We start from the raw sequence: 72,089 nt of genomic DNA on the forward strand, positions 1-72,089 counted from the left end.
AGGTTCATGTAATAGGGACATTTGCATATGAGATGTCATTTGGCTAGCTTATGAGCTAACACAATGAGGTTTGTACATTAATTTGAAGGATTTCTCGCCGTTTCAAATACGCTGTGTATCTCCTATAATTTTGCTTACGCCCAGTAGCTACACACAGGGATTAATAGTGTTGACAAGACACAGGGTTTGATAGTGTTTGACAGCAGTGAAATCTGTTTCAGATTTCCTCCTGTCAAAAAGGGGGGGAAGGAGGAGAATATTGGCTTTCTGCTGGCCCCTGAGGAGGTTCGCTTCCCGCTAGCCCCTTAAGAAATTAAGCCCCTTAGAAATTAGCCCCCTTAGAAATTAAGTCGAGGAAATAGGTATGGTGCTTTCCCCTTTTTCTCATGTTTTATTGTGATCTTTCAGGGGAATTAGTTGTGGGCACCGGAACGTATTCAATTGATTTCTGGTTTTTCCCAGCCCAAGACACAAAAAGACTAAAGTCCTCAAGAACACACTGTGGCATTTGAAGAATTAAAGAGAGCTTTATGTCAAGCACCAGTTTTAGCAAACCCTGATTACAACAAATCGTTTATGCTTTTTGTGACAGAGCGGGATGGAACAGCACTATATGTCCTAACACAAGATCATGCAGGAAAACACGAGCCCTGTGCTTATTTTTCTAGTACATTAGACCCAGTAGCACAGGCTTTGCCTGCGTGCCTAAAATCAGTTGCAGCAACGGCCTTAGCCATAAGACAAAGTGACTCGATAGTGCTGGGCCACCCTCTGACAGTACAAGTACCACACGCAGTAGAGGTTCTCTTGAACCGGACACAAACACAACACCTGACTGTAGCTAGACTGACAGGCTATGAGCCAACGTTATTTCAACCACACATAGAGATCAGACGATGCAACATACTGAATCCTGCTACCCTTTTGCCCTCCAGTACAGAAAGCGTTTCACCACACGACTGTGTTGAAGTAATACATACCGTGACTAAACCAAGACAAGACTTGACAGACGTTGCACTCCCAGACCCCGACCTAACACTATATGTTGACGGCTCATGCATGAGGACAGGGGCGGGAGAATTAGTGGCAGCATATGCAGTGACTACTGATACTGTAATAATAGAGACTAAAAGAATAGACATATTGTCAGCACAAGCAGCAGAGCTCATCGCCCTGACACAAGCGTGCATAAGAGCTAAGCACCTGAGAGTAAACATTTACACCGATTCTCTGGCGAGAAAGAGGTTTCTTGACCTCTCATGGGGCCAAGATACAGCATGGCCCCCATATTCAAGCCCTACTGGAAGCAATACATTTACCAACAGCCATAGCTATCCTAAAATGTAAAGCACATACTAGAGCCACAGATACCATTTCCCAAGGTAATGATCTGGCAGACCGAACAGCTAAACAGACAGCTCAGACCCCACTAGACATGACAAAGTTACAGGTTCAATAAGTGTCCAAAGCCATGACAGTTAGGGATCCTTCCAAGGATGTACAAGACATACAGACACATGCTACGATGGACGAATTAAAGAAATGGTCGGAACAAGGAGGGGTACTGACTGATCAGGGTTGGATGACAAGGGCAAATCCACATGGCTTCTTCCTGATTCGATGGTACAAGTGATTATAAATACCGCACATAGTCCTGCACACTTAGGAGAGAAAGCAATGATAGATAGCTTACAGAATATATGGTTCAACAAGCACCTGCGTGCAGCAGCGAAACAAAAGGTCAGAACATGTATGATCTGTTGCCAATTCAATCCAGGTAAAGGCATTCCGATGGAACAAGGTGGATTCCATCCACCTGACCACCCTTTTGAAGTGCTCCAAATGGATTATATCCAAATGAACAGATGTAGAGGTTACAAATATGTCCTGGTACTAATGAAGCAGGTGTCCCTTCTGTTAGGGTATACCTGGAAATTCCATTGTGTGCGACATCCTGAAGCAGCAGGCCTTGTAGAAAGACATAATCGGATATTAAAATTTGCGCAGACAAAGGTGTAGATTGGATGGTAGCCCTGCCGGTTGCCCTCTTTTTCATGCGAATGGTAGCTCATTCTAGAACAGGCTTATCTCCCTATGAAGTGGTCTTTGGTAGACCACCAAATATGTGGGGCACTCCAATGCCTAAAAGATTACTGATGTTAATAGTAACATGCTGACAGATTACCTGGCTTCCTTGATGTCTGCACTACTCTCTTGTTGTTCGCAGGTTGCTGCCGCCTTCCCTGACAACACCCAGGTCAAAGAATACTCCATCGCTCCTGGATGAAAGGCGCCAAAGTCAGTGCTCTGGACCACGGGGACGGCCGTTAAAGTCAAAGTGCACCTTCACCACTCTTTTACAAAGGAAAAAGACTTTGAACTTGGATTTTGGATTTTGAACACCATTTTCTAGAGGAGACTCCCCAGAAGTTTCCACAAAGCTAAACTTTGATCTAAGAAGTCAGAACCCGTTTGATCAATTAAGTCCACTAGGTGGTGAAGCGGTTGAACATGTATTCTGGCTCGCATAAGATCTTGGACAATAACATAAAGCAAAAATAAGAGAGCAAGATAAGAAGCAAATAGATGTATAGTGACTGTAATTTTTCAATCTCTTCTGTGCATCACGATAATATGTATCAGCTTAATACTACATGCTATTTTTCCTCCTATTGCCTCACTCTTATACTCCTCCACTAATGATACCATAAAGCACACATTTAGTGATCTGCCATCCTATGAGCTATCATATCGACTTGCCTTACGCAACAATACCTTTATTCAGATGCTGCACCATTCACATCAGACTAGCAATGCTACAGACTGCTGGGTCTGTGGCCGACTCCCCCCCTATCAGAACTATAAGGGAGTTTTGCCCCTCTTTCTCTATCCGTTCACACACAATGGCTCCTGTGGAGCATGGTTTAGTTTGATTAATTCCCTAGATTCGAATTCCGCAGTTTATCAAGACAACTGGGTATGGGGAAACCTGAACTTAGTTTTGCTTAAAGTCTGCTACCCTAACAAGGAGGGACTTCCCAAAAGAACAGGAACTGATCTAAGAAATGAAGTATATGGATTAGGTAATTTTACACTTAACCTCATGATCCTGAACGTTGAATCTGAAGCTACACCAATCTTGCCCGCCATGTCCGTATTCCCAGTAAAAGGGGAATTATGTATAAGAAAGAATGGCTCCATACACATGGGCCATAGTAAATGCACCACTGTAATAAAATTCAGTGATCAAGGCAAGTCTACATTTAGAGCTTCTCGTCATTCCTACTTTATATGTGGCCAGACCGCATATATACGCCTACCTCTAGATTGGGATGGTACCTGTTACATAGCATTCCTCCTACCACCTGTTTTCCTAGCTCCTCCTGATTATCATAGAAATACTCATTTAGTACACAATAGACAGCAGAGAGATCTCCCAATTGTCGATTACACTGAAACAGCATGGGAAAAATACACAGATTTCAATAAAGGTTTCTTTCCCTATATAGGTACAGTTACCAATAGTAAGCTGATACGTAGATTAACCAGAACCCTTGAAGCAGTAGTGAACGAAACTATTTCCGCCTTAGGCAATTTAACAGAAGAGCAGTCTGCTATGCAGATTGTTGTGCTTCAAAATAGTCTTGTCCTTGACGTTATCCTGGCCGATAGGGGCGGAGCTTGTAGGGTCATCAAATCAAGCTGTTGCATTTTTCATACCAGAAAATTCGCCATCTGTATATAAAGCCATAACTCGCCTTCATAAGATTGTAAGCCAGATACACCAGAATCCAGGCACCTGGACTTGGTCCGGTTGGTTTTGGAGTGTATTATCTACCTTTGGATGGAGGGTCCTATCCTTCCTAGGTATTGGCTTTCTCATACTATTCAGTTGCTGCTTATGCCTACAATGTGGACCAGCGATTTGTGGTCTGTGTGCCACATCGTGTATTCCACCACCAAGATTTCGTTCGTCCCAGAAGAAAAAAGAAGAACAAATGATGCTATATGAACAGATCAATGGATTGATGAAGATTGATATCTCTTGACGGGCAAGTAGGGGACAAGGAGGGAATGTGGAAATATGGATTTTTATGATCAGTTATGTCCCCTATCTTGGACCCCAACGGTTTCATGTATAAATCACAAGTACATGTATGTTCCCTCCAGTTCCAGTTATGAAGACGCAAATACATGTGCGTCCACCGTTAACATGTCCTCTTTCAGATCCGCCATGAATGGGCCGGATATTCCATTCCTAAGTACGAAAGGCCACCGGCTTTATACGGTTCACTTATGCTATTTTTCAGTCCAGGCGAGTAGGCCCTGATTCTGCCATCAAGCTTTTCCTGCCTTCTGCCTCTGAGAGCTCCAGTCTGAGCCTGCATCTGTATCCATGAACTTTGTCCTCATTCTCTGCGCAGCTAACGGTGCCTGACATCAGCTTGTTGCCTGCCAAAAACTGTATTTCACCTTCGAAATTATCTGCTCCGCTCCCTGCCCAATGCATTCCTGTCTAGTAGTTTAAGTAAACATCCTGCCAGCTACCGAGCAAAGGCCCGGCTTCTCTGTCTTTATGCAAGTAATTCATAGCCCTGTTACTATGGACGATTTCTGCCCCCGCATATTGTGTAGACACTTAGACGCTTGTACACGCACTCACAGTCAATATAGTCAGTATAGAATAAGGTTCTACTCCGAGAGACCTTTCTTTTTGGATAACATAGTTCTTTAAACATAGGATGTTAGATATGATTTGGGATTAGGTTGACATAACCCCAGACTTTTGTCTCCACATGTAGAGCTAAATGTCAAGTCCCTTTCTCCCTCTAGCCCCACGTCAGTTACACGTCATGCTTGAGTTGAGCACAAGTAAGGCAAAGTTCCAGTACAATTCCAGCAGATCACGCAACCCCCTCCAGGTATCCACCCACACATGACAAATTACCCATTATCATCAAGTGGACGCCCACATGGACGCCCACCTTCACGCCTACTTACACGCCCACATGCTCTTATCTCATTCTCTCTTGCTCTTTTGCTTACGTACAATTGAGAAATGTATATATACTGTACTCTGTGAATAATGTTTTGAGAATATTGAGAATACTTTTGAGCCCCTTTCCAGATCCAATTTTGGTGATGGAAATATTCTCCCTTTGACTCGAGTTATTGGAATAAATCCCTTTATGAACCTGATACCACAGACTCAGCCTCTTGCTTTATGCATGATCTTATTGATATTCTGAAATACATAGAGCGTAATATTTTATTTACCACAAGTTTACCACACCCTATTATCCTCAATGCAATGGGTTAGTTGAAATGTTCAACAAAACCCTAAATGGCATGATAATGGGACTCCCAGAAAAGCTCAGGCAAAAATGGGATGTTCTGTTGCCCTGCCTTCTCTTTGCCTACAGAGAGATGCCACAGAAGGGAGTTGGCTACAGCCCTTTTGAACTTTTGTTTGCTCACCTAGTTAGGGGTCCACGGTGTTTGGTAAAAGAGGGATGGGAGGTACTTCTCAAACCTCCCAAACAAGATATTGTGGACTATGTACTTGGTCTCTGCTCCAGGATGACTGAGCATATGAAAAAGGCATCCAAAAACCTTGAGGCTATCCAGGAATTGCAAAAGGCCTGGCATGACCAAAAGGCTGTTTTGACTGTTTACCAGCCAGGGCAGAAGGTGTGGGAGTTGGGGCATGTGGCCCCAGCAGCTCTCCAAGACAGATGGAGGGGACCCTGCACCATACTTGAGCAAAAGGGAGACGTCCCCTCCTTGGTGGATCTTGGAACTCCCAGGAGCCCCCATAGGGTGATCCATGTGAACAGGCTCAAGCCTTATGTTGACAAGGCAGACATGGGCTTGCTCATGGCTACTGATGAGCGACAGGAGGAAGAGAGTGACCCACTACCTAACCTCCTCTCACAGAACCCTGATGATGGCTCAGTAGATGGTGTAGCTTTGGCAAGCAGCCTCACTGAGCAGCAAAAGTCTGATTGCAGGAAGGTCCTCAATCAGTTTAGGCACATGTTCTCACTGACTCCAAGTCAGACCACCTGGTGTACCCATGAAGTGGACACAGGTGAAAACTTACCTGTGAAGAACAAAGTTTACAGGCAACCTGACCATGTCAGGGACTGCATCAGGACTGAGGTCCAAAAGATGCTGGAATTGGGAGTCATTGAGCCCTCATGGGCTAGTCCAGCGGTCTTGGTACCAAAACCTCACACAAAAGATGGAAAGAGAGAGAGATGGAGGTTTGTGTTGATTACAGAGGACTCAATGCAGTCACTAGGACTGATGTTCATCCTATTTCAAGGGCAGATGAACTCATAGATACTTTGGCCTCAGCCAAGTTTTTGAGTACTTTTGACCTTACTGCTGGCTACTGGCAATCAGACTAGCTGAGGATTCCAAGCTAAAAACAGCATTTTCAACCCATAGTGGGCATTACCAATTTGTGGTGATGCCTTTTGGCTTGAAGAAGAAGGCCTGTAAGACTATAGTGCAGCTTATCTAGATAATATTTGCTGTCTTTAGCTCCACCTGGGATGATCACCTGGCCCACCTGAGAAATTTTTTGGTGGCCTTGCAAAAGGCATGCCTCACTATCAAGGCTACTAAGTGCCAGATAGGGCAGAGTCAGGCTGTGTAACTAGGCCACCTTGTGGGTGGAGGCCAGGTTCAACCATTGCAGAACAAAATCCAGACCCTCATGGAATGGGTTGCTCCAACCTCCCAGACTCAGGTCAGAGCTTTCTTGGGCCTACAGAAGATTTGTAAAGGATTATGGGTCCATAGTGACTCCCTTGAATGATCTTACATCAAAGAGGATGCCAAGAAAGTTAAGTGGACAGTTAGCTGTCAAAAGGCATTTGATGACCTCAAGCAGGCCATGTGCACTGGTCCCATTCTGCGAAGTCCTGACTATTCCAAACAATTCATTGTTCAAACTAATGCATCTGAGTTGGGGGTAGGGGCTGTGTTATCACAATTGAATGTAGAGGGTCAGGATCAGCCAGTAGCTTTTATTAGCAGAAGGCTGACCCCCGGAGAGAAACCTTGGCCAGCAATTGAGAGGGCAGCCTTGGCTGTGGTTTGGGCTCTGAAGACGTTGAGGCCATACTTGTTTGGAACTCACTTTCTTGTTCAGACTGACCACAAGCCCCTCTTGTGGCTAAAACAGATGAAGGGGTGAAAACCCTAAACTTTTGAGGTGGCCCATTTCTCTACAGGGGATGGACTATACAGTGGAACATAGACCTGGGAGTAACCATGCCAATGCAGATGGACTCTCCAGATATTTCCACTTAGAAAATGAAGACTCAACTGGGCAAGGTTAGTCTCATCTCCTTTCGTTGGGGGGGGGGTTGTGTAGGAAAGTAGGATCTGCTTCTTATGGTTACCCCCACTTTTTGCACCCACTGTTTTCACTAGTCTGGCTGGGATCCTGCTATTCAGGACCACAGCCTATCTGCTTTCTTCCCTTAAATTGACATGTAAGTACTTTGGTACAACTCTAGATTGGATACTGGGGTACCCTTATCAGTCCCTAGTATGTGGTACACATGTACCCACGGCATATGTACCCCAGAGGCCACCCATGGGCTGAAGCATGAATTATGCCACACATGAGAGGCCATGCAAAATGGAACCTCAGGTCTGCTACTGCAACCTGTGTAAGCTGGTGCTTCTACCACTTACGAGAGATATAGGCTCACTATATCTATATATATCACTACACTTAAAACTTTATAAGTCACCCCTATAGCAGGCCTTAACAATCCTGAAGGCAGGGTGCTGGGTTTTACCTGAGAGGGTGCTCGTGCACGAGCAGGGCCCCTCTGCAGTCTTCGGAGACCATTCTCCTGGGCTGTACGTGATACTGCCAGACCAATAGGTAGAGGTGCATTATAACCTCACGGTAAATGCTATCTCGATAACGACTGCAACAAAGTATGTTGTGTTTGGTGTCAAACACCTTAGAATCATACTTCCACACCACTAACTGGTGTGGGAGGTATGATTCCTCCCCTCAGAACCGAGGTTCTGGGGGTACCTAAGTCTACCAGTACCAACTTTCTTGAGCCTTACAGCACAAAGTGAATGCTGCCAGCCACAGACACGAGTCTGCCCTCCTGATGCTGAGCCAAGCTCGAGCAGAGGAAGGTCGGAAAATAGGTATCCTGTCACAGGGAGGTGTGACCAACTCCCAGACAGGATTTAGTGTATTGGGGCTGGGTGAGTGCACGGTCTCCATGCCAGAAATTGTGCATGAGGGGCACATTTGGTGTCCCTGTGCATAGACCAGTTCGTGGAGTCATTTGCTTCTGCTCTCGCACGAAACTGGATAAAGGACACCCCTCTGTCCTGTCCCTTCCCTAGGAGGGTCCCTAGAATCTGTCCAACCCTTACCCGTGGGTATAAAATGGGTTACCTGGCTACAGGACATTAGATTTTATGTGGACAAGAATCTGCAAGAAGATACCACTACACTTCGACCGTCTGGACTTCGCTGGACTTCCCTTGGGCTCAACACCCTTGCTGTCCCCAGTCTCTCCACTGTCCGTGATCCATACAGGCTCTGTGCTGGACCCTGTGGACCTCCAAGACAACAGAAGAATCTCCCTTGGGGTGAAGGAGCCACTCCCCTGCAAACGCAGGCACCGTAATGCATCTGACCGGTTGGCTGATCCTGAGCTCCTGCGGACTCCGAAGGCTCGAGCAACACAGGATCCCTTAATATTGCGCACACGGATTACTCACAGAAACCATCCTTAATACAATCCATCCCTGCCAATGCCTCTAGATCAACAAGACATATTTCTAGAGGTATAGTTGAAAACAACCTCACCCAAGTACCCATCCTACATGAACCCAACACCTCTCCTACCAAAACCTGGCTAAAATGTATTCTGTTAAACTGGTGGTCGGCCGCAAGACACGCTGCCGATATAGCTGACCTCATACTAACTAAGGAACCTGACTGTAAACCCAGCTAAAATGAATTCTGCTAAACTGTAGGTCGGCCATAAGACACGCGGCCGATATGGCTGACCTCATACTAACTAAGGAACCTGACCTTCTAATTTTAACCGAAACCTAGCTAAATGAATCTTCCACACCTATCCTCGACATACTAGTTCCCCCAAACTATCACATCACAAGACTAGATAGAATTGACAGGCCAGGTGGTGGTATTGCTTGCATTCATCAAAACAACTTCTCTGTGAACTGTGCCAACTCCCCGGTTCTTTCTTCCTGTGAATACTTATGTTTAGACATCACCTCATAATAACAAACCAATATGTTCACTACATTAATTTTACCACCCACCAGGGGATAACCTCACCTTCGTCGAACACCTCCTGGATATACTAGCTACAAATGTTGGACAACAGAACATTCAAATATTCCTGGGGGACTTTAACCTCCAATAGAATGATCCTAACAACCCAGAGGTCAATAGCCTCAAAGCTTTCCTATCCGATCTTAACCTGTCCCAAATCTGTGACAGCCCCACCCACGATAAAGGCTCAACCATTGATCTAGTAATTTCCAAAGTGGACTCCACCCAGCTTGAATCGATCCTCCCTTGTGACTGGTCGGACGATCGCATCATCACATTTTACATCAATGAATCAATCAAACTACTCTCAGTCCAACCCACAAGAACGAAAAACTGGAAAAGGAACCTAAAAAACCTCGGTCTCGACTTACTTGCAACCGCTAGTCCTAACATTTTGCTTTCACCGGAAGGTTTAGACGAGGTACAAGACCTGACTAATCATTACTTTCATTCCATGAACATGGTATTAGACAATCTAGCCCCTTTACAACTAAGAAGATTCACCACAAAAGGCTCAAAACCCTGGTATGATGGTAGGCTAAATGAAGACAGAAGATCACTAAGAGTAACTGAACGACAATGGAGATCGGCACCATCTCATGACAACCTCAAATTACTAAGAAGCACAAGAAACTCCTACTACAGAAAGATTAGACGATCAAAAGCAGACTTTTTCAGTAAGCAATCAGACCGAGCAAAGAATCGTCCCAAAAGGCTATTCGAACTAATCAAATCTCTATCTAAGGGTGTCTTCCACTCCCCCCAAGTTAAGCCAGACATACTACCCAATTGTAAGGAATTTGCCTCCTTTTTCAAGACAAAGACAGAAAACATAAAGACAGACCTGCATAATGATCTGTTATCCCACACAGACCCTCTTATGATCTCCTCACTGACCCCGCTGGGGACCCCTCTTAGCTGTTCGGCAAAGTTCGACCTCAAAAACAACGCATCCTGGGCCTCCTTCAACACTTACAACGAAGAAACTATCCTAAAAACGCTCATGGCCCTAAATCCCTCCAACAACTTCACAGACCCTCTCCCAGCTAACTACCTAAAAGACTTAATTCCGCTGTTAGTGCCTTTATAGACTAGGATTATAAACTCCTCTCTCCTTCAAGGAACCATCCCAGACATCCTTAAAGTAGGCCAGGTATCCCCCATCATAAAGAAGCCATCGGCGGACACGGCAGACCTGATAACTATCGCCCAATATCCTACATTCCCACTTTGGCCAAACTGCTAGAAAAATGTGTTCACACATAGCTTAGCAACCATATAGACCACTTTAACCTGCTTGATCAATTCCAATCAGGCTTCCGTGCAGGCCACAGTACTGAATCAGCCACGGCCAACATAATAGATGACACACTAAAACTCCAGGACCAAAACCAAGCCTATTTACTAATTCTGCTTGACCTATCAACGGCCTTCGATACTGTCAAACACAACAACTTACTAGATCTTCTGAAACACAGAATGGGACTATCTGGATTGGTCCTAAACTGTTTCACATCCTTCCTTCAAAACAGAACACAAAGATTCAAGATCAATCAATCCTTATCCAAGCCCACCCCAGTCACCTTAGGAGTTCCACAGGGATCATCCCTCTCCCCTACACTGTTCAACCTGTTTATGGAACCATTCAACAAACGTCTCAGCTCCTCGAATGTTCACTATCACATGTACGCAGATGATACACAACTCTACATAAAGATCCACTCAATTGAGGACATCAAATCTCTTAATTCAACGCTCCAAAAAACGCAGACCTGGTTGGCCAAAAACCACTTAAAACTAAACAGCCTCAAAACCAAATTCTTCCTAATTGCTCCCCAAGCCAATCAACCATCAACCTCTCATCATCAACTCAGCGAAATCTCTAGGAATTACCCTGGACAATAAGCTAAACATGCAGAAACACATCAGTACCTCTACAAAAGGAGCACATTTTCATATGAACATCTTGAGAAGACTGGAACACTTCCTGCCCGCAAATGACTTTAAACAGGCAGTTCAAGCTCTAGTAATTCCTAGAGTGGAGTATGGGAGTGTCGCTCTCTGCGGCCTTCCCAAATCTACGACGGCCCATCTAAGAGCCTCTGTCAGCGCAGCAGCTAGACTCATCACAGGCTCCAAAAGAAACTGTCACATCTCCCCAGACCTGAGTGCCCTCAACTGGCTTCCTTTTGAGGCTAGAATTCACTTGAAAATCGCCTGGATGACGCACAAGGCATTACATCACAATACACTGAGATACCTAGGTGAGAAATTGGTGCTGTCGTGTGGTAACAGAGCCACCAGGAGCTCCTACATTCTGCTACTGAAACCACAACTATTTAACAAGAAGAAAACGTACAAGAGGTCCTTCTCAGGAATGGCTCCCAGGATTTGGAATGCCTTACCCCCAGAAACGAGACAGAACACTTCCACGTCTTCTTTCAAAAAGGAAGTGAGATTGATTCTCTTGGCCAAATTCCCTCAACTACTCATACATCTGTGTATATATTTGCTAAGCTATAATATTTCACTACGTTCTTACTAATGTAACCTATATTATGTTTATGTGTCTTGATGTCACCTATACTTGCCCTGTAAAGTGCTCTGATACCCGCAAGGGTCTTGTTGGCGCTATACAAAACCGTTAAAATACATAAATAAACAGGATGTGGGTTTCTGAAGGTCTCCGAGATCGAGCTGCCCTCTCACTGAGTTTGAGGCGGATCTCCCTCGTGGGGACCGTATACCCGTACCCCTATGCACCGCGTTCATTTGCAGCTGCACATGCTTGTTGTCATGCAACAATTCCGTGCATTGGGCGAATTGTAGCCCTGCCCCAGCGCATCTTTTCTGAGAAGGACTCCAGCATCCTCGCATTCAGTGCCCTGCTTGCTGGTATCCTGTGAAACCGCCTGAGGGCCCCTCACGACTCCTGTGTCTCCGGCCTGTGGGTCCACTTGAGGGTCAACTTTGCTTTATATGGGCTCCCCTGGTTGCTCCAGGCCTGCCCTGACTCCCCTTGCTGTGGTGAGTCTCCTGGTCTTTGCTGGGCCAGATCGACACCGAATTTGACCAACTACGTGTTTGCCGCTACCAAGGCTTGATTGGTGTTCCCGCCGGACACCGACCCCTGAGCACTCAAAATCCTTTGTGGGACAGCTTGCCTTTGGCTCCTTGTCGTTGTAGACGTCTCTGGGTCCTCACAGCTTAAGAATCAAGATCACCGTCAACACATCTGAAGCACCCGACATCGATGGGCATTCGTCTACGAGTCCCTGGTCACTCCAAAGTGACCCAGACTCTGTCCCCTCTGCTTTCAGGTTCTTCTCATCTAGAATCCATGTTTGGATTCCACCAGACACTTTTCGTACTTCCAGCAGCAGCATTTCTTTGTCGACATCCATAGAGAACGACAAGGGTTTCCGACGCCACTTCGTGCCTTTGCATCCGGCTCCTCTTGGAAAGGTAACTCTGGTACAAAGGTATCCACGAGTGGGGTGGCTCTTCAAACTCTTATGTTCCAAGGGTTGTCTTCGTAATCTGCTGGGAAAGGTCCTTAATCACTATTTTTCCAACTGCGACTTTCCCACTGAATTGTACGGAGCACACGGTCGTGTTCTCACTCTGCACCCGTCCTCCGTGGGGTCTCTACTCACTCACCTTGGGTGGTTCCTTGGGGTCCCACCAATTCTACACCTCCTAGACTACTTCTAGACCTGAGTAGTGGTTCTTATACCAATTATTTAGTATTTGGTTTGGTCTCCTCCTGGAGCCTACTGTGTATTGTGCTACTTACGTTTGATTCTTTGCAACTGTATTGTTTGATTTATGTTCTATCCTCGTGTAGAGGATTCTAGAGAGTGTTATAGATAATAAATACATATTTTTATATCTACTGTATAGTTTCCCTTTCATTTAACCAATACTATAACGTTGCATTCTGGTAAAACAAGGTGCTTAACATTCCTTCAAGGATTAGCCTGAAGGCTGCTCTCCATAGCTTCCATTAGTATAGCTTTCAATAAAGGTTATCTTCGACCTAATCACCATAAGGGTTGTTTGGACTGGTACAAGGTGTCCCCTTTAATTAGTGGACAGCATATACCAGGCCAACTTTTCACAATTGGAATTTAGCGCTGAAGAAGTCGCTGTGTACTTCATGGTAGTGACGAAACACGTGTTGGCTAGGCTAAGACTCTGTACCAAGGAACGCACAACAAGGACAATAAATCCTGGAACCACACAGAGCAGTGGATGAACAGTGTTTCTTTCTTTCCTACACTCATTACTGTACTAACTTAAATCTATGTACCACTAGCGTGTGCAGGGGACCTTGGAGTTCTTTGTCTGTGGTTTACCACAATCTAGGGAGAGGAGTGGCTCTCTCTACCCTTTCGCACTGCACTTACGCCTAAGTTCAGCCTATAATATTTGTGTACTGCCTTAGAGCGCTACCATCCCACAAGAACAACCACCGGGTGTGCAGTGTCACATGTTTGCTGGCCTTTTTATTTGCACTACTGTTCTGGACAAACAATATAACACAAAATGAACAGCATCAAAATTTATGATCAATCTGTATTTTTCAACTCACTTGGGAATATTATTTATAGAAGCATTAGCTTCCAGCCCTGTTCTTCATCAAATCTAAGACAATGTTTCAATGGGTTATGGGTTTTCCATTTTTGGCTTCTCGATCCAATGAAATATCACCCATTAAACTAGGGCGGATACCAACGGAACCTATCACCCCTCTGTCTCCTCATCTCCTACTAAGGTCTAGGTTCTACCTAGTGCAGCTAACAATTTTACACAGATGCTATTATGCATGCACTACTATGGTGAAGAGGGGCAGGGCAATGACTGCACTGAGCCTTAGGAGCTGCTGACTGCCCGGAGCCTTAGGAGCTGCTGTCAAGTGGGCCAGTTTTTCCACATGATATGCAGCTGCCTTGTTATCCATCACTATTGGGAGTCAGTGGTTGCTTGTCTAAACAATATTTGTGTAAGTAACATGGAGGCCTATGCAAAGTGGTGCCTCTTGAATGTCTGGGAAGCAACTGACCTTACCTGTATGGACCAGATCTGGATGACATTGGGGTTGATGGTGGCCAAGCACAATATTGTGCATGTGTGGAAGGTGCAACTAGCACCACACTTGGGTGATTAGAAGTGCAATATAGATTGGTGCCTGCTGGCAGAGAGAGGGGTCAGTGAGAGCAGAGGATGTCCAGAAAGTCGGCCAAAATATGGGGGAAATGGAATGATCATGGGAGCAGATTATGTGCCCCTTTTGAAAATACTAGTCTTGATGCATTGTGTCAGGAGCGCCCAGACTCTAATGTTGCCCTGTGAACCTATGAATTGTTGGGGTTGAGGGGTGGGGAGGTGACCCCTGACCCTGCTTGCAGGTCAGGTCGCACCCCCTACTGCCGAGCAGCACCACCTGTGTGTGCTCGCCCCGCTGCTGCCGTTCTCTGCGTGTTCAAGTCTTCAGTGCCCCAGGACCTTTGTGCCGTTTTGGTTTGCCTTCAGTTTTGTTTTTTTCCACTCTTGTGCATTGTTATTTCTGTCTCCATTGCTTGTATTTTCTGCCACTGTAGCCCAGTATTGCTCCCCCCACCCCCCCTTCTTTGCTTCTGTGCCCGCTCTCTTCCCGCCGCGGAACCCACGGCCACGCCCCCTCGCCGCCCCGCTCCCGCCTCCCAGCTGCTCCTCCCTCCCTCCCCGCATTAAATGCCAGCCACTGCCAGGACGCGCAGCGGGCGCGCCGATGGCGCGCCAAAGGCAAGCCCGTCTGTGCCTGGACCGCGCCCAGCGCCAGAACTCCTGGTCCCCGCACAGGCCACATCGCCAGAATACGATACGACGCCAACACTCTCCACGTTCTCAACATCGGCCGAGACCACCACTGTTTCCAGGCCGCCCCGAAACGCACCCACGGACCCTTCTCCTGCCTCACCTGCAACTTCACATGTGACAGAAAAACCAAAACCCCAAGGAATGGACTCAACCACCTCCGCTGCATACTCCTCAACACCCGCCCCGCACGCAAACACACCGTCGAGCTCTGGGACCTGCTCGACACCACCGCCCCAGACGTTGCCTTCCTGACCGAGACCTGGTGGAACGACTCATCGGCACCTGACATCGCCTTAGCCATCCCGGACGGCTACAAGATCTCCCGCAGAGACCGCACCAACGGGATGGGAGGAGGAATAGCCATCGTCCACAAGTCCACCCTCCAGGTCCACAGCCTCGCAGACGACTCCCACAACTCCGCCGAATACCTTCACTTCCAGATCCACACCGACCCCAACACCACCCTCAGAGGAACACTCATCTACAGACTCCCTGGACCCCGGGCCCTCTTCAGCGACTCTGTTGCCGACCTCGCCAGCACCCACGCACTCGCCTCCACGGATTATATCCTCCTCGGGGACCTGAACTTCCACCTCGAGAACAACAACAACGCCAACTCCAACGCCCTGATCGACAACCTCGGCCTCCGACAACTTGTCAACGAACCCACCCACGCCGCCGGCCACAAGCTCGACCCCGTCTTCTCCACCAGCACCCACGTCGCCTTCAACCACACCACCGAACTCCACTGGACTGACCACAGAAGCATCCACTTCACCTTCAAGAAACCAACCACGCACCACCGCACCCAACAGCTGCCTCGTCGCTGCTGGAGCAAATCACCGAAGACCAGCTGACCTCCACCCTCACCCAGAACCCACCCTCCGACCCCACCGACACAGACGCCGCCGCCTGAAACTTCCGACAGTGGATTGATGACTGCGCCAACACCCTCGCCCCGATCAAGAAACCCTCCACCAAGCACCCCAGCAAGAAAGCCGCCTGGTTCACCGAAGAACTCCATATCTCCAAACAAACATGCCGGAAGCTGGAGAAGAAATGGCTACACAACCATGCACCAGACAGCCACGCAGCCCACAAGGACACCATCCGCAGACATCATCACCTCATCAGAACAGCCAAGAGATCGTCCTTCAAAGCCCGACTGGATAACAACGCACACAACAGCAAAGAACTGTTCAACATAGTGAAGGAACTCTCCAACCCCAGCGCCAACACCAACGACATCCCGCCCTCACAAGATCTGTGCGATTCACTGGCCACGTTCTTCCATCGCAAGATCGCCGACATCCATGACTCAGCCTGCCCTGTCCCTCCAAAACCAGACAGCCAATACACATAACAGCAGAGCACACTGGAAGGCTTAGGCAAGAAAATACCTACTTTCTAAAAGTGGTATTTTCAAACACAGAATATAAAAATAAACTTCACTAAAAGATGTATTTTAATATTCTGAGCTGAGGCATACTAAATTTGTTTTTCTACCATGTTCTGTGGGTCAGTTAGGACTATAGAATGTAATAGCCAAACCTCCCATTCTGGCCTATGGAGAACAGGTAGCCTTACAGTAGTGAAAAACGAAATTGGGTGTAATTCACTACCAAGACATGGTAAATGATGGCATGATCTCGGAAGTGTTGACGGATCTTGGTGACCAGGGGTTCGATAGCCAGGGCAAACAAACGGGGAGACAAGGGGCGTCACTGTCTGGTGTCTCTGGCTATAGTAAAGGAGGATGATCGCTTGCCGTTGACCAATACTGTAGCTTGCAGGTCCGTGTATAATAGATTTATCCAGGCTAGGAATGGGAGAGGGAATCCCATGCGGTGCAATACAAAGGCTAAATAGTCCCATTCCAGGGAGTCAAACGCCTTAGTGGCGTCTAGAAAAATGGTGGCGGCGTTTATATCGGGGTCTATATCATGAAGGATCGCAAAGAGGGTGTGCAAATTATGGGAAGTTCCTCTGGTCGGCACAAAACCCGACTGATCGGGGAGGACCAGAACAGGCATGAGGGGACTGATGCGGTTGGCGATTAATTTAGCTAAGATCTTGGCGTCAACATTAATGAGGGAGAGGGGCCTATTCGAGTCCACCTGTGTAGTCGGCTTCCCCGGTTTAGGCAGGGAGATGATTAGCGCTTCACGTATTGATTGAGGCAGAATGCCCGTCTCTCGCGCTTTCTTGAGCACATGACGCAGTACAGGAATGAGGAGATGTCAGAATACTTTGTCAAATTCGGCCGGGAGGCCATCAGGTCCCGGGGCCCTGCCAGATTGCAATTGCATTATTGCTGTAATAATTTCATCATCTTCGTGGTGTGCAAGGAGGAATTCTCTCTGACCATCCCCCAGCCAAGCGATAGTGGTATCCTCAAAGAAAGGGGTAAAATCTACTGATTGCTTTCTATGTGTCTTATACAGTTGTTTATAAAATCTTTTTAAGGTGTCTACTATGTCAGAAGTATTTCTGTGTATCTGGCCATCTTCTATCTCAAATATAGTATTGGCAAAGCGGAGGGGGGGGCTGACCACTGAGGCTAGTGCCTTTCCCGGCCTCTCTCCCTCACCATACCGGCGGGCCTGATGGTATTTCCCTCTAAATTTACACTCTCTCTCAGCTGTTTCTTGGAACTCAGTGAGGAGGTCGCACAGATGCGCTTTCAGTTTAGGTGTGGGTGAGGTCTTAAGAGTCAGTTCCACTTGCGTGATGTTTTGCTCTAACTTCCGCAGCGTGTTTCGGATATCCTTTAAGACCCCACCGCTTTTGGCTATGCAGATATCACGTATGGAGACTTTAAAGGCCTGCTATACCGTAGAATAATGATGAACCGAGTTGTCATTTTGAGGGAAAAAATCTGATATTTCTTGCTTGAGTTCGTCTGTCAGGACCCACAAGAGGTTTCCTCCTGGTAACGCATGTCTGGCTTCTATCTCCGCTTCGCAAGATTATCAAAAGCCATTCAATCCACTAAGCTGGGGTGCATGTTGGCACCGATGGAATTCTAAGATGGCTGCCAATATGCACACACTGCTTCAGCACTCTGCTGTTAGCAGTCTAGTCTCTTAGAATTCTGACACCTGGTGAAGTGTGTGTCAACATTCTACTGTGCACTTCACTGAAGAAGCTGAGAGAAGAACACCTGAATTCCCTGCGTCGTGGTAGTCAGTCAGGGTAGTTTGCGAATGTGCGGGGTTAGTTTCGCCGGTTAATAACCTCCCCTTCAGATAAAGGTTAGTGTGTTTATTTAGGCATTCAATGTTTAATTCCTGTGCTAAAAAGATTGCTGTCAGTTAAGGGGTAAAAAACGAAGTGCAAAACCACTAGAGGAATGTAATGGCTTTGTTTTAAATGACAACTGTTAATGTAGGCACGGGCAGAAACAGGTAGCTCTTTCAAAATAATATTGAGGAAAGACTTTTAGTCGCGTGCGCTTCAAACTCGAGCGCAGCGTCTGAAAGGATCTGTATCTCCTTTCAGCATAAGGACGAATTTCGAGTCACCTCAGATGCGAGCGCGCCCTTCCAGCGCTGCGTTCGGGGAATTCCTTGAGACCGACGCTGACGTATGTTCTGAACGTCGCGTCGGCCGGGTTTCTTTAATCTGAATAACTTCTCTGTACTGAGGAGTTTAGGAGCGGAGGCAAGCGTCTCATTCAGCTCCGACAATTCAGGACGTTCTGAGGGAATCGAAATTATTCTCGAGGGCGTACTCGGAAAAAATCAATAAAAACTCTAAACCAAGTCAGGGAGAAGCTTTTCTTGGTGATTGGTGCCAGAAAATAAACACCAGGAAGCACTTCCCTTCAAATCGATTATCCCACTCGTTAAAAGAATCTAGAGGAATAAATAGGACAAACCCAGAAGTAAATTTCCTCAACACGCCAAGTACCTAGCAGTAGATATCGCTAAAATGATGAGGAAGGTCTTATAACGTTGCAAGGAAATTTCCTGAAGGGTTAGAGTCCACTAAAGCAGTAACAGTACTATACCAAAATCCTCTTAGAAGATTCTTGCATCCAGACCAAATTGGCAATACAGAACTCCAAGTACACCGCCTCACTCTTTTCTCAAATAAGTAAGTAAGAGAGAGAGAAAAGGAAGGTACATATCTGTGAACAATAAAACGGCATCATAAACTTACCATATCCCTATTCTTTCCGGTAAAGGGCTGATGAGGTGATCTTGAGCAGCACGACCTCCCAAACAAGGCGAGAATAGAGTGAAGACTTCTCCTCCACGTTAAATGGAATAGAGAAGTAAGAAGAGTAGCAAGCATCCAAGTTAACCTGGTAAGATAAGGGACTCGGGTAGAGGGAAGCAGTAAGGAAGAAAACAAGTTAGAAGTAAGTTTAATAGATGTTATTGTTGGCAGATCTGTAAGAAGACCAAGAAGAAGTCACGAAGCAGCAGGCAGGCATTGGAGCAGACTCTTCTTGTCCCATTCCCCTTTCCCCCCTAAGGAACTTACCTGTGATGAGATTGAGAACCAAACAGGAAGTGTTCTGAGGAGGGCATTGGGACTTTTCGTCGTTCTGCTCCTGTGCAAGTTTGGAAGGTGCAAATAGTAGGTCCTGACAGAGTGAAGTGCCCACGTTGGTACAAGCACCTGAGCAGAATGGCGGAAGGTTTTGATTTAAAAAATGTAGGTGAGATCCTGAGTAGCATACAGAGGGACCTGGAGGCAGTCAGAGAGGAAAACAAAATTCTGAGGCAAGAGATAATTACTTTTAAATCAGGGACATCAACTTTGGGGTCCAACCAACCAACTGAGTCCTTCGGAACTCAGAGTCAAAACTCTAGTTCTTCGCCCTTTACACCAACACAAGTTATCCATTCACTTTCCCCCGTGATACCCTTAGCCCCCCCTGAGCGATTTAATGGAGACCCTCAAAAGGCTCAAATTTTTTTGACAAAATGCTCTTTACACTTTATGTGCCGCCCAACGATTTTCCCTGATGCACAATCCCGGGTAGCATTCATCCTGTCATATCTTAGTGGTGATGCCGCCTCCTGGTCTATGCCGTTGGTAACCAAGGATGATCCGATATTATATAGTCTAGACGACTTCAAAAAAGAATTCCTCCGAATTTTTGACAGACGAACAGCATCTCAGGCCTCCGATAACGAATTGTTGGAATTGAAACAAGGGAACAGAGAACTAGTAGCCTACCTGGCCCAATTTAACAAGTTGGTGGTCGAGACTAATTGGCCCGAAGACAAAAGAGCTGCAGTATTCTACAGAGGGTTGCGTGAAGAATTAAAGGACTCCCTCTCTCAGATTCCTAATCGCCCCACAGACATCTCGTCTTTAGTGGATCTTACCTTAGAGATTGACTATCGTTTGAGCGAACGTAAAGGTGAACGAAGGAGAGAGTTTAAACCAAGTGTTCCTCGTTTTGACCGAGTCCGGACAGAATCCACACGAGCAGCTGATACGTCTTCCGGAATCGAACCTATGCAGATTGGGGTGGTTCGAGGTCCACTTTCTAAAGAGGAAAAAGAGAAGAGACGGCTGAATAAACTGTGCCTCTATTGCGGAGGAAGCGGTCATTTTGTCAAAAATTGTTTAAAGAGACCTAAGCTACCAGCAAAGGAGAAAGGAAACTAGAGGCACCACAGGTTAGTGGAGTTGGATCTGTGGATGCGAAGGAAAAAATGACTCCGACACATCATCAATTGGCAAATACGTTACAAGTTTCTTCTCCTCATTTAATCATGACCGTGACCTTAAGGTTTAGACATCAACTTCTGACTGGAGTGACGGTCATGGTGGATTCTGGGGCAACGGGTAATTTCTGTGACCAGAAGTTCGCTACTCTGATTGGTCTGCAAGCCATCAAGAAGGAGAAGAGTGAGAGAGTCAGAGCAGTGGATGGGACAGACCTAACTTCTGGGCCAATAACAAGTCATACTGAATTAGTACACATGACCACTGTTGACGGACACCAAGAAACCTTGCACTTTAACTTGATTGACGCCCCTCAATTCCAATTGATTTTAGGGTTACCATGGCTTACGGAACATAACCCTTCCATTGATTGGGGAGCTCGCACCATTCAATTAAATTCAGACTATTGCACCAGACACTGTTTCAATGGTTTCCAACACTCATCAACACCTGGTGCAGCTGCTTCATTATGTGATAGTGGAGTTTCGGTGTGTGTTATTCAATCTACCACAGTACCAGAAAAATACCGGGACTTTGCAGATGTTTTTGATGAGGTCAAGGCAGAAACCTTACCCCCCCCACAGGCCTTATGACTGCAATATTGATCTAGAACCGGGAGCCAACCTACCTTGCAGCAGGGTTTATGCCTTGACTGAGAAAGAGAATGTTCATTTGAAAGACTACCTAGCAAAAAATTTGGAAAATGGATTTATCCGACCGTCCCAGTCTCCCGTCTCTTCCCCACTTTTTTTCGTGCCCAAGAAAGATGGCGACCTCAGGACTTGCATCGACTTTAGAGCGATTAATAGGATAACTGTCAAGAACCGCTATCCTTTGCCCCTTATCTCAGTATTAATCGATCAAGTGAAGGAAGCTAAGATATACACTCGCCTCGATTTACGAGGAGCGTATCATTTTATCAGACTTCGAGAGAGCGATGAGTGGAAGACCGCGTTCAGGACCAAATTTGGTCTCTATAAGTATTTGGTGATGCCTTATGGTCTCTGTAACGCTCCGGCGGCTTTCCAGTATTTCATCAATGATGTCTTAAGTGATGTCATTGACCGTTGTGCTGTTGTCTACATTGATGACATCTTGATTTATTCCAACACAGTAGAAGAACATCGTAATCAAGTCAGAGCTGTTTTGCAAGGCTTACGGGAGCATTCTTTATTTGTAAAATTGGAGAAATGCCTTTTCAACACGGATACCGTGGAATTCCTGGGCTTCGTGTTATCACCTGTGGGAGTTCGAATGGATGAGCACAAGGTGAAGGCAATCATGGATTGGAAGTCCCCCACCTGTATCAAAGAGGTCCAAAGCTTCATTGGGTTCTCTAATTTCTACAGACGTTTTATTCATGGGTTTTCTCAGAAAATTCTTCCTCTGACGCGTCTTCTAAAGAAAGGAGTTCCCTTCCATTGGTCCGAAGAAGCTGTCAGTTACTGAAGAATAGTTTCACCTCAGCTCCTGTGTTGTTGCATGCAGACCCCTCTGAACCCTTCTATCTCGAGACAGATGCTTCTGACCTCGCCATTGGAGGAATACTTTCTCAGAGGCACAAGGATACTGGACAACTGCACCCGGTGGCCTATCGGTCCCGCAAACTTAATCCTGCGGAATGCAACTATACCATCACCGAAAAAGAACTCCTTGCAATTAAAGATGCATTCAAGGACTGGAGGCATTATCTCATGGGGGCGAAACACACCGTGACGGTGTTCACAGACCATCGCAACTTAAAATTTCTGCGTTCTGCTCGCACACTCACTCCACGTCAACTTCGTTGGTCTCTCTACTTCGCAGATTTCGATTTTGTCATCACCTTTCGCCCCGGATCAAAGAATGGAAAGGCTGATGTCCTCTCTCGACTTGATACTGACAATCAAACTGCAGTTGTAGAAAATCATCAACTCATCCCGGATGGAAAATTCATTTGCTCTATTTCTTTAACACCCTTTGAGCACCTGGTTCGACGATCTTTGCCTGACCTTGACTTGGCAACCTGGGCAGCGGGTGACCCACAACGTATTATCCACAATGGTCTTCCTTATGTGGGCACTGCCTTGTATTTGCCTACTGCCGAACTTCAACTTAAGGCTATGCACGAATGTCATGATAAACCGTTGGCCGGACACAAGGGTATCCTAAAAACCGAAGAATTACTCAAACGAAGTTTTTGGTGGCCACACATGTGTCGTGACATCCGTCAATATGTGCTAAGTTGTGACAGTTGTGCACGGGGAAAATCTGATAGGCAGGCTCCCAAAGGTCTTTTGCAGCCTCTACCAACTCCTCCATACCCCTGGCACACGGTCTCTTTAGACTTGATTGTTGACCTTCCTTCTTCTCATGGGTATGATACTATTCTAGTGGTTGTTGACACTTTTAGTTAGATGGCCCACTATATACCCTCCAAAGGTACTCCTACTGCTAAACAATTGTCCCAACTCTTTAACCAACATGTCATCCGTCTTCATGGAATTCCGAGAGTTCTCATTTCAGACAGGGGTTCCCAGTTTCTATCTCGATTTTGGCAGGCTTACGTCAAGGGCCTTAATATTGACCATCGGTTCTCCACCAGTTTTCATCCGGAAACTGATTGCCAAACTGAACGCACAAACCAAGACCTAGAACAACACCTTAGACTTTATTTGTTAGATGAAGAAGGTGACTGGCCTGATCATTTGTGGACTGCCGAGTATGCTCACAATAATGCCTTAAATGTATCCACTGGCCATTCCCCTTTCTTCATCAATTCCGGCAGACATCCTAATTCTCATTCTAATTTTGAGGAAGTTGAGGTTCCTGCTGCTCAAGATATTGCACGTCAATTAACCAAGATTCATCACTTAGTCACTCAGAATCTGTCAACCGCGAAGGTTCGTTATAAACATTTCGCTGACCGTAAAAGCAAACATGAACCTGAGCTTCATGTAGGAGATCTGGTCTGGCTCAGTACCAAAAATCTTCGACTAAAGGGTCCTCGTGGGGGGCGTGGCCAACTGGCGAACATGGCGGACGCCAGTGCTTGAGGCTCCGGCCGTTACCCCCGCTTAATCCTGTCAGTTATCCTGGGAAGTGGGCAGCCCTGACCCGTACAGCGCTGGTCGGGTGCGGAACGACGGCGGGGACGATCCCTGAAGTCCAGGAGCTGCGGGGTGGTCGCTTCTGGACGCGATCCACGAGGCAGCCCGCGAGGCGGAGCTGATCGCTAGCGGTGGCCGCCGGCTTGAAGACGTGTCAGGCGAGCAGAAGACGGAGTGCGGAGTGCTCTACGAGGCCCCGTGCGACTGCGGTGGGGGCTCCCGACTGGAGACTGCGGTACGGCGGAGGGCCTGCTGTGATAGAGCGTGGAGGAGTGGTGGCGGCGGCCTGGGCTGCGCTGCGGTGGCCTGTCGCGGCCCGTGAGGACTCCAGTGACGGCGGCGGGCGGAGCTGTGCCCTGGGGGAGCAACGAGGCTGGCCTGAGCAGCCCGCGTGCAGTGAGGCCTGCAGCCCGGACACGGCGGACACAGAGCCGGGGGCCCCGGGACGTTGTGAGCCCCGCGGAGGCGACGAATGCTGAGGCGCCACGACGAACAGTGAGTGGCTGGGGGCTGCGGTGCCTGCGGAGCGGTCTGCGCCACCGTTGCGGGGAGAGCGACGGCCTGTGCTCGCGCCTGGGCAGGTGCACTTCGGGAGAGGTGGAGCGGAGCGGCTGACCCAGGGACACAGGGGCTGAGTGCAGAAGCGACCTGTCAGCCCGAAGGGCCCGGAGGCTAGGGGACGCCTGCTGCCGGGGGCCTGTGGACTGGTGGGGGCGGTTGCGGACGCCATCTTGCGAGGGCCGCCATTTTGGTAGAGCCGGCGGCGGCCCCCTGGGAGAGGGTGCCCACCGTGGAGGACAACAGTGCAGCCCTGGCGCCCGGGCGGCAGGAGAACCTCTGGACGGCTGAGTGAGGCGTGCTGGGCGAGAGAGGGCCCCCGGACGCCCCCGGTGGCCGAAATGTTGGATCAGTGACATTCCACGTGCCCAGGGGCCCAGCAGACTACCGGCGGACACCGGTCGGGTGTACCCGGCGAAGTCGGAAGAGGCGCCAGCCTAGACACAGCCGGCGCCGCTGAAGGGAGCCGCGGGCGCCGGTCGGGCGCACCCGGAGCGGCTGGAGGGTGACGGGTGGAGGCCTGGCTGGCACCGGTGAGGGGAGCCACAGGGAACCCCGTCGACTGGCACATCCCGAAAAGGAGGGCAGTGGAGCGCTGACCTGGGGAGAGGGGCACGACACACTGGCCCAGGAGCCCTGCGGACTTTGGGGCCTGCTGCTTGCCCGCACTGATGGCCGCGCAGAGGAGTGCACCGTATAGGAGCAGGGCTGCAGCCATCGAGCCGCGTCCGCGACACCGGGACACAGCCTGCGGATGCCGACGGCTCAACAATACGTGATGGGCCGGCTCCGTGACAAAACGCAGCAGGGACAGTCACGCACGGGGAGCTTGGACACCACGCACTCCCGTCCAGGGGGGACGCGGAGCCACAATCGACGGCCCTGTCGGCCAAGATGGACATCATGCTTGCGGCGGTGGAGAAACTTGGCGCCAGTCTGGAGCAGACGAGAGAGTCCTTAGAAGTCAGGATTGACAAGGTCACCTCCGACTTCACGCTACTCCATGCGGACCACCGCAAGCTGGCGGAGAGGGTCACGGTCCAGGGCCAGACGCTTCGAGAGCTCCAGCCAATCGCCCAGAGCCATGGGGCTGCGCTGCAGGATGTGTTGGACAGGGTTAATGCACTTGAAGACCGGGTCGATGAAGCAGAAGGGCGCTCCCGTCGCAATAATGTACGCGTCGTGGGACTTCCAGAGGGCGTCGAAGGTAGGAACCCGGAGCAGTATATTGAGCGCTGGCTGAAGGACCTCTTGCCGCAGGGGGCACTATCCCAGCACTTTGTGGTAGAGCGAGCACACAGGGTGCCAGCGCAGCAACCCAAGCCGGGGGCCCGGCCCCGCCCGTTCCTCTTCAAGCTCCTGAACTATCGTGATCGAGACGCGGTCCTGAGGGAAACACGCAAGTCTGGAGACCCGACGGTTGGCAGCAGCCGCGTCATGTTCTTCCCCGACTACACTGCGGCGGTGCAACGGCGCAGGAGTAACTACTTGGCGGTGAAGAGGCAACTTCGGGAACTGGCGCTGCCCTACTCCCTGCTGTTCCCGGCCCGTCTGCGAGTGGTGGCAAAGGAGGGGACCCGCTTCTTCGACTCCCCGGAGGATGTCTGGGACTGGCTGGAGGAGACGGGGCAATGGACGGGGGAGAGGCCCGCGGGCGCGGCGCCTGATGGCCGCACGGAGAGAGGACCCAGGAAGCGCAGGAGGCGGGGGGCCAGACAGCAGCTGCGGATGGGGCTGACGGCGCCTAGCCCTGAGCGGATCAGAGTGGAGCGACAGGAGGTCCTCGACGCGGTGGCGACTCTGGGGACGCCGCCCAGTGGAGACTGCATGGAGACTGGAGCGTGCAGTGCCCCGGGGACCAGTGGTGCCTCGTCCCCGTCCACGGTGATTTTGGAGGAACTGGCTCTACCGGTGGTGACCCCACAGAATGCTGACTTGATTGTGTGATGGGAAACTGCTGCGCCGCACTGGGGTGGGAGCCATGCGGGGTGGGTAAACCCACGCAATTGTCCTGCAACTGGGCACCTGGAGGAGGGACGGGGACCTGAGGGAGAGGGGGTTCTTCCACGGGGGGCGCAGGCTTAGCGTGGGGGGCGCCTGGCAGTATAGGGAGGCCCGACCGTGGCGCGCGCCGCTGGATGTTACAGTGGGGGGTCCCTACTACCGCGACCTAGAGCCCGGACAGCGCGACAGTTTCATGCTAGATATGCTGCTGTTTCCCTTCTCTTAGAGGTGACTGGGGAGGGGGGACACTGTGCCAGCTGGTTGACACTCCCGCGCGTACCCCATCAGACACTGTACTGACACATTGCATTGTTAATTAGTTTCCTTGAAGTTTGGACGGATGCCCGGTTGGGAATACGCCCTTCTTGTTCTACTGTTCACGGCAGTTACACTGTTCACATGGCAGCGCACTTATATGATCCCCTGGGTCGGGTGGCCGGCCCCTCATCCTCCTCCCCGGGTGCGGACGCTCTACTTCCAGCCCGGCTGGCTTTCCCACCTTCACGATGGCGCACACTAATGTTGTGACTTGGAACATACGGGGTATGCACACACCGTCAAAGCGCTACTCCATCTTCTCCTACTTACAACGTCACTCTGTTGGGATCGCCCTCCTACAGGAGACGCATATGTCACAGCTAGAACTGGGCAGGCTTTCCAGCCGGTGGAGAGGGCACACATATGGCACCACTTATTCGGCGCATGCGCGCGGCACATTGATATGGGTGCGAGCGGGGGTCCCCTTCCGATGCGAGGAGGTGGTGGTGGACGGCGAGGGCAGGTACACGCTGGTGCGGGGAAAATTGAATGGGCAGGAGATCCTGCTGGGGTCGATATACGCGCCCAATGTGGATCAGCCGTCCTTCCTGGAACGCCTGACACAAATCCTGCACCCTTACGCGGGGCTCCCCTGGCTGCTGGGAGGGGACTTTAATATGGTGCTAGATGTCCAGCTGGACAGATCCTTCCCTCCCTTGCGCGCTGCGATGGTGGAGTCCAACGCTCGGGCGCTGGGAGACTGGCTTGCGCACTGGGCGCTACAGGACCTGTGGCGCACCCTCCACCCGAGAGACAGGATATACTCTTATTATTCGGCGGTGCACGATCTTCACGTCCGGCTGGACAGGTTGGTGGGCTTGTGGTAAATATTTCATTACCGGTACTATTTTTTATGCGGTAAAATCTAGTAAGAATAACTCAGTAAAATATAAGAGGCAGAATCCGTGGTATTAGAGGTTCTAAAAGGCTTTATTCCTTTACAAAGGAAATACAATTCGAATTGCAGGCTTCAAATTCCATCACCACGAAAGTTCAGGAAGGAAGGCAATACATTATTGACAGGTAATGGTATTTATATGGAAAGCATTATTTTGAGACAGATGCAAGAGGCGTAACAGCTGATAATACAGATAAAATAGGCATACGTAACTAAAAAAGGCGGACATATAGGCGTAACTTAGAAAACGTCATTATACATGATGTCACAAGTGGGTGGATCCATAAGAGAATCCTGCAATGTCAGCAGAAATATTTGGCAGAAATGCGCGCGAAGCCGCATGACGTGTGATTGACGTGTAACTAGAGGGTGAAGGGGACTTGACATTTAGCTCTACATGTGGAGACAGAAGTCTGAGGGGTCATGTCAACCTAATCCCAAATCATATCTAATATCTTATGTTTAAAGAACTGTATTATCCAAAAGGAAAGGTCTCTCGGACGGAATCTATTCTATACTGACTGTTAGTGCGTGTACGAGCGTCTAAGTGTCTACATGAGATGCGAGGGGGCAGGAATCTTCCATGGTAACAGGGCTATGAATTACTTGCACGAGGACAGTGAGGCCTGGCCTCTTGCACGGTAGCTGGAGGAATGTTTACCTAAACTACTAGACAGGAATGCGTCAGATGAGGAGCGGAGCAGATAATCTTGAAGGTGAAATACAGTTTTTGGCAGGCAACAGGCTGGATCAGGCACCGTTAGCCGCGCAGGGAGTAGGACAAAGTTCATGGATACAGATGCAGGCTCGGGCTGGAGCTTCCAGAGGCAGAAAGCAGGAAAGGCTTGATGGCAGAATTCAGGGCCTACTCGCCTGAATCTGTAAAATGTGGAAAGTGAACCACATAAAGTCGGTGGCCTTCCATACTTAGGAATGGAATATCTGACCCATTCATGGCGGATCTGAAAGAGGACATGTTGATGGTGGACGCACATGTATTTGCGTCTTCAAAACTGGAACTGGAGGGAACATACATGTACTTATAGCATGCACATGGAGCCGTTGGGGTCTACGATAGGGGACATAACTGATCACAAAATTCATATTTCCTCATTCCCTCCTTGTCCCCTACGGACCCTCAGGAGATATCGATCTTCATCAGTCCATTGATCTGTTCATATAGCATCATTTGTTCTTCTTTCTTCTTCCGGGATTTTGAACGAAAACTTGGAGGTGGGATGCACGATGTGGCACACAGGCCACAAATCGCTGGCCCACATTGTAGACATAAGCAGCAACTGAATAGTATGAGAAAGCCAATACCTAGGAAGGATAGGATCCTCCATCCCCAGGTGGACAACACGCTCCAGAACCACCCGGACCAAGTCCAGGTGCCTGGACTCTGGTGTATCTGGCTTATAATCTTATGAAGGCGGGTTATGGCTTTATATACTGACGGTGAATTTTCTGGTATGAAAATGCAGCAACTTGATCCGATGACCCTACAAGCTCCGCCCCTATCGGCCAGGATGACGTCAAGGACAAGACGATTTTGAAGCACAACAATCCGCATAGCAGACTGCTCTTCTGTTAAATTGCCTAAGGCGGAAGTAGTCTCGTTTACTACTGCTTCAAGGGTTCTAGTTAATCTACGTATCAGTTTACTATTAGTGACTGTTCCTATATAAGGAAAGAAACCTTTATTGAAATCTGTGTATTGCTCCCATGCCGTTTCAGTGTAATCGACAATCGGGAGATCTCTCTGCTGTCTATTGTGTACTAAATGGGTATTTCTGTGATAATCAGGAGGAGCTAGGAAAACAGGTGGCAGAAGGAATGCAATGTAACAGGTACCATCCCAATCTAGAGGTAGACGTATATATGCGGTCTGGCCACATATGAAGTAGGAATGACGGGAAGCTCTAAATGTAGACTTGCCTTGATCACTGAATTTTATTACAGTGGTGCATTTACTATGGCCCATGTGTATGGAACCATTCTTTCTTACACATAATTCCCCTTTAACTGGGAATACTGACATAGCGGGCAAGATTGGTGTGGCTTCGGATTCAACATTCAGGATCATGAGGTTAAGTGTAAAATTACCTAATCCATATACTTCATTTTCTAGATCAGTTCCTGTTCTTTTGGGAAGTCCCTCCTTGTTAGGGTAGCAGACTTTAAGCAAAACCAGGTTCAGGTTTCCCCATACCCAGTTGTCTTGATAAACTGCGGAATTTGAATCTAGGAAATTAATCAAACTAAACCATGCTCCACAGGAGCCATTGTGTGTGAACGGATATGGAAAGAGGGGCAAAACTCCCTTATAGTTCTGATAGGGAGGGAGTCGGCCACATATCCAACAATTTGTAGCATTGCTGGTCTGATGGGAATGATGTAACATACTAATGAATGTGTTGTTGCGCAGCGCAAATCTATAGGACAACTCATGCGGAGGTAATTCGCTAAAAGAATGTTCAGCAGTAACATTGTAAGCACGTTTAGAAATAGGGTAATACATATGCAGCAATATACTAAAAATGATGATCAGAAGACTTAGAAAAAACAAAATTAATAATGTTACTGTGCAGTGACTACGAAGTGATTTACAATACGCATGCTTTTTAAACTGCATCTGTTGATTTCTTTCTCTATTCTGGTCTAGAGGATACATGTCAGAGACAAATTCAACCGATTCACCTTGGAGAGGACTTAAACAATCAAATTGTCTGACCTGCTAGACCTTAATTTCAGTTTATAAAGTTCCGTTTTTGTGGGTTCAACCAAGGGGAGCTTTGAGTCTGTCTGTGAGGAAATGCAGGGCTCAGTGTCCACACTGGACGGTAGTCCATAAAATTTCTTGATATGACTCGAGTGCAACCACCCTTTACGTCCCTCGATCTTCACGGCTGTCCTTGTGGTTAGTAGAACAAGCTTTGGCGATTTCCACCTAGGCTCCAGTTGGGTCTTCCGGTCGAAATTCCGCACTAGGACCATATCACCTGGAACCACGTCATGGGGCTTTACCTCAGTGTTATCGGGAAAAGCTGCAGCTACCTGTGAACGACAAGATTGTAGTGCAGACATCAAGGAAGCCAGATAATCTGTCAGCATATTACAGTCAACATCAGTGATTTTGCGAGGTATAGGCGTCCCCCACATATTTGGTGGTCTACCGAAGATCACCTCGTACGGGGATAGCCCTGTTCGAGAATGTGCTACCATTCTCATGTAAAAGAGTGCAACTGGTAAGGCTACTATCCAATCGACACCTTTTTCTCTACATATTTTGGACAATCTAATTTTCAGAGTTTGATTATGGCGTTCCACGAGACCTGCTGCCTCGGGATGTCGGACACAGTGGAATTTCCATTGGTAGCCTAACAAAAGGGAAACATGTTTCATTAGTTCGGATGAGAATGGCTGGCCGTTATCTGAGTAGACAACACGTGGCAAACCATACCGTGGGAAGAATTCTCGAACTAACTGTTTGGCAGTAGTCGGGGCAGTGTAATCTGAAACCGGGTAGGCTTCTGTCCAACGGGAAAGAGCACAGACAACTACGAGAACATATTTGAATCCTCGACATCGTTCCATCTGGATATAATCCATCTGGAGGACTTCAAAAGCATGATCGGGAGGTTGAAATCCACCCTGCTCTACGGGGATGCTTTTACCTGGATTAAACTGACAACATATCATACAGGTACGTACTTTCTGTTTGGCTGCTGCTCGCAAGTGTTTGTTGAACCAAATGTGTTGAATACTGTCTAGCATAGCTTTTTCTCCTAGGTGCGCTGGACTGTGTATTGTGTTAATGATGACTTGAACCATGGAATCGGGAAGAAACCATATAGATTTTTCCTTCGTCATCCATCCTTGATCCGTTTGGATCCCTCCTAATTCAGTCCATTTCTTTATTTCTTCTGGTGTAGCATGTGTCTGTATGTCAATTACATCAAGGGCGGGATCCTTAACTGTCATGCAATGTGTTGGTGTCGGAACTATTGTCTTTGTCGCGTCAGTTGTATGAGTCTGGTTCTGAGCAGTCTGTTTAGCTGTTCTGTCAGCTAGGTCGTTACCCTGAGAAATGATATCGGTAACTTTTGTATGGGCTTTGCATTTCATAATTGATATTGCAGTAGGTAGATGAATCGCGTCTAATAGGGCTTGAATGAGGGGTCCGTGTTGGATGTGGGCACCATGAGAAGTTAGATAACCTCTCTCTCGCCACAGCACGCCGAAGTCATGGACGACTCCGAATGCATAACGTGAATCTGTGTATATGTTGACTTTCTTATTTTTAGCTTGAATACAGGCTTGCGTCAGAGCGATGAGCTCTGCTGCTTGAGCTGACAAAGTGTTAATACAATTTGTTTCAATGACTTCAGTGTCTGTTGTGACTGCGTAAGCGGCCACTAACTCTCCTGTACTTGTTCTCATACATGAACCATCTACATACAATGTCAGGTCCGAATCTGATAAAGGGATATCTGTTAAGTCTTGTCTAGGTTTCGTCGTGATAGTAATGACTTCTATACAATCATGTGCTAATGGATCTGTTCCGTTTACTGGCAACAGTGTGGCAGGATTTAACGTATTACAACGTCTGATTTCTATGTGTGGTTGAAACAATGTTAATTCATAACCGGTGAGTCTCGCTATAGTCAAGTGTTGTGTTTGTGTGCGGTTCAAGAGAACCTCTACTGCGTGTGGTACTTGTACTGTCAATTGATGTCCTAACACTATGGCATCGCTTTGTCTGATTGCTAAAGCTGTTGCTGCCACTGACTTCAGACACGCAGGAAGAGCCTGAGCTACTGGATCTAATGTACTAGAGAAATAAGCACATGGTTTGTGTGATCCTGCTTGTTCCTGAGTGAGTACTGACAAGGCAGTACCTTCGCGTTCTGTAACAAAGAGTGTGAACTGTTTACTGTAACATGGTGTTGCTAAAACAGGTGCTTGGCATAAAGCTTTCTTTAAGCTTTCAAAGGCATATGTGTGTTCTTGAGTCCAAGGGAGGACAGTCGGTGTGGCTGCCTCCTGTGTTGTCAACTGGATGAGTGGTTTTGCTAGAAATGCATATTGAGGGATCCACTGCCTACAGTATGAGGTGAGGCCTATAAAAGCCCGCACCCCTTTTTGTGTCTTGGGGGGTGACATGTTAGCAATTAACTGGATGCGGTCGGGTGTAAGCTGTCTTCCCTCCTTGGACAGCGAGTGCCCAAGGTAAACAACTCGCTGGACACAGAATTGCAGCTTAGAAGGGGACACCTTGTGCCCCTTGTCGGCCAGGAATTTTAAAACCGTCAGTGACGCTGTTTCACATTCAGGTTCGCTTCGGGCGGTGATCAGCAGATCATCGACATATTGAAGCAAGGCAGTGTTAACTGGCATGTGGATACTGTCAAGTTCTCGTTTTAGTGCTTGGCTATAGATGCTGGGACTTTCTGTAAATCCTTGAGGTGCGCGTGTGAATTTAAAACTTCGTCCATTTAAACTGAATCCGAACAGATATTGACTTTCCGGATCTATTGGGACGCTAAAGAAAGCATTCTTGAGATCAATTACAGTGAAGAACGTTGCTTCTGAGTCAATAGCTGTTAGTAATGAAGAGATATCTGGGACTACAGGATATTGTGGTACAATACATTTATTTAATTCGCGCAGATCAATAACTAATCGATATACTGGTGGTGCCTTTGGGTCCGTTCTTTTAAGAATCGGGATTATCGGGGAATTGCATACATTGGAGTCGGTTTCTACAACCACTCCTTGTGCAATGAGTTCGTCAATGATTTGCAGTAAGGCCACAACAGCATCTGGTGGTAACCTGTATTGTCGCATTCGTGGTAGTACTACTCCTGTTTTTAGCGTGACTCGATATGGTGTAATGTTCATGCAACCAACATCAGCGGGGCCTTGTGCCCATAAATGCGTAGGTAAACTCTGCAGCCGGTGATCCATGTCTCTGGACACGTAGTGACCTTTAAAATCACGTAAAAATAATCGTACTCCTTCCGGAGAACAACATATTATAGCTCCTAGAGCTTTCAATGTTTTTATACCTAACAAGTTTTCTGGGCATGATTTAGTAAGCAATAAATCTGTAGTACGTGTCAATGGACCAACCGTAAGTGGAAGGGGTTGCGTAACTTCATTAATGATAGGCTTTCCTGAGAATCCAAGGGAAATATTCTGTGAGCCTGAGAGGGGTGCCCCTGGAACTTCACTGCGTCGTATAGTTGTTCTGCTTGCCCCTGTATCAAGTAAAAACTTTCTGTCTTCCCCTAATAGTTCACTATGTACATAAGGTCCCTCTTGATCTACAGGAACCTCAATAAGGGGTAAGCCAACTTCCCTCTCTAGGCTATTTCATGTGTATCGCTGATAATCGGGATAGTCTGCTTGTGCATACTGGTACATCTGTTGCGTTGTCGCTTGTGTGGCAGCAATAGGCTGCGCTTGTGGTGGTGCTATGGTCTGTTGTGGAGCTACCTGTTGCGGAGCTAGTTGTTGCGGAGCTGACCTAGGTTGTGCATGCTGAGGAATTTGTTGTTGATTCTGATCCTGTCTAGGTGGACGTGGTCTTTCCTGAGTTCTACCCGTGGCGATATTGTGTTTCAGAACTGGACAATCGTGTATATAATGACCTTGTTGTTTACAATAGTTACATGTCCCTTTAACTGGACCTGTTGAATCACCCTTTTGATGACCATCAGCGGGAACTGACTGAGCAACAAGCATTTTCATTTTTGTATCTTTCATACGTCTTTGTTCGTGTTCTTGTTCTTCTCTAATTCTATTATGGTGATATTGTAACATCTGTAACATCTGTGACGGGGTATTACCTTGCCAGGTACTCTCAAATTTCAATACTCTATTCTTAACTTGCGGCAGGGAATTTTCAACTAATTTTGTCACAAACAAATGTGGATATGACTCGCTACTTGCTTTTATGCCACTATTTATACCAAAACATTTTTCAAATCGGGAATAGAAATCACTAGTGTCTTCATCTTGCTTTTGTTTACAGGCTGAGATTGCACCCCAGTCTTCCTTTTTCGTAGTTAATAAACGTGGCAGTACCTGCACTAGTAATCCTGGTAGTGCTGTAGTCTTTTCCCCAAGCCCTGCTCCTGCAGCTCGGGCCTTTTCTTCGTTTTCTAATGCTGTCCAATCTATTTTTTGGTCTCCCACCTCCCATTCTTTTTCTTTGAGTTTCTCGTAAACACCGGCAGGCATTAACACTTTCAGTATTTTCATAATGTCGGGGTAGGTATACTCTCCCATGAGTAGCATGTCTTTTATCTCACGGTGGAAACCTGCTGGATCCTTGTCATGGCTGGGTACTACTTTCTTCATTTCTAATAATTCAATTTTAGTTATAGGCGTGTACACAAACACGCGTGTAAAGTTATTACCTTCACCTCTGATTGGGTGTACTTCGCGTAACGGATTCAGTCTATCTATGTGATACATTTTTCTTCCCATAATGGGAACTGGAACGTGTTCTGGGCACACGAAAGTTATATATTGGTTTCGAAATTCTAGAATTTCTTTAATCAAATCAGTACCTGACCCTCTCCATTTATTCGTGAGTAGTTCTATCAATATGTCAGGTAAGGGTCCTGGATCGGAGTGTTGGCTTTTATATAATATAAGGAGGTGTTGAATCATGTATATACTAGCTAAACGCTGTTCGTATGGGGTAAGATTCAGAAACGTGTGTGCTAATGCATCATCACTGTATTTGTCGGGACTGTCAGCCCATTGTACTGCTGACCTGGCTAATTCTTGTTCATCCATAGAATCGAGCATATGGTACCCCCTTCGATCTCGGAGTAATTTATCAGCGGCTTGGAATAGGTGTTCAGGGGACCTTGTATTTAACATAGGGGTTTGAAAATGTCTATTACATTCTGGACGTATCGGACATATCGGATCATTAAAGCCTCTAGTATTATTATGGGGTCTTCCTCTACCTACGTAAGCTATCGTTTCTATTTGTTCTGATTCTTGCTCCTCCTCTCCCTCTGATTCAATTCTGTCTGCTTCTCGTCTTTCTTTATGTATTCGTTCTACTTCCTTGCGGATCTTTCGATACATGGCGATTATACACGCCTGTTTATCATGTTTCTCTTCTGATATGTTCTGACCCCATTTGGCAAGTTTTTGCATGGTATCAGGATCTGCCCCAGGTCTGTCTTGGTTCCTAATCACACAATTTATGAAAAAACGTAATAGTTGTCTTTGTACATCCACTTTCTGGTATTCCATAGCTTCGTTAATACTCTCTGGACCTCGCCCTGTTTGGACAAAGTGATATATATTGTCTAGGTGTTCAACCATTCCTGGTATCGTCATTAAATATAATGTAGCTCGTCGTATACGTAGTGATGATATTAGCAATCTGTCCTGTTTACCTGGCACTGGATCGTATCTACAATCCACAAGATGTTCTTTAAACATGTCGGATGTCACTAGTTGGGGTGTACGTTGGAGTGCTAAATCTCTAAGGGTCTGTTTATTTCGTGGCGGGGTGGCAAACATGTCTGTCGTACCTCCTGTAGCACCATCTGAGGTGCTGGGCAAGAAAGGATTCGTTGGACGTAAGATAGAAATTGTAGATGCCGGAAAAACAGTAGAAACGGACGGACCTGTGAGAATGGGCGTAGGAATTTGTTGTTGCGGGGATACAGACGGATGTTCTTGGTGTTGAACACCATCGGCAAGCGGTATGTGTGTTGTGGTATTAGCATACTTGGGAGCTACGTCATCCAAATAGGAGGAAAGGAAAACGTCCTTTGCTGTTTTGGGATGTGTTTTGGGATGTGCTTTTATCGGGAGTAATGGAGGAGTCAAGTCTTTTGGTATTTCCGGGGTAGCCTTAGGTAACCCTTCGGCCAGAAGAGGATACATACCATTCATAAGAGTGTTTCTTTGCCTATCTACTTGTTCTGATTTTACTCGGGTACCTTCCTCAATTAATAGATTTTCTCGGGTTTTATTTGAATTCTCCCTACCTTTCTCTTCCTGTCTGAGCGCTTTTTCAGTACGTCTATATGATTCTTTACGCCATAATTCAATGGCATCTTTCTGTGACTGTCTGGCTTTCTTTTTCCATAATTCTTCTTCTACTCTCATGATGCAGTCTGCATCCCAGGTCCCCGCTGCGGGCCACCTCTGACTTTCTGGCAACTCTTTGGTGTAGTCCACCCATAAATCAAGAAATAACACGGCATCTAGGCCATGCTTATGATACATAAAGTATCCTGGAGTGTCCCTCGGTGGAATGGGAACAGCTTCTTCGAGTACCCCTTTTCTAGTTTTGATCTGTCTTAGTTTGAAAAGAACGGCATTTTTAGATCTGTTTACTTAATCTTAAACACACTTAATACAAATAAACACAATAATGAACAGTCATTCACACCACAATGTATAGAACGTATTAAAACATTTAACATTTAACATTTAACGAATAATGATGACTAATAGGAAACTAGTTACTGACATAATACTGACACTAGGTAATACTTATTTATATGCAAGACATACTAGATATACTGCTAAACAGTACAGATACACTGCTGAAACAGTGCAGACCGGATTTGTGTACCCAAACCCGTCTTGACCGGCACAGATTATGTGCACGTTTAAATGCCTCCCCAGCAATGGTACTCACCGGGTAGCTCGGAACGGAAGGCCTCGGAACTGAACTGAAACTGGACCGGACTGGACTCGACTCGACTGGACTCGGAACTTCGGAACCTGGTGGGCCTCTGTATACCTCGGATCTTGCTCTCTCAGCTAGGCTCTGGTCGGGATACTTCGCACTTCTCACCGCCTCGTCTGGGTGTTGATCGCAGCCTCAGTCACCCCCGCTTGGCCGGAGGGAGATACAGGAAATCCTGCAGGTACGCGTTTTTGTCCGTTCAGCTGTGGCAGGAGACCGGGCCTGCAACGCACCTCCGGCGCGTGAGATGAGAAAGTGTCCCTGTTCGGGCGCCAATTTCTGTGGTAAATATTTCATTACCGGTACTATTTTTTATGCGGTAAAATCTAGTAAGAATAACTCAGTAAAATATAAGAGGCAGAATCCGTGGTATTAGAGGTTCTAAAAGGCTTTATTCCTTTACAAAGGAAATACAATTCGAATTGCAGGCTTCAAATTCCATCACCACGAAAGTTCAGGAAGGAAGGCAATACATTATTGACAGGTAATGGTATTTATATGGAAAGCATTATATTGAGACAGATGCAAGAGGCGTAACAGCTGATAATACAGATAAAATAGGCATACGTAACTAAAAAAGGCGGACATATAGGCGTAACTTAGAAAACGTCATTATACATGATGTCACAAGTGGGTGGATCCATAAGAGAATCCTGCAATGTCAGCAGAAATATTTGGCAGAAATGCGCGCGCAGCCGCATGACGTGTGATTGACGTGTTACTAGAGGGTGAAGGGGACTTGACATTTAGCTCTACATGTGGAGACAGAAGTCTGAGGGGTCATGTCAACCTAATCCCAAATCATATCTAATATCTTATGTTTAAAGAACTGTATTATCCAAAAGGAAAGGTCTCTCGGACGGAATCTATTCTATACTGACTGTTAGTGCGTGTACGAGCGTCTAAGTGTCTACATGAGATGCGAGGGGGCAGGAATCTTCCATGGTAACAGGGCTATGAATTACTTGCACGAGGACAGTGAGGCCTGGCCTCTTGCACGGTAGCTGGAGGAATGTTTACCTAAACTACTAGACAGGAATGCGTCAGATGAGGAGCGGAGCAGATAATCTTGAAGGTGAAATACAGTTTTTGGCAGGCAACAGGCTGGATCAGGCACCGTTAGCCGCGCAGGGAGTAGGACAAAGATCATGGATACAGATGCAGGCTCGGGCTGGAGCTTCCAGAGGCAGAAAGCAGGAAAGGCTTGATGGCAGAATTCAGGGCCTACTCGCCTGAATCTGTAAAATGTGGAAAGTGAACCACATAAAGTCGGTGGCCTTCCATACTTAGGAATGGAATATCTGACCCATTCATGGCGGATCTGAAAGAGGACATGTTGATGGTGGACGCACATGTATTTGCGTCTTCAAAACTGGAACTGGAGGGAACATACATGTACTTATAGCATGCACATGGAGCCGTTGGGGTCTACGATAGGGGACATAACTGATCACAAAATTCATATTTCCTCAGGCTCGCAGTCGCTACTCCCACACATTCCGACCATAACCCCTTGTGGTTCCAGCTTAGCTGGGTGGTGGAACGGCAGCCGGTGCCCACCTGGCGGCTTCAGCCGAGCGCGCTTGAGGACCCGGAATTTAGATCTTCCCTTGGCACGGCCATTCTGGCATATTTTGAAGCAAACGAAGGGACTGCGAGTGATGCGCTGGTGGAGTGGGAAGCCCATAAGGCGACCATTCGCGGCCACTGCCTGGGGGCCACCTGGAACATACGCAGGGGCCTCTCGGACTCTCTGACGAGCCTGGAGAATGACCTCCTGCGACATGAGAGGGAGGGAGAGGGAGGGGGTCGGCACTCACACACCCTGGCAGACCTTCGGGAAAGGCACGCGGATCTCCTGGAGTGGCTCCGGTGCCACAACTACGCTGCGCACACGGCCAGGACGCACGCTAGGGCGGATAGGGCGGGCCGCCTCCTGGCCTGGCTCATACGACAGGAGGACCGGCGTGCCCCTATAGGATCGATCCGCAGAGCGGATGGCTCGCTAGTCCACACACAGCGTGAAATACACCGGGCCTTCGCTGACCACTATAAGCAGCTGTACAAAGCGAGGGGAACTGGCCCCCCGCAGCTTCTCGGGGACTTTCTGGCCTCTGTCCAGCTCCCTGAGGTCACGGCGGCACACAATGGGGAACTCGCCGGACCTCTCTCTCTGGAGGAAATAGGGGAGGCGATTCAATCAATGGCATCTGGGAAGACGCCGGGGCCGGATGGCCTGCCCGCGGAATATTACAAAGCATACCGCGAGTCCCTGGCGCCGCTGCTGAGAGAGCTCTATAATAAAGCACTTGAGGTGGGGTCGCTCCCTCCTTCTATGCGGGAGGCGTTCCTGGTCTCCCTGCCTAAGCCTGACAGAGACCACACAGAGCTGGGCTCCTACCGTCCCTTAGCGATGCTGAACGTGGATTACAAAATCCTCGCCAAAGTGCTGGCGGAGCGGCTGGCGCCGGTGGTCCCCCATCTGGTGCACACCGACCAGAATGGCTTTGTCCCGGCACGGTCAACGTCCCTGAACATTCGGCGATACTTCAGGGTAGCAACTGAGGGGGTGCACAGGTGGCCCAGGGCGGGGTGCCTCATCTTGGACTTAGAGAAGGCATTTGACAGCCTGGAGTGGGGTTACTTAGCCGAGGTGCTGCTGCGATATGGGTTGTGTGGTAAATATTCTTTTACCTAGACTGAATTTCATACGGAATCTAAAATAAAGTAAAATAGCTCAGAATAATAAGAGGCAGAATCCGTGGTATAAGAGGTTTTCTGAATGGGCTTTATTCCAAAATGGCCGACTCGAGTGGCGGCCTTCAGGTTCCGTCACCACGAGGGTTCAGGAAGTGAAGTACAATACTTTATTGACAAGAAGTAACTTTTATAGGTCATACATTACAATGAAACGAATGTAGAGGGTGTAACAATTGATAAGAGAAATGACATAGTAAATACGTAATCGAAACTAGGCGTAATAATGAGCAAGAAGAAACATGATTGGCTCTGATTATCACACATAGGTGGATCTATAAGATAATACTTAACATAGATGCGCGCGCAGCAGCATGACGTGTAATTGACGTGCAACTAGGGGGTGAAGGGGACTTGACATTTAGCTCTACATGTGGAGACGAAAAGTCTGGGGGGTCAAGTCAACCTAATCCCAAATCATATCTAACATCCTATGTTTAGAGAACTATGTTATCCACAAGGAAGGACTCTCGGACAGAATCTATTCTATACTGACTGTGCGTGTGTGTACAAGCGTCTAAATGTCTACACTGAATGCGAGAGGATGGGAATATTCCATGGTGACAGGGCTATGAATTACTTGCATGAGGACGGAAAGGCCGAGTCCTTTGCTTGGAGCTAAAGGAAATGTTTGCCTAAATCACTAGACAGGAATGCATCGGCTGAAAAGCAAAGTAGATAATTCGAAGGTGAAATACAGCTTCTTGGCAGGCAGGCGAAACTGGCCGAGGCAGGCACCGTTAGCTGCACAGGGAGTAGGACAAAGTTCATGGATACAGATGCGAGCTCAAGCTGAAGCTGTCAGAGACAGAGAGCAGGGAAAGGCTTTGAGGACAGAATCGGGCCTATTCTGCCTGAACTGTAAAAATAGAGTAACTTAGCCATATAAAGTCGGTGGCCTTTCATACTTCATACTCGAATATCCAGCCCATTGATGGCGGATCTGACAGAGAACATGTTGATGGTGGACGCACATATGTTTGCGTCTTGGAAACTGGAACTGGAGGGAACATACATGTACTTGTAACATGCATATAGAATCGTTGGGGTCCAAGATAGGGGACATAACCGATCAGGAAAATCCACATTTCCACATTCCCTCCTTGTCCCCTACTTGCCCTTCAAGAGATATCAATCTTCATTATTCCATCGATTTGCTCATGGAGCATCATTTCTTCTTCCTTCTTCTTCCGGCATTTTGAACGAGAACCTTGATATGGAATGCACGATGTGGCACACAGACCACAAATCGCTGGTCCACATTGCAGGCATAAACAGCAACTGAAGAGCATAAGAAGGCCAATTCCTAGGAAGGATAGAACTCTCCATCCCCAGGCTGATATCACACTCCAAAACCACCCGGACCACGTCCAAGTGCCTGGATTCTCGTGTATCTGGCTCACAATCTTATGAAGGCGTGTTATAGCTTTATATACAGATGGCGAATTTTCTGGTATGAATATGCAGCAGCTGGATCCGATGACCCTGCAAGCTCCGCCCCTATCGGCCAGGATGACGTCAAGAACAAGACGATTCTGAAGAACAACAATTCTCATCGCTGATTGTTCCTCTGTCAGATTGCCTAGGGCGGCTATAGTCTCGTTTACTACAGCTTCAAGAGTCTTGGTTAGTCTACGTATCAGCTTACTATTTGATATTGTACCTATATAGGGAAAGATACCTTTATTGAAATCTACATACTTGTCCCATGCCGTCTCAGTATAATCGACAACTGGGAGATCTCTTCGCTTTCTATTGTGTACTAAATGAACATTTCGATAATAATCAGGAGGAGCTAGGAAAACAGGTGGCAAAAGGAATGCTATGTAACAGGTACCATCCCAATCTAGAGGCAGACGCATATATGCCGTCTGACCACATATAAAGTAAGAATGGCGAGAAGCTCTAAATGAAGATTTACCTCGATCACTATATTCTACTGTAGTAACGCATTGGCTATGGCCCATATATATGGAACCAACTTTTCTTACACATAATTCACCCTTAACTGGAAATACTGACATAGTGGGCAGAATTATTTCAACTTCGGATTTGACATTCAGAATCATAAGATTAGGTGTAAAATTACCTAATTTATACACTTCATTTTCTAGATCAGTTCCTGTTCTACTGGGGTGACCCTCCTTATTAGGGTGACAGACGTTGAATAAAACTAGATTCAGATTTCCCCATATCCAATGTTGTTGATAAACTGCTGTGTCTGGGTCTATGGAATTTAGTAAGCTAAACCATGCTCCACAGGAGCCATTATGTGTGAACGGATGTGGAAAGAAAGGCAGAACTCCTTTGTTATTCTGATAGGGAGGGAGTCGGCCACACACCCAACAATTGGTGGCATTACTAGTCTGATGGGAATGATGCAACATACTAATGAAAGTGTTATTGCGCAGCGCAAGTCTATAAGATAATTCATGTGGCGGTAGGTCACTAAAAGAATGTTCAGCAGCAACATTATAAACATGTCTAGAAATAGGATGATATATGTGCAAAATCACACTCGTAATAATTATTAAAAGACTCAATAAAAACAGAATTAATAATGTCCTCATACAGTAGCTACGCAGTGATTTACAATACGCCTGTCGTTTCAGCATTTCTCGGGTATTTTCTCTACTCAGGTCCAAGGGATACATGTCAGAGACAATTCAACCGCTTCACCTTGGAGAGGACTTAAACAATCAAATTGCTCGACTGTTTGGGCCTAAGCTTTAATTTATAGTTCTGAGAGTCATTCTGTTCAACAAAGGGAAGTTTTGAATCAGTCTGTGAGGGAGTGCAGGGCACAGTGTCTATATCCGAGGATAGTCCATGAAATTTCTTGATGTGGCTGGAATGTATCCAGCCCTTGCGGCCCTCAACTTTCACGGCTGTTCTTGTGGTCAACAGGACTAGCTTGGGTGCCTTCCACCTGGGCTCCAACTGGGTCTTGCGGTCGAAATTCCTCACAAACACCAGATCACCCGGAACAACGTCATGGGGTTTCACCTCAGTGTTGTCAGGAAAGGCTGCAGCCACCTGTGAACGACAAGATTGTAGTGCAGACATCAAGGAAGCCAAGTAATCTGTTAGCATATCACAATTAACATCAGTTATTTTACGTGGTATAGGCGTCCCCCACATATTTGGTGGTCTTCCGAAGATCACCTCATACGGGGATAGCCCTGTTCGAGAGTGTGCTACCATTCTTATGTAAAACAGTGCAACTGGTAAGGCTACTATCCAGTCAACACCTTTCTCCTTACATATTTTAGACAATCTGATTTTCAAAATTTGATTATGTCGTTCCACGAGACCTGCTGCCTCGGGGTGTCGGACACAGTGGAATTTCCACTGATATCCCAACAAAAGTGAGACATGTTTCATTAATTCGGATGAGAAAGGCTGGCCGTTATCTGAATATATAACACGTGGTAAACCGTACCGTGGGAAGAATTCTCGAACTAACTGTTTGGCAGTAGTCGGGGCCGTGTAATCTGATACTGGGTACGCCTCAGTCCATCGGGAGAGAGCGCAGACAACTACAAGAACATATTTAAATCCTCGACATCGTTCCATCTGGATATAATCCATTTGGAGTACTTCAAAAGGATGATCAGGAGTCTGAAATCCACCCTGTTCTACGGGAACACTTTTTCCTGGGTTGAACTGACAACATATCATACAGGTACGGACTTTTTGTTTAGCTGCTGCTCGTAAATGTTTATTGAACCAAATGTGTTGAATGCTATCTAGCATAGCTTTCTCCCCTAAATGCGCCGGACTGTGAATTGTAGCTATAATGGCTTGGACCATAGAGTCAGGAAGAAACCATACAGATTTCTCCTTCGTCATCCATCCCTGATCTGTCTGGATCCCTCCTAGTTCAGTCCATTTCTTTAATTCTTCTGCAGTAGCATGTGTCTGTATGTCAATTACGTCAAGTGCGGGATCCTTAATTGTCATACACTGTGTTGGTGTCTGAACTATTGGCTTTGTCATGTCGAATGTGCGAGTCTGAGCAGTCTGTTTAGCTGTTCTGTCAGCTAAATCATTGCCTTGAGAAATGATATCAGTAACCTTCGTGTGTGCTTTACATTTCATAATCGATATAGCAGTGGGTAGATGTATTGCGTCTAACAAGGCATGAATGAGGGGTCCGTGCTGGATGTGGGCACCATGGGAAGTTAAATAACCTCTCTCTCGCCACAGCACGCCGAAGTCGTGTACAACTCCGAATGCATAACGTGAGTCAGTGTATACATTAACTTTCTTATTTGTGGCTTGAATACAGGCTTGTGTTAGAGCAATAAGTTCTGCTGCTTGGGCTGACAAAGTATCTATACAGTTTGTCTCAATAACTTCAGTGTCTGTTGTGACTGCATACGCGGCCACTAAATCTCCTGTACTTGTTCTCATGCACGATCCGTCTACATACAACGTCAGGTCTGGATCTAACAATGGAACGTCTGTCAAGTCTTGTCTAGGTTTCGTCTTTATTTCAATAATCTCAACACAATCATGAGCTAGTGGGTCTGTTCCAATTACAGGTAACAGTGTAGCAGGATTCAATGTATTACAACGTCGGATCTCTATGTGTGGCTGAAACAATGTCAGTTCATAACCGGTAAGTCTTGCTATGGTCAAGTGTTGTGTTTGCGTTCGGTTCACAAGAACCTCTACTGCATGTGGTACTTGTACTGTCAATGGATGTCCTAACACTATGGCATCGCTCTGTCTGATTGCTAAAGCTGTTGCTGCCACTGATTTCAGGCACGCAGGCAAAGCCTGAGCTACGGGATCTAATGTACTGGAAAAATAAGCGCATGGCTTGCGTGATCCTGCTTGTTCCTGAGTGAGTACTGACAAGGCAGTACCTTCGCGTTCTGTAACAAAGAGTGTAAAATGTTTGCTATAACATGGTGTTGCTAAAACAGGTGCTTGACATAAAGCTTTCTTTAAGCTTTCAAAAGCTTGTGTATGTTCCTGAGTCCAAGGGAGAACAGTCGATGTGGCTGCCTCCTGTGTGGTTAACTGAATGAGTGGTTTTGCTAGGAATGCATATTGAGGGATCCACTGCCTACAATATGAAGTGAGGCCTATGAAAGCCCGCACCTCCTTTTGTGTCTGGGGTATTGACATGTTAGCAATTAACTGGATGCGATCTGGTGTAAGCTGCCTTCCCTCCTTGGACAGCGAGTGACCAAGATAAATAACTCGCTGGACACAGAATTGCAGCTTAGAAGGAGACACCTTGTGCCCCTTGTCGGCTAGAAAATGTAAAACTGTCAGAGAAGCCTTTTCACATTCGGATTCGCTTCTCGCGGTGATCAGTAGATCATCGACATATTGAAGTAGTGCAGTATTGACTGGCATGTGGATACTGTCAAGTTCTCGTTTCAGTGCTTGGCTGTAGATGCTGGGACTTTCTGTGAATCCTTGGGGAGCGCGTGAGAATTTAAAACTGCGCCCATTTAAACTGAATCCGAACAAATATTGGCTTTCCGGATCTATGGGGACGCTGAAAAAGGCATTCTTGAGATCAATTACAGTAAAGAATGTTGCTTCGGAATCAATTGCTGTCAATAATGATGATATATCGGGGACCACAGGAAATTGTGGCACAATGCACTTGTTTAGTTCACGCAAATCAATAACCAATCGGTATACTGGCGGAGCAGTAGGATCAGTTCGTTTAAGAATCGGAATTATCGGTGAATTACATACATTGGAGTCTGTTTCTACAACTACTCCTTGGGCAATTAGCTCATCAATGATTTTCAGCAAAGCCACTACAGCATCTTGCGGTAACTTGTATTGTCGCATTCGTGGTAGTACCACTCCTGCCTTGAGTGTGACTCGATATGGTGTAATATTCATGCAACCAACATCAGTAGGGCCTTGTGCCCATAGATGTGTAGGTAAAGTCTGTAGTCGGGGATCCATGTCTCTAGACACATAGTGACCTTTAAAATCGCGTAAAAACAACCTTACTCCTTCCGGAGAACAACATATTATGGCTCCTAGGGCTTTCAGAGTTTTAATTCCTAACATATTTTCTGGGCATGATTTAGTAAGCAATAAATCTGTAGTTCGTGTCAAAGGTCCTATCGTAAGTGGAAGAGGCTGTGATACTTCATTAACAATAGGTTTTCCTGAAAAACCAAGGGAGATATTCTGAGAGCCTGAGAGGGGTGCCCCTGGAACTTCACTACGTTTTATAGTTGTTCGACTTGCCCCTGTATCGAGTAAGAATTTTCTATCTTGACCTAACAATTCACTATGTACATAAGGTCCTTCTTGATCTACAGGAATCTCGATAAGGGGTAAGTCAACTTCCCTCTCTAGGCTGGCTCATGCGTAACGCTGATACTCAGGGTATTCATACTGTGCGGTCTGATACATTTGTCGTGTTGTGGTTTGTGTGGCAGTAGCAGGCAACGGTGGTGCAGCTGGCACAAACTGTATCGGCTGTTGTGTGGCTGGCATGGCCTGGGCATGCTGCATAGCTCCTTGTTCATTCTGATCCTGTCTGAGTGGCCGTTGTCTTTCTTGTGTTTTACCTATGGCGATATTATGTTTTAAAACTGGACAATCGTGTACGTAATGACCTGGCTTTTTGCAATAATTGCATGTCCCTTTTACCGGTCCTGCTGAATCGGAATGTATCATACCCTTTTTATGTCCTTCAGCTGGTACTGTCTGAGACACTAGCATTTTCATTTTTGTATCTTTCATACGTCTCTGTTCGTGCTCTTGTTCATCTCTAATTCTATTGTGATGATACTGTAACATTTGTAGCATTTGTGACGGAGTGTTACTTTGCCAGGTACTCTCGAATTTCAATATTCTATTCTTTACTGGAGGTAATGCATTTTCTACTAATTTTGTCACAAATAAATGTGGATACGACTCACTACTTGTTTTTATACCACTATTTATTCCAAAACATTTTTCAAATCGGGCATAATAATCACTTGTGTCTTCATCATGCTTTTGTTTACAGGCTGTGATTGCACCCCAATCTTCCTTTTTCGTAGTTAATAAACGTGGCAGTACTTGTACTAGTAAACCTGGTAATGCTTTAACTTTATCCCCGAGCCCTGAACCTGCAGTTCGGGCCTTTTCTTCCGTTTCTAATGCTGTCCAATCTATCTTTTGGTCGCCCACTTCCCACTCTTTTTCTTTCAGTTTTTCATAAATGCCAGCAGGCAAGAGCACCTTTAATATCGTCATAATATCAGGATAGGTATACTCTCCCATCAGTAACATGTCCTTAATTTCTCGGTGGAAACCCGCTGGGTCTTTGTCATGACTGGGTACTACTTTCTTCATTTCTAACAATTCAATTTTTGTTATGGGTGTGTATACAAATACACGGTGAAACTGATTGTCTTCGCCTTTTATTGGGTGCACTTCTCGTAAGGGATTTTGTCTATCCATATAATACGGCATTCTTTCTTTGCGGGACAGCGAGAATGAATCCGGACTTACAAAAAGGTCATACTGTTTACGTGACACTAGTATTTCTTTAATTAACTTGTTACTAGAACCTCTCCATCTGTTCGCGAGTAGTTCCGTTAATATATTAGGTAAAGGACCAGGGTCAGCATGTTGGCTCTTATATAATATAAGGAGTTGCTGAATCATATAGATTCCAGCTAAACGTTGTTCATCTGCACTGAGGTTAAAAAAACGTGTGTGCTACGGTCTCATCACCGTATTTTTCAGGACTGTCAATCCAGTGAACGGCTGATCTGGCTAATTCTTTCTCATCCATGGAATCGAGGAGGTGGTAACCCCTTCGTTCTCGTAGTATTTTATCTGCGGCTTGAAACAAATGTTCAGGAGACTTCAGATTTATTACAGGCGTCGGATACGTTCTGCTATTATTTGGACATACAGAGTGTATGGGATCAGAAAAGCATCTAGTATTATTACAGGATCTTCCTCTGCCTACGTAGGCTATGGTCTCTGACTGTCTTGCGGAATTCCCTGATTCGGACACTTCATCTTGCTCGAACTCGTCTGTTTCCAATCTTTCTTCATGAATACGTTCTATTTCTTTACGGATTTTTCGGCACATGGCTATTATACAGTTTTGCTTATCGTGTCTCCCTTCTGATATATTCTGGCTCCATCTTGTAAGAATAAGCATTGCATTCGGGTCTACCCCTGGTCGGTCTTGATTTCTGATTATACAGTTTATGAGGAAACGTAACAGTTCCCCCTGTATCTCTACTTTCTGGAATTCCATAGCTCTGTTAATACATTCTGGATCTCGCCCTGTTTGAACAAAATGATATATTTTATCTAGATGCGTAGTCATTCCTGGTAACCTCGCTAAATACTCTGCGGCTCGTCTGATACGTAATGATGCCAGGACCATTTCGTCCTCTTTACCGACCACCGGGTCATATCTACAATCTATAAGGAGTTCCTTAAGCGCACGTTCACTTACGAATTTGGGTGTACGTGAATGCGTTGACTCTTGAAAAACAAGTTTATTTATTCTAGGTGGCGTAAAAGTATTGCTAGCACCTCCCGTGGCCCCATCTGGGGCGTCGGGTGTGAATGGATTCGTCGAACGTGACACAGCAACTATAGGTGTCGATACCACTGTAGAATCGATTGCGGAAACAGATGCGGAAACAGATGTGCTTGCCGGAGCTTGTGTCGGGACTTGCACAGGAACAATTACCTGATCCTGACGTTGAACCCCTCCGCCAGACGGTCTATGTGGTGCGGGGTTGGCATACTCGGGAGCTGCGTCGTCTAGATATGAGGAAAGAAAAACATCTTCTGCGGTTCTGGGATGCCCTTTAGGATGTACCTTAATTGGAAATAATGGGGGTGGCAAGTCTTTTGGCATTTCTGGAACAGCCTTAGGTAGTCCTTCGGCTAGAAGGGGATACATACCATTCATAAGAGCATTTCTTTGTCTATCTACTTGTTCTGATTTCATTCGGATACCCTCCTCAATTAATAGATTTTCTTGAACTTCCTTTGAACTTTCTTTACTCCTCTCTTCTTGTCTACGTGCTTTTTCTGTACGTCTATGAGATTCTTTACGCCATAACTCAACAGCGTCTTTCTGTGACTGTCTGACCTTTCTTTTCCATAACTCTTCCTCCACTTTCATGATGCACTCTGCATCCCAGGTTCCCGCTGCGGGCCACCTTTGACTTTCTGGCAATCCCTTGGTATAATCTACCCATAAATCAAGAAATAATATGGCATCTAAGCCATGCTTGTGATACATAAAATGCCCTGGAGTGTCCCTAGGAGGAATAGGAACTGCTTCTTCAAGCACCCCTTTTCTAGTAGTAATCTGTCTTAACTTCGAGAAGAGCGGCATATTGACAACTGATCTGATACTTACTCTTGAACCCACTTAATACGAAAAAACACAATAATGAACAGTGAACAATGAACAATCATTCATACCACAATATGCAAGACATTTAAATACTTTAAACATTAAACATTAAACATTTTAACCTTTAAAAATGACCAACAATGATGACAGTCTGCATAACTAATCACCAAGCAGAATTCTTGACAATAACTAGATACTTCGGAATACTTGATATACTGCTAAACAGTACATATACACTGCTAAACAGTGCAGACCGGATTTGTGTACCCAAATCCGTCTTGACCGGCACAACCTATGTGCGCGTCAACACGCCTCCCCGGCGATGGTACTCACCGAGTAGCTCCTTGAAACGGAAGGCCTCAGAGAATGGACGGGACTCGATGACTGCGGACAGCGGACCCTCTGGACATCGGGACTTCGAAAACCTGGTGGGCCTCTGTATACCTCGGATCTTGCTCTCTCAGCTAGGCTCTGGTCGGGATACTTCGCACTTCTCACCGCCTCGTCTGGGTTGATCGCAGCCTCAGTCGCCCCCGCTTGACCGGAGGGAGCTACAGGAAATCCTGTTGGTACGCGTTATGGTCCGTCCAGCTGTGGCAGGAGACCGGGCCTGCAACGCACCGCCGGCGCGTGAGATGAGAAAGTGTCCCTGTTCGGGCGCCATTATGTGGTAAATATTCTTTTACCTAGACTGAATTTCATACGGAATCTAAAATAAAGTAAAATAGCTCAGAATAATAAGAGGCAGAATCCGTGGTATAAGAGGTTTTCTGAATGGGCTTTATTCCAAAATGGCCGACTCGAGTGGCGGCCTTCAGGTTCCGTCACCACGAGGGTTCAGGAAGTGAAGTACAATACTTTATTGACAAGAAGTAACTTTTATAGGTCATACATTACAATGAAACGAATGTAGAGGGTGTAACAATTGATAAGAGAAATGACATAGTAAATACGTAATCGAAACTAGGCGTAATAATGAGCAAGAAGAAACATGATTGGCTCTGATTATCACACATAGGTGGATCTATAAGATAATACTTAACATAGATGCGCGCGCAGCAGCATGACGTGTAATTGACGTGCAACTAGGGGGTGAAGGGGACTTGACATTTAGCTCTACATGTGGAGACGAAAAGTCTGGGGGGTCAAGTCAACCTAATCCCAAATCATATCTAACATCCTATGTTTAGAGAACTATGTTATCCACAAGGAAGGACTCTCGGACAGAATCTATTCTATACTGACTGTGCGTGTGTGTACAAGCGTCTAAATGTCTACACTGAATGCGAGAGGATGGGAATATTCCATGGTGACAGGGCTATGAATTACTTGCATGAGGACGGAAAGGCCGAGTCCTTTGCTTGGAGCTAAAGGAAATGTTTGCCTAAATCACTAGACAGGAATGCATCGGCTGAAAAGCAAAGTAGATAATTCGAAGGTGAAATACAGCTTCTTGGCAGGCAGGCGAAACTGGCCGAGGCAGGCACCGTTAGCTGCACAGGGAGTAGGACAAAGTTCATGGATACAGATGCGAGCTCAAGCTGAAGCTGTCAGAGACAGAGAGCAGGGAAAGGCTTTGAGGACAGAATCGGGCCTATTCTGCCTGAACTGTAAAAATAGAGTAACTTAGCCATATAAAGTCGGTGGCCTTTCATACTTCATACTCGAATATCCAGCCCATTGATGGCGGATCTGACAGAGAACATGTTGATGGTGGACGCACATATGTTTGCGTCTTGGAAACTGGAACTGGAGGGAACATACATGTACTTGTAACATGCATATAGAATCGTTGGGGTCCAAGATAGGGGACATAACCGATCAGGAAAATCCACATTTCCACAGTTGGACCGGGAATTCCTGAAGATGGTCGACCTGTTATACAGGCGACCCACGGTCCGCGTCCGTCTGGGCCCTCACGTCTCGGAGGCGATACCGGTGGGCCGGGGCACCCGCCAGGGGTGCCCGCTCTTCCCGCTCCTGTTCGCCCTGGCAATTGAGCCTCTGGCTGTGGCTGTGCGGGCGACCCTGGGAGATGGTTTACAGTTGGGGGACGCTGTCCACCACGTGTCGCTCTACGCCGATGACCTGCTGGTCTACGTGCAAAATGTGGGGCGTGTCCCGGAGGAGCTGCCGCGGCTGCTGAGGACGTTCGCCGCCATCTCGGGGCTACGTGTGAACGCAGCCAAATCATGCCTGTATGCCTTTAGCGCCGGTATTGAAGACCCGAGATACTGCCTGGATGGCACGCTGGTCCAATGGAAGGAAGACACCTTCCGCTACTTGGGGATCCAAATCTACCGCTGCCCGGCCGACCTCTTCGATGGGAATCTGGGGAGGGCGGTCACGGCGCTCAGGTCGCAGATACGCTTCTGGAGCGCACTCCCACTGACGATCACGGGCCGGGTGGCGCTAGCCAAAATGGTCATGCTCCCCCGCCTCCTGTATTACTTCGCCAACCTCCCGATGTACATCTCCCCCGCATTTTTTGGTAAGCTTAGTCAGCTGCTGCGGGACTTTGTCTGGGGTAATGCCAGACACAGGCTGGCGCTCGCGAAGTTGTATCTACCGACAGACAGAGGTGGTCTAGCCGCCCCTTGCTTTGAGCACTACTACCTGGCCGCTCAACTACAATGGGTGGCCCGCTGGCTCGCTGATAGGGGCAGGGATGACACGGCCTCGGGGTTGGCACCCTACTCCCTGGAGCGAATAACCAGGTCCTTCCATCCCCTTCACAGGATCACGCGTCCGCTACCACTCCTTCTGGAAGTGGCGCACAGGTGTTTCCGGAGGGCCTTGTTCCTCACGCGTACTGTTGTCCCGTATGCGCCGGCAATACCGCTTGAGGGCTCCCCAGGTGGAGGAGGGGTGCTCACGGCCCCCATGCTGGCAGATTGGTGGGGAGCCGATGTGCGCACGTTGGGAGATCTGTACCGGGAGGGCGAGCTCATACCATACGAGACCCTGGTATCGGAGGACAGGCTCCCGCCCGGGGGGTTCCTGACGCATCGCTCGCTGATAGCGAGCATGTCCGCCCAGTGGGGAGATATGGCCTCGGAACCCACCCTGCATCTGACCATGCAATACTTGCATGTTATGGGGAGAGGAGGGCACTTGATCCGCTGGTTCGCAGCCTCACTGAGGGAGCTGTCGTCCATCAGCCTGGACCGCCTCTGCGCTAAGTGGGATCTGGACCTGGGAAGACCGCTAGAGGATAGAGAGTGGGAAAGGATACTCAAGGGCCCGGTGCGCATACCCCGAAACTTGCGGTTCCGCCAAATCCAGTTATTTATTGTGCACAGAGCTTACCTCACGCCGGAGTTAATCAATCGGTATTTTCACCGTACAGACGCAGTGTGCCCTAGATGTAGTGAGCCGGGGGCGGGTTTCCTACATATGTTGTGGAGCTGTTCACGGCTGGGAGTCTACTGGAGATCGGTCAGTGGGTTGCTACTAGAGAGTGTGGGCCGCAGCATCCCATTCGACTGGCCCGAACACATATTGCACCACTTTAAACGACCGCGTAAGGATAAGGTGACGTCTCGATTCATAGACCTGGGGTTAGTGGTAGCGGCACGCCTCATTACGAAACGGTGGAAAGCGCATGACCCGCCGCGCGTGCAGGCTTGGAACGCCTCATTTCAGGCATGGGCCGGGGCTGAGGGGACCGCCATCCAGAGGGAGGAAACACTGGGCCTGCGGAGGGAACCCATGGCGGACTGCTGGAAGCAGCTGTTGGGGAAGCTCAGACGCCTGGGCGCGGAGAGTCGGGCGGAGTTGCAGGGGGCGGCCGACGGAGCTGACGTGGGTGGGGGTGGATCGGGGGATGCCCCTCTGTCAAGCTGACATGCCCCTGACTGCTTCCTCCCTTGGCGCCAAGACACCCACGCTTGCACAGCGTTGGTCACAGCCGAGGCACACACGCACACACATGGGGGTTTCTAGGGGGGGTGTGGAGGGGCCGGGGGCTTACTGACAACTGGGAGGGTATAGAGCCTGTATGTACAGTTTATGCTGCCATTGTTAAGGTTTTGTTCTGTATAATCTTTGGGCCTTGCGGGTATTTTGCCTGTCCTTCACTACCTGAATGAGGCGGGAAGCACCCGCGCATAGACACGGAACCTGGCTGAGGTACGGTTAATACTGTTACCTCTGAAGAGACTACATCGGGATTGTCAATGAGACTGTAGTTGGCCCCGCTGGGGACAGTGATCACAAATAAGCCTGATTGCAGGCCATGATGTAGTAGTTATCGATCCTGATGCGGGGTGCCCCCCCCCCACTTATGTTTTCAACTCTCTGCTTACCTATTGTGCCAATTGCCAAGGAATGTTCTTGTTTAAAACAATAAAAACAGATTTAAAAAAAAAAAAAAAAGGGTCCTCGTAAATTTCAACCTCGCTTTATGGGCCCCTATCCAATTGCAAAGGTGGTAAATCCTGTTACTTACAAATTATCTCTTCCTAACTCTACCAAAATTCACCCGGTTTTTCATGTTTTTCTCCTAAAACCTATTCACCCTGGGTTGCGTAGGACCTCCCCTCCTGATCCTTTGTGTGTTAATGGTGAGGCTGAGTATGTAATTAAATGAATTTTGGATTCCAAAATCACACGGGGTGAACTTTTCTACCTCATTGACTGGCAGGGTTATGGACCTGATGAACGTTCTTGGGTTAAGAGCAGTGATGTCCATGCTCCCCGTTTACTCAAAGCTTTTCATACAAAATTTCCTACCAAACCGCGTTTGGAGGAAACCCCGTTGGGAGGGGATACTGTCAGGACCCACAAGAGGTTTCCTCCTGGTAACGCATGTCTGGCTTCTATCTCCCCTTCGCAAGATTATCAAAAGCCATTCAATCCACTAAGCTGGGGTGCATGTTGGCACCGATGGAATTCTAAGATGGCTGCCAATATGCACAAACTGCTTCAGCACTCTGCTGTTAGCAGTCTAGTCTCTTAGAATTCTGACACCTGGTGAAGTGTGTGTCAACATTCTACTGTGCACTTCACTGAAGAAGCTGAGAGAAGAACACCTGAATTCCCTGCGTCGTGGTAGTCAGTCAGGGTAGTTTGCGAATGTGCGGGGTTAGTTTCGCCGGTTAATAACCTCCCCTTCAGATAAATGTTAGTGTGTTTATTTAGGCATTCAATGTTTAATTCCTGTGCTAAAAAGATTGCTGTCAGTTAAGGGTAAAAAACTAAGTGCAAAACCACTAGAGGAATGTAATGGCTTTGTTTTAAATAACAACTGTTAATATAGGCACGAGCAGAAACAGGTAGCTCTTTCAAAATAATATTGAGGAAAGACTTTTAGTCGAGTGCGCTTCAAACTCGAGCGCAACGTCTGAAAGAATCTGTATCTTCTATCAGCATAAGGACGAATTTCGAGTCACCTCAGATGCGAGCGCGCCCTTCAAGCGCTGCGTCTGAGGAGTACTAAAGGCATTCGGGGAATTCCTTGAGACCGACGCTGACGTATGTTCTGAACGTCGCGTCGGCCGGGTTTCTTAAATCTGAATAACTTCTCTGTACTGAGGAGTTTAGGAGCGGAGGCAAGCGTCTCATTCAGCTCCGACAATTCAGGACGTTCTGAGGGAATCGAAATAATTCTCGAGGGCGTACTCGGAAAAAATCAATAAAAACTCTAAACCAAGTCAGGGAGAAGCTTTTCTTGGTGATTGGTGCCAGAAAATAAACACCAGGAAGCACTTCCCTTCAAATCGATTATCCCACTCAGTAAAAGAATCTAGAGGAATAAATAGGACAAACCCAGAAGTAAGTTTCCTCAACACGCCAAGTACCTAGCAGTAGATATCGCTAAAATGATGAGGAAGGTCTTATAACGTTGCAAGGAAATTTCCTGAAGGGTTAGAGTCCACTAAAGCAGTAACAGTACTATACCAAAATCCTCTTAGAAGATTCTTGCATCCAGACCAAATTGGCAATACAGAACTCCAAGTACACCGCCTCACTCTTTTCTCAAATAAGTAAGTAAGAGAGAAAAGGAAGGTACATATCTGTGAACAATAAAACGGCATCATAAACTTACCATATCCCTATTCTTTCCGGTAAAGGGCTGATGAGGTGATTTTGAGCAGCACGACCTCCCAAACAAGGAGAGAATAGAGTGAAGACTTCTCCTCCACGTTAAATGGAATAGAGAAGTAAGAAGAGTAGCAAGCATCCAAGTTAACCTGGTAAGATAAGGGACTCGGGTAGAGAGAAGCAGTAAGGAAGAAAACAAGTTAGAAGTAAGTTTAATAGATGTTATTGTTGGCAGATCTGTAAGAAGACCAAGAAGAAGTCATGAAGCAGCAGGCAGGCATTGGAGCAGACTCTTCTTGTCCCATTCCCCTTTCCCCCCTAAGGAACTTACCTGTGATGAGATTGAGAACCAAACAGGAAGTGTTCTGAGGAGGGCATTGGGACTTTTCGTCGTTCTGCTCCTGTGCAAGTTTGGAAGGTGCAAATAGTAGGTCCTGACAGAGTGAAGTGCCCACGTTGGTACAAGCACCTGAGCAGAATGGCGGAAGGTTTTGATTTAAAAAATGTAGGTGAGATCCTGAGTAGCATACAGAGGGACCTGGAGGCAGTCAGAGAGGAAAACAAAATTCTGAGGCAAGAGATAATTACTTTTAAATCAGGGACATCAACTTTATGGTCACATTGAAGTCTCCCCCCATATCAGGTGTGTAGAGCCTATTTCCATTATTTTGCCCCAGAGGATCTGGAAAAATTCCGGGTCATCGGTGTTGGGCCCATAGCAGGAGACAAGTGTAATGGATTGTGCAGATAGTCTACCCCAGAGAATGCTGTAGCGGCCCTGAGGATCCCCATAAGAGCCAATGGGGGTGTAGGGGAGTGTGCGTTTCACCAAGATGAGGGTGCCCCGGGCATATGAGGAATAGGACGAGAAGCATTTACTGGTTGCCAAACGGGCTGCAAATTTAGGGAATGGGGTTGGAGCAAGATGCGTTTCTTGAAGCATGGCGCAGTGAATGTTGTGATGTTCTAGATAGGAAAGGATGTGGCGACGTTTACGGGGGTCCCCTAACCCTCGTACATTCCAGGTCAAAAAGTTATATTTAAGGGAGACGGGACGTGACTCCATTACCTTTGTACATACTATGTGGATGAAGGGTGTCCAGTATACATCCAGGATTTTCAACGTGTGCATATTTGTGCGAAGTGGAACAATGGAACTCAACATAAACATTTTCCCCAGTCCCTCCCCCCACCCACAACAGCGACCCAAACTCGCCGTGGCTCATCCCTCCCCCTCTCAATAAGTCCTAATTTCCACCATCCCAACATGGGGCGATGGGTTCAACAAGTTAACCATTTACGGTATAAAGTACTTAGGGTTTGCCTGTCGGGTAGACTCTAGAGGGCGGCCAGTCTCACCTTGTCAGAGCAAGAGCACTAAGGTGGTATTGTGTAGTTTCATCTCGTCGTTGTATGAAGTACGGTTCTGTGATTGATGAATTTAACCGGCAGAGTGCTGCACTTCCAACATGATGTAGCATTCAAATAAGTCAGTTTCAGAATAGTTGGTCTGGAAACAGCTACAGAGGACAAGCATTGGCTCTCCGCCAACGTCAAGCATAACTGAAAGGTGGCAAGAGTGTCCTGTGGGCAGGCAGTTGTGATGCAAGTCAAGGGGCTATTCTTGCCCTGTCTCAGTGTGCATAGTCAGCAGTGTCCACTCAGATGTGTGTTGGCCCCTGCGCGTTCTTAATTCTGTGGAATATAGGCGGAGTGGTGTGGGTCAGTTCAATATTCGCCGTATGCCTGGGGGGAATGAGCACATGTATAGGATCTTAATGCATTGCGTAACAAATTCGGGATTGATCTCCCTGGTGCTTATTCGATATCTGACGTGTGTCCACTTACTTCAGGGCAGTGTGTAGGGGACGGTTGGCCTGTAGGTTCTTTGGGCAGGGTTTTGAGGAAGTCCTGGGCATGCTGTGGGTTCGTGAAAAAGTGGTGTTTTCCCTGATGCGTTACCTTGAGGCGGGCCGGGAACAGCATGGCGTAAGGCATGTTTAGTTGTTGCAGTTTTTTCTTCACCTGTAGGAACTTACGTCGTTGGACTTGGACGGCCATGGTGAAGTCGGGATATCTCCATTCCGTCATGTTTAAGTTGTCCTTTATAGGTGGGTGGACACGGCGAGGGGGGTGTGGGGGGGAGGGTAGAAGGGGGGATGTTCAGTTGAAAGTTCGAACGATTGGTATTGCTAATGTTCATGCATATTGCTGGTTTAGTACGCACTTCGAAGGTAACCATAATTGGACTAACAGTTGCTGGACAGAGACAGTGAGGATTCTTAAGCAGAATGGTTTGTAAAATAGAACTGTTTTACTATGTGTCGTGAATCTCAAAACCGCAATAAAGAAATTAAAAAAAAAAAAAATGTTGTCCTTTTTCTCTAGAGAGGCGGAGGGCAGTGTCTCTATCCCGATAGTTAGGTGGCTTGGCTATTATGGACCTGGGAGGGGTCCCAGGGGCTAGCCGGTTTGCCAATGAGCGGTGTGCTCGTTCGACAACGAGGACCTGTGAAAAAACCTTCCTGCCGAATAGTGCAAAGAGGAGTCGCTCTACATATTCCTCCATCTTTCCGGTAGCTGTCGATTCCGGTATTCCGAGGATCCTGAGGTTGTTCCTCCTCGAGCGAGATTCCAAATCCTCGCTTTCAGCGGCTATCACTTTCAGGACCCTCTCCATCTCAAGAGTACGGCTTGTGGTGGCATTGGTTGTATCCTCCAGGTCAGAGATTTGTCGTTCCGCCTCAACGAGGCGGTCATCGTGTTTCTCCACCCTGTGCGTGAGACCATCCAGTCTGGCATTAATGGAGTCCATTTTTGATTCGATGGAGGTTAAGCTTGACTGCATCACCAGCAGTAGTTCCTTAAGATCTGCGGTAGAGGTAGTCGGAGCGTCCTGTTGGTCTTTGTCAGGCTCCGTCTGGGAGCGGGTCGACTTGCAGGTGTCAAAGTTGAGTTTTGGCTGCTGTCCGTCTGGCTTCCCCATGTCGGCAGAGTGGGGAGGGCAGTGATGTAGTTGTATTAGGGGATGGTACGCAGTGCGATTTTATTGAGTGAGCCCCGTGTCTTGTGGCGCAGAATGTAGTCTCGATACGTGGGGAGCTGGTGGCAGCGGGGGCTGGCGATGTTTGAAAAATATCCCCTTATGCTGTATGCAATGCCCGTGAAATTGTAGAAATGGTATCAGGGATCTCACATCAGTCGCACCGCCGATCTGGTCCACCCGCGCCCCGGGTGGTGTCAACGAGGGGTGTTGATTGTGGGGGTAAGGCGGTTATGTCCAAGGCCACTCAGGTACAGCCTAGACCAATAGTGTGGGCCTATGTGCTGGTGCAGGATCCTGGAAATGCAGCGTGACGCCGCTCCCGTCTCCTGCGCGGCCGGGCTGCAGAGCTGTGGGACCCCTGGCATAGCGGGCACTGGGTGCTAAGCTGTCTTGCACAGCCACAGTAAGTGAGCGTGATAGCACCTACAGGTGTCCAGCAGATAAGGTGGGTCTGTATGACGTGTATCTCCCTTCCTTCATCTGATCACTCTATTCAGGGGGGACCAAGACCCAGCACAGGGCCCCTTGGGCGTGTTTTATAAGTTGGGGTGCAGTGAGGCCAGAGCGTGGGCCGCGGTCTGGGGGTGCGGCACCCTCCCGCACAGTGCTAGCGAGTCAGGCCTTCCCTCCAGTGACAGCAGGAAGGGGAGGCCGTGGGGAATGAGCGCAGCCCAGGTACAGCGATTGGGGCCGTCGGGGCGCGGCTCCCTCCTACCTCTCAGGTGGCGGCAAGGACGCTGCAGATGAAGCCCGCGCCCACACGGGCCTCTCAGTGTTGCCGCTGGGCCACAGTGTAGTGTAGTTCCTATATCCCTGATAGGCTCTGCGCATTGGAATAATATACACTATAGTTTTGACATAGGACTGAGGTCAGTATGTCTATATCGAGTACATTAAACTTAATTACTTGTGTGTGCCCGCTAACTCAGAGGTCACTAGAAATTTCTCGAATATACAAGAAGAGATTAGTTTCTGACAACCGCTTAAACATGACAACTTTGTTTCCCTTAGAATCGGAACAATCTCAGAATCGTGGAAACAATAGATAACAGTTTCACTCAGTCAATCGTGCATGCTTCGTTTCTACAGAGTTGCACAGAAATAGAGAGACGGGCGTTTCAATAAAAGGGGTTTATTGAACAGTCTTATTTCTCATGCAAGAGATATGAACTGCTATAATCATAAGACAGGATGCGAAGTACAATACGTACAGAGTTAGCAGTAAGATAAAATAATACTGCAATAGCATGGTTTGTAGCTATGACATATATTCACAAAATACATACATAAAAAACACAGGCTAAAATGCGGATACTCATCTGATGCTTCTAAATAGTTCTACCCCAGTGTACCTAACCTAAGTGTAGTACGAGGTAAGAAGTAGGTGCTGTTTTCTAAAGTATAGCTTAGCTATAGTTTTAGTTTTGCCAAGAGTTGCCAAAAGTTTCTCTAAGTTCTAGTCTGCGCCATACCTTAGAATGCGTGAGGTTGGAATCTCTTTTCGGGACTCGATATCTAACACCCTGCAAGGGGAGTCAGAAACACTGGAGCTGGATTCTCTGCGAGGAGGATGACAGTGTCTGGTCAGTGCATCAGGCGGGAACACGATCTCCTTCCGAACTTGCTGTGGCGAACCGCAAGTAGGCAGTCGAACTGGACCGTACCGGAACCGTGGTTTGCCAGGGCAAGTGCAGATATATTTATACATTGAAGGTGTTTAGGAATGCCTGTATTGACGTAAAAGTCGGGCATCGGAACGTCATGAATGAACCCCTAAGGAATAGATGTTCATGCCTATTAAATGAGTTCCTGGAGAAATCAATATCCAAGAAAGGGAAATTCCTAAAGGCTTAAGAGTCTGGTTTTCCAAGAACTCGTTGTGACGTGGATAAACGGATGTAGGAGACCATACCTGTATTTGGTTAGCATGGACAATGCCTAAATAAGGGCTGGATTTTCTATTCCTAAATAAGGGCAATATGAATTGTACCTATATAAGGGCATAAATCGGGAAACCTATATTGAATCTAAATCTACACACAACAACAGATGTCCTCGCCGGGGGTGGCAGCGTCCTACAACCCCCGCAGGTCCGGAGCAGGCAATCCGGGTAGCGGGCCGCACAGGCCTGCCAGCGGCCCCGCGATCAACAGCAGAGGATGGCAGCTCTCTCCGGCCGCGTCAGCAGTCCGGCGGCTCTCCGCACCCTGCTGCACCAGACAATCGCGGCAGGTCACAGGGACGCGTCGGAAGCTGCCGGGTCTAGCCCCCACAGGAGATGATGGCGGCCCCCTCAGTTAGCAGCGGAGCAGGATCTGCAAAAGCAGCAGCAATGCCAGACCAGTAATGGGGGTCAGCGGTCACCTCGGTCGCGGGAGCGGCGATTCCCCACCGTGGGGTCCGGCAGTGTCCCAACCTGATCGCCGGGATGGCTAGGCCGCCATGTTGCCTGCTCCGCCGGGCAGAGAGAGAGCTCGCTTTTCTCCGGTTCCAGGCAAAGAAGCGTATGGCAAAGCAGTGCAGCAGGCTCTCCAAGGTGTCAGCGATCAGATTCAGCCGTTTATTCGCTGATCATGCGGGAGATGAATAGGATTTTTTACGGATAGATGTCCGAGCAGAAAGAGCCTCACAAAGGTGCGGCCATCTTGCTTGGCGCCCTCTAGCGCCCCCCACCTGGAATACATATGTAAATTAATTCACACTTACGTACACCTTGTGTAGTTATACTAAGAGGGCTAGAGGCTAGTACACTGCCTAAAGATATGCCCTATCACAACTTATAAATAGGTGTATGATTTATGTACATATCATATCCACAATGCGGGTGAAAGAGCGCTTTGCTCCATGCAGATTCTGGGTCAAATTCTGTTTCACAAAACAGTATCTGATGAATCTTTAGTTACTACTGAGGCTAAATTCAAAGTCAATACATTCCAATAATGTGAAGAACCTTTGGCTCCATGAGGAAGACCGAGAGCGGTTAAGTTTCAACACCATAAAGGATCATTAAAGGAGTAGCAAAGTTACAAACTTCAATCATCGAATTAGTTGTAATGAATAATCAATACATGAATGTGTTAGTCAATGTTTTCAAAGCAATTCAAAGAACACAACAAAGACAAACTATAAGAAAGTTGCCTCAAAATGGAAGTTAAACAAGATCATTTCTCCCATAAAGAGATCACCCTTCTCTGCTAAATCAGTTTTTTGATTCCACGACTTCAAAGTCAGTTCAGTTCATAAAGCTTTATTCGGAGCTTGACAAAAGTCCATAAAAGCAGATCATACATTATAAAACATCAATAATATACACAAACAAATAACAAAAAATAAGTCATAAAACTTCATCTATACGACTAAAACAGACAAGTGATTAAAATACAGCAGAATCACAATTTAAAAAATAATACTAGGCCTTGCCTTGATAGCTTTGAGAAGAAATGTAGCAATAAAAAAACAAACATCAGGTGGGGGATTAAATATCAGTTTCATGGTGTCTTTAACAGTCCTAACACCAAATTTCTTGAAAACAGGTTTTAAAAAAGCAATGCGGTAATTACCATAGAGTGGGCAGAACAATAAAAAGTGCATAGTGCTTTGAGCAGTAGTGCCATCGCAAGGGCAAGGACCAATCGGGTATTTTTTGATATTGGGAAACGCCACTAAATGGTGAACAATCCCAAAGCGCAGTCTAGTTAGAACGAACCTGTGGGAGGGTCTAGTAACAAAGCTCAAGTAAGGTTGATAGCCTAACAACTCACAACAGCTGTCATAGAGCATACAGGTGGATAAGTTGCTACTGGCCTTCAAACGTCGCTCGTACTTTAGAAACATAAAAACAGATTTCAGTTCACTTTTGGTCAAACTATTGGCAGCATAACAGTCCTCATATAGGTTAAGACCATATATTTCCTTATAACTGCTCATAACAAAATTTACCCAGGGGATCTTTAAATGATTGTCTAGAGACAGACAGTCCTTGATAATGGCTCTATTCAAGGAGGTCTCCTCCTTTGCCCAGATGGCACGCCACAGCAAAAGAGGTCTATGGGCAACAGAATCCGAAAGATAGTGTATTCCGAGTTCCCTATGCACCAGATGCGTTGACGCTGAGGTAGGCAAGAAGAGTAGTCTTTTTAAAAACAGATTTTCCTCCACTTGTAGACTCCCAGCCGATACATGCCCCCAGACACCTGCTCCATAAAGGGCGATTGAAAGACACCTCATCTGGTAGATTTTCAGCATATCTCCAATCCGCCTATCCCCTATTTTGGAGGCGAACGTAAACACCCCGTGAGCGCATTTCGCCATTCTTGCTCTAACGTGGGTGACTTCGATGGACCAGCTACCTGTCTTGGAGAAGGTGATACCTAGATAGTTAAAAGTATCAACCGTCTGGACCCTATGCCCTTCGATAAAAAAGGGATGCGGTTTTTTACGGCCTTGCCACATTCCATAACAAATGTCTTTGATTTATTAATCACCAGCTTCCTTTCCCCAATGAACAGGGAAAACCTGTCCATGAGGCGTTGAAGGCCGACAGGGGTCCTGGAGAGAAGAACGGCATCGTCCGCATATAGTAGGACTGGGACGTGGAAGTCAAGTATATTTGGGGCATCTGCCACCACAGTCCTTAAAACAGAGTCAACCTCATTGATGAAAAGTGTGAAAAGCAGGGGAGCAAGCACACACCCCTGTCTAATTCCACGCTTAACAGTAAACTTTGGGGTACATTCCCCACCTGGGCCATATCGGACGCTAGAACTGAGATTGGCATAGAGTCTAGCCAAGAAGTAAACAATACCCTCCGGTGCCCCCATTTCAAGTAGTATCTCCCATAGAATCTTATGATTAACCATATCGAAGGCACTACTTAAATCTGCAAAGCAGAGGAAGAGGGAATCTTTCTTGGCCACGGTATATTTCCCTATAAGTAGTTCTAGGTTGAGACACTGTTCTACTGTGCCTCGACCCTTCCTAAATCCATATTGCGAATTAGCCAAGATGTTATTTGTTTCGGCCCATTCTTCTAATCTAACAAGAAGTACCCGGCTCATAATTTTCACGGAGGAATCTAAGAGGGAGATTGGGCGATAGTTCTTAGCATCCCTCTTCTCCCCTTTTTTGTAAATAGGAATTATAATGGATTCCTTCCATGTAGGCGGGGCACCGTAACAAACAGCTGCATTAAATACTTTGGTCAGTAGCGGGCCCCAAATCTCTGGTTCCTTTTTATAAACGTCAACCGACACCCCGTCTGGCCCCTGAGCCTTCCCTCCTTTGCTTGCGATGATACATTTCTTGACCTCGGTTGGGGAAATATCTAAGGGAATGAGTGGCCAGTCCCCTCCTCCTACGTCCATGGGTTTAGCTGAATCAAAGATCAAAGAAAAGTGAGAGACCCAACTTTCCGCACTGACGTTTGCCGACAGAACAGGTGTCTCCTCGTTCTTTAAAAAAGGACTGTTGACTGTAGCCCAAAATAAAGAAGAATCAGAGGTTTCGGCGGCCTGGTCTAACTTGTCCCAGGCCTCTCGCTTAAGTTCTGCCTTTCTTTCAGAGACTGCTGCCCGGTAGATAGCCCTAAGATGCCTAATAAGGGTTGTATCCCTTTGTTTAGCTGCCAGTGCCTCTTTGAGGCTCTTGAGGGCGGCAGTACTGGCATGGTCAAACCACCCCCTTTGCCGATTTAGGTTGCCCTTGAGTTGCTTGGTGAGTTTAGCTTCAATGCTAAGATTAATATCAATAAAATTATACAGGATTACATCAGTCAGCTCATTACTCACTAGAATAGCATCAATTTCCTTTATACAATTTACAATAATGGAATTAGACAAAAGGTCTGCCTTAACCCCCTTCCACCTAATTCTGATTCCATTGGGTCGGTGTGGTTCAATGTTATCAACAATACATGGTTTAGGACCTGGATTGGCCTTCCAAAGCACCGTCTCCATGGACAGGCAGTTATGGTCACTGATTAAGTTGTCAACTACCAAGGGGGCTGAACACCATGGATTAAGGCTGGAAGAGGTACAGATAAAGTCAATAACAGTGTTAGCATTTCTACCCGTAAAAGTGGGGAGGATTTCACCAGAAGCGCCCCTCCCATTACCCAAGATCTCCATATCGTATGTCATCAGGATTTTATTTAATGAATCACCGTACGGATTATGGGGGAAATGGGCGACTCCCTCATCCCGACAATTTACGAAACCACAGACCCTATGGGCAGAGGATGGACAGGCAGAAGTATTAAAATCCCCCAACCAAATAAAATCAAAAGCAGTATCATTTCCCGTTACAATTTTTGCCAAAGTGGCCTCCAAGGCATATACTACCTGTTGCCTAGTGTTATCAAAAACATTGTTATAAAAATTAATTAAAAGCATATTTCTATCCTGCTCCTTACAAAGCCATAGAATCTGGGAATGGGCCCCAACCAGGACATGTTTCTTTACAGTAAGTGGAACATCAACAGAAATCAATGTCAGAAGGCCACCCTTGGCTCTTCCCGAGTTTGAAGCCACGGCCGGTAATTGATATGAAACAAAGCCATTATAGTTAATGGGGTCCAGACTCCAGGTTTCCTGAAAACATATAATATTAAAAAGATTGATAAAATCAAACCAACCTAAACATTCATCCTTATGTAATAGTCCCGCAACATTCCAACAAGCAATAAAACACGAGCCAGAATTAGCTGGGTGAATCAGGGTATTCGATGCAGTCCTATCCCTTCCAGCATTAACTGGTCTATCGTGATCATGAGCCACTACAGAGTCTAGATGGCTTACACCGGTACCAGTGGTAGTACTAATTAATATCCCAGGGGCCGAGCTAGAACTCTTCTTACCCATAGCAAAGTCCTCGATCCCTGCATCATCTGGGAGGGGCGCCAGTCAGTCATCGCAATCAAGCCCACTCAATGGTTGGAATCTGTTATACGTAGGGATAGCAGGGGCGGCACACAAGTTCTGGACTCTGAGCCTGCGCCAGTGGTGCTCATCATCAGGTTGGGTAGCAAGGTCTCTATAGAAGTACCCAAGGGGCCGCAAAGAAATACCTTGATCACTCGCAGGGAGAGATGCGGCTTTGATTAGTACTGTAGAGGTAAGTTGAGGGTTGCGAAAATTAATGACTATACAGTCACCTTCACAGGTCTTATGTGATTTGCCAACCCAGTTGGTTCTCCTAGTACTTAGTATATCCCTAGATAGGGCTACTGGGAAGTCACACTGTCGGTGGAGCCAGTCCACAGTCTTGTTCTTTAATGACGAGTGGGATTCTCCATTTTCAGGATTACCGCCATGCCTCTTAACAGGGGGGACGTTGGTCAGGACGGCTACAAAGGGAGCACAGGTAGGTGGCAGGTCCGGCTGAGGGCTACTATGGCTGTAGATATTTACGTTATAGCCCATCGGTTTCCCTGGTACTGTATTAGAGGGTGGTTTAGTGAAGTCCGGCCGCTGAGGTGGTATATTGGGAACTACAGATTGAATTCCAGGAGCATTCCCAGGACTGCGATTAGAGCTTCTACTCCCAGCCGTCAATAAAACTGTATTAGATGAGATTAAAGGTTTCTCATCAGGCACCAGGATATTAGCGCTAGTATTCGTATCGGGTCTAGCCTTGAGAAAAGAGTCCAAGATGCCTCCCAGTCTGGCTACTTCATCGGTAATTGTGGTAAGTTTAGTCAAAAGGGGTTTAACCAATAGGTCAAACTTGGCATCTATAGCATTGATTATGAAATCCAACTGCTCTTTATCAAGGGTGACCTTGGTTCCATCCAGTGGCACTGGTTGGGCTTGTTGATTTTTGAGCGGAGGGGGGTCGTTTTTCTTAGCATGACGACTCCCTCCTCGCTTAGGCTGGGTGGTTTTGCTGGTGTTCCTGCAAGTGCGTGTTAATCTTTGGCGACTAGGGACAGTCAGGCTGGGGGTTGGTGTATCAAGTATAATGACTTGGCCAGATTCCAGGTCGTTAGGGGGCTCAGGGGTACCACTTTCCAAACTTAAAGTATCTGTTGGAGCTCCCTCAGTTGTACAGACCATGAGATCTAAAGGTGTACTGACATCCTGATCGATAGGAGGCTGGGGGGCCGGACAATTGGGCGGGGGGGAGTTCGTACTTAGTGACCCCGGGCGACCTAAGGACTTCCTGCGTTCTTGGTTGATTTTATCAACCATCTTGACCAGATAGTTGTCCATGGTTGTGGTCGTGGCTGCTGGCTTAGCTTTGGGCATGATAGCTAAGACCGGGACCAAAACCCCACTACAGGTCTCTCTGGTACAAACAGCAGACTAAGAGCTTTCACCGTATATACCAGCCTATCCCAGATAGATTTGCACGTGCGACCACCAAACACCTTGATAAATTAGTTAATAAACAGTGGTAGCTAGCCAGGACCACCCACAGAAAAATAGCGTTATACAATAGACAGTAAACCGGTCTGCTGCCCCCACCTGCCCCCTCCTGTCCCGGACTGTCACAGACTGTCCGCCCTTTGTCCGGGCTTCGTCCTGGGCGTCCCGCGGCGCGTCCCGCGCTGCGGCACACAATGATATTAATAAGAGAAGAGGGCCAATGGGCGTGGAGGCGATCCGCGGCTCAGGTGCGTGCAGTCAGGCAGGTATGCACGGGCTCCTGGGAACCGTAGTCCGTTCCCCGGCCTCTCACCGTGTCTCCAAAGCAGCTTCTCCCGATGTATCAGGGCTCCGAGTTACAAATGCCCCAGCAGCGAAGCGGGACCCGCGCCAGCGGGTTCCGCGAGCAGTTTTAAATGATTGTGGGCGTGGAGGCGGTCCGCGGCTCAGGTGCGTGCAGTCAGGCAGGTATGCACGGTCTCCTGGGAACCGTAGTCCGTTCCCCGGCCTCTCACCCCCTCGTAAGCAACCGTGTCTCCAAAGCAGCTTCTCCCGATGTATCAGGGCTCCGAGTTACAAATGCCCCAGCAGCGAAGTCATTTTTAATGTTCTTGCATTTGGGTCAGTGGACTTACTTCTTTTGAACATTAGCCAGCCTGACACGATGCCAAATACCTGTGCTCCCACTTGTTATGCTGTTTTCAACTTACTTGTATTTTTACCAAAATTGTAATGGTTTATAATTAACAACACAATAAAGATTAATACTCTGCTAAATCATAGAAGGGTTCTACCCTGAAGGCTTCAGCTAAATTCAACAGAAAAGAGCATCTGCCTAAGGGTCAGGCAAATAGAAGTAGAAAAGGCATCTCAATCTGCGTCTACGTTGCATTAGCTTCAAGCATACATTCTCACATTAGCTACACTAACACATGATTCCCCCACAGTGGCGGCCGGCATAGGTAAACGCATTGTGGCGGGGTGGGTTGGGAGGGGAATCTGTTGACAGACAACCGAATAGGTATAAATAAATACCTATTCTGTTTTCTGTTTTCTCTATCCCTCCCCCCACGCCCTGCCCCACCTCGCCTCGCCTCATTGCTCATTGTGCTTACCAGTGCCGGTGTTCCATAATGGATTGCTCCCCTCGGCTATGCGCTCCCCCTGAGCATTTGCGCGAGCGTATCTCTTTGCGCAGGCGCGTATGCATCCACAAAACTTGGAGCCTATAATTATCTGCTCCCCAGCGCACAAGTCTACGCGCATGCGCGGAAGCATTGCCCTGCGCAGATTTCAACGCGCACGCGCGACATAAATCCTCCGTGACAGCTACCACAACCAATTAGATATCTTCCGCGCTACTTTAACTCGGTAAAAAGAATTATATTTATATTGTACTTCAATTGCAAGGTGAGTTATATTTCTTTTTTAATTCTTAATGTGCACAATTTTTTATTTTTTTTCTGAATTGCGATGAATCTAAGTGACTTTGGCCTTATTGTGAGTCTGAATTGCGATGAATCTAAGTGACTTTGGTCTTATTGTGAGTTGTGGCTTTTCTTTTGGTTTATTGTGAGTTGTGTTTTTTCTCACCTGCATCTATCCAGTGTCATGCAGGTGATATCAGAGGCGCAATGTCATGCAGGTGATATCAGAGGCGCAACTAGAGCCAAATTTCGGGGGGGGCTGAGCAAAAATTTCGGGGGGGGGCTGAACTGTAAGCAATAGGCAGATTGGAGCTGCAGGGGCTCTTAGACGGGGTGAAACAACGGCGAGGCCTCATTAACATGCAAATGGTCTTTTAAAGACCTGTGAAGTGCTCGGGTGCGGCTGCTTTTTGGCCCGGGAAGGTGTCTCATCCCGGGCTGCCACACACGACGGGGGGGGGGGGGGGGCTACTATGGCTGTAGATATTTACGTTATAGCCCATTGGGGGGCCCTTTTAGTCCAATGGGTGTTGCACGCCTGGGTGATATATGGTTGGGTTTGTGCTTGTTTTTGGACATTGACAATGATGCTCATTTTGTTATCAGTGGGGGTTCAATATTTGACAGTACTTTATTCCCATTTGTGACAGGAGTAAATAACATTGCTGTAATTGTGTGTGCACAAGAGCAAGATGGGCACACAAATGGTAAGCTCCTTCAGGCAAGGGACATAATCCAGCACCCTCTGCTACTAAACGCTCGTTTTCAATCCCCATAACTTTTATTCAATCATGGGGGCAGATTTATTACGGATTTCTGCCCCTTTTACGCGGACGTTGCGTCACTTGTGACGCAACGGCGGCTTAAACCCGGCGCCACTTTGCGCTCTATTTATATCGTGTCGCACCTATGGACATGCGTCACGCTGTAAAGCCCTGCGCTACATTACACCTGCGTCATGTTTAATGTATGCAGGGTGGGCGTTCCCTTGGAATAAGACTCGCAAAAGTGACGCACTGAAATCTATAAGATTTCACTGAGTCACTTTTCCGACGCTGCTGGGTCAAAACCATGCGCCTTCTTGAAGCAGGCTTAAGGCATGACGCTCCATGTTATGTATGTTCAGCCCCTGAGCATTGCTGGAGTTGCGTCGTGCTTGCGACACGACTCCAGCAATGCGCCGCCCTTACGCCATCTTAAACGTTATGCATCTGTTTATTCCTGCGCCATGATGCGCCGCATTGTAAATGCTGCTCATCATGTGTGGCGCAAGGGTAAACTTGCGTGAAGCATCTTTCCTGGCGCATCCTTGCTGTTTTTCAGGGATGCGACAGGGAACATAAATCTGCCCCATGTTTTTGTACAGCGCACTACTCCCCCGTTAGTGTCTCAAGGCGTTTATGTTTTTTTTTTTTTTCGGGTGGTGCTCTGAGCGTCTTCTTTGTTATTATTCCTAGTGCAAGGTCTTTAGGTCCTTTCTGAATTTGTGTTGTTTTTTTTTCCCGTGTATTTCTAGTTCTTTTCAAGTTTTTTCTGCGATGTAGGATAACGATCTTCTATTTTCTCTGGTCCTGTGGAAACTAGGGACGGTGGCTATTTCTAGGTCAGTTGACCGGAGGTTTCTGTGGGCTTGGGGGAGGATGGAGGTTTGGTCATTCAGCTGTTGTGGTCCTTTGTTATGGAGGCATTTGTAGTCATGTTTTAGCTCCTTGAAGGTTATTCTTCTTTCTATGGGCTGCCAGTGGATGTCATTCCGGTTTTGGCTAATGTGGTTTTGTTTTGAATTTTCGAGGATGAGTCTGCCTCTGCGTTCTAGACAGTCTGGAGTTATTGAAGGAGTTTTTTTTTTATTACCAGCTCAGAGATTGTTGCTGTAGTACATTCTTCTTTCGATGAGTGCATGTTTTAGTCTTTTTCAGTAGTCAGTTTTATCCATTTTAATTTTTTGCAAAGTATGCAGAGGTTTTTGACCCATGCTTAGGACAAGTTTTTAATCTGTCAATTTATTGTGAGTTTAGAGACGAGTATGGTGCTGTTTGCGTGTGTGCTTTTTTGTGGTGTGTGGTATCTAAAGGCCGCTGGCCACCATGTGTTGTCTTATGCCTAGGGAGTGCAGCATTGTATTTTTACTTCTGTATTCTCTGTGTTGAGCTTCATCCAACGGTTGCTCTTCCAGGTTGCGATGGCTTTCATCCCCTCTTTGAAATAGCTTCTGGTGTTGTGAGCCTACTTGTTGAGTGGGAGGATGTGCTTGCTGTCATTGTTGTACGAGATTATTTTTAGTTTAATTTTTTTAGACCATGTTCGTGAAGGTGTATAGGTAGACGTTGAAGATTTTGTGCTTGATGGAGGATTATTTTGGTACTCCGCATCTGATATCTTTTTTTTCTTACAGGAAGGGCATTATTTGTATTTTATGTCTTCTGCCTGAGAGGAAATATCGTATACAGTTGAATGCTTTTTCCTATATGCTGGCGTTCTTGATCCTGTTGACCAGTGAGCGGTTCGTTATGGTTTTGAAGCCTGCTGATAGGTCCAGGAGGATGAGGTCTGCTGTGTGGCTTTTGGCTAGTAGCCTGCTTATGTCATTAGTGTCATTGATGAGGCTGTTTTCTTAACTGTTAGTGTGTAATCTGGATTGGTTGGTGTCTAGGATGTTTTTTTATCCTTTCAAATGTGCGTGCTGGGTGTTGACGGCATGATCGATGAATTTTTGCTGTTGAAAGAGAGCAGAAACATGGCCTTTAACTTTTTTTAATTTCTTGTTTCTTTTTTTTGCTTGTTTTATTATGGGTTTGACTTATGCGTTCTTCCAGTTCCCAGTGAATCTGACGGTCTGAAGGGAGCATGTTCATAGTTTTTTCAAAGTTTTGGTTCTATGGCAGTGTCGGCTCTGTGTAAAATGTGCGTCTGTCTGGGGTCACTAGGTGCTCTGGACTGAATGCTCTTCATTGTCTTTTGTGTGTTTTCTGGAGAAGTCCCCCCAGGTGATGTAGAATTCCTATAGCCTGATGCCTGGGACATAATGTTTGTTTTCATGGGCTTCAAGTTTTCATGTTTTTTTTGTCTTTGGTACAAGTAGGCCCAACCCCCTACAGTATAAAACACTTTGTCTGCCAGCTTACATTTCTTCCTTATGTATCAGCGAAAGGCATTGTTTGCTGTTAAGGTAATATTTGTGTCCATGTATGAATGCTGTTTAAACCTGTATTTATGGTTCATTAATGCAGCGTCTTTATAATTAGGGTTAGCTCTCTACGTAAATGCTATGAGCTCAAACTGCACAGACAGTGGTTCCACTATGAAAATGGATACACACGTTTTAAATGTTTAGCAATATGAGGCTATGTGTAATGCTCCCATAATGCTATGATTATATTCAAATATTTGCAGAAGCTTGAAAGCTTGATTGAGGATTCTTTGTTTTCTAAACAAAAATGTTTACAAAATAATCCCAAAATATTTCACTCAACTACTGCCAACCTTTAGGTACCATTTCTTTGCATCACATTTATTCAACTCTGTTGATGTATGCTAGTATCTCCCAAAAATATTTGT

Source organism: Triturus cristatus, chromosome 8 (assembly GCF_964204655.1).
Source record: "Triturus cristatus chromosome 8, aTriCri1.1, whole genome shotgun sequence".
Taxonomy (NCBI): domain Eukaryota; kingdom Metazoa; phylum Chordata; class Amphibia; order Caudata; family Salamandridae; genus Triturus; species Triturus cristatus.